This window comes from Temnothorax longispinosus, chromosome 6 (assembly GCF_030848805.1).
Source record: "Temnothorax longispinosus isolate EJ_2023e chromosome 6, Tlon_JGU_v1, whole genome shotgun sequence".
NCBI classification, from domain to species: Eukaryota; Metazoa; Arthropoda; class Insecta; order Hymenoptera; family Formicidae; genus Temnothorax; species Temnothorax longispinosus.
Window position 1 is genome coordinate 3,293,121 of NC_092363.1, and position 64,372 is coordinate 3,357,492.

The 64,372-nt window shown below is 38.0% G+C and overlaps 9 protein-coding genes across 11 annotated transcripts; 6 read left to right on the plus strand and 3 right to left on the minus strand.

Annotated features, from left to right (window-relative positions):
• The first annotated feature begins 5,473 nt into the window (after positions 1–5,473).
• Positions 5,474–7,176, plus strand: LOC139815308 (uncharacterized). Its single transcript, XM_071782138.1, has 3 exons — positions 5,474–5,806; positions 6,126–6,356; positions 6,682–7,176. The coding sequence occupies exons 1-3, from the start codon at positions 5,578–5,580 to the stop codon at positions 6,906–6,908; spliced, it is 687 nt and encodes a 228-aa protein (XP_071638239.1). The 5' UTR covers positions 5,474–5,577; the 3' UTR covers positions 6,909–7,176.
• A 4,780-nt stretch (positions 7,177–11,956) lies between these two features.
• LOC139815309 (uncharacterized) lies at positions 11,957–12,811 on the plus strand. Its single transcript, XM_071782139.1, has one exon. The coding sequence runs from the start codon at positions 11,957–11,959 to the stop codon at positions 12,809–12,811; it is 855 nt and encodes a 284-aa protein (XP_071638240.1).
• Positions 12,812–16,301: 3,490 nt separating this feature from the next.
• On the minus strand, positions 16,302–17,048 carry LOC139814040 (uncharacterized). Its single transcript, XM_071779979.1, has one exon. The coding sequence runs from the start codon at positions 17,046–17,048 to the stop codon at positions 16,302–16,304; it is 747 nt and encodes a 248-aa protein (XP_071636080.1).
• A 1,261-nt stretch (positions 17,049–18,309) lies between these two features.
• LOC139815285 (uncharacterized) lies at positions 18,310–19,253 on the minus strand. Its single transcript, XM_071782092.1, has one exon. The coding sequence runs from the start codon at positions 19,153–19,155 to the stop codon at positions 18,370–18,372; it is 786 nt and encodes a 261-aa protein (XP_071638193.1). The 5' UTR covers positions 19,156–19,253; the 3' UTR covers positions 18,310–18,369.
• An 860-nt stretch (positions 19,254–20,113) lies between these two features.
• Positions 20,114–21,032, plus strand: LOC139815493 (uncharacterized). The gene has a single exon (XM_071782445.1). It carries the CDS (start codon positions 20,295–20,297, stop codon positions 21,030–21,032), a length of 738 nt encoding a protein of 245 aa, XP_071638546.1. The 5' UTR covers positions 20,114–20,294.
• An 806-nt stretch (positions 21,033–21,838) lies between these two features.
• On the minus strand, positions 21,839–23,682 carry LOC139814680 (uncharacterized). The gene is made up of 2 exons (XM_071781123.1): positions 22,521–23,682; positions 21,839–22,393 (listed from the first exon to the last, which is right to left on the minus strand). Exons 1-2 carry the CDS (start codon positions 23,314–23,316, stop codon positions 21,915–21,917), a joined length of 1,275 nt encoding a protein of 424 aa, XP_071637224.1. The 5' UTR covers positions 23,317–23,682; the 3' UTR covers positions 21,839–21,914.
• Positions 23,683–24,527: 845 nt separating this feature from the next.
• LOC139814681 (uncharacterized) lies at positions 24,528–25,847 on the plus strand. The gene has a single exon (XM_071781124.1). The coding sequence runs from the start codon at positions 24,619–24,621 to the stop codon at positions 25,510–25,512; it is 894 nt and encodes a 297-aa protein (XP_071637225.1). The 5' UTR covers positions 24,528–24,618; the 3' UTR covers positions 25,513–25,847.
• Positions 25,848–27,977: 2,130 nt separating this feature from the next.
• Positions 27,978–29,391, plus strand: LOC139814850 (uncharacterized). The gene is made up of 3 exons (XM_071781341.1): positions 27,978–27,983; positions 28,196–28,704; positions 29,169–29,391. The coding sequence occupies exons 1-3, from the start codon at positions 27,978–27,980 to the stop codon at positions 29,389–29,391; spliced, it is 738 nt and encodes a 245-aa protein (XP_071637442.1).
• A 3,400-nt stretch (positions 29,392–32,791) lies between these two features.
• Positions 32,792–39,338, plus strand: LOC139814516 (UDP-glucosyltransferase 2-like). 3 transcript variants are annotated; one of them, XM_071780824.1, is made up of 6 exons: positions 32,792–32,926; positions 36,201–36,685; positions 36,786–37,156; positions 37,278–37,497; positions 37,576–37,795; positions 37,954–39,338. In XM_071780824.1, exons 2-6 carry the CDS (start codon positions 36,202–36,204, stop codon positions 38,270–38,272), a joined length of 1,614 nt encoding a protein of 537 aa, XP_071636925.1. In that variant the 5' UTR covers positions 32,792–32,926; position 36,201; the 3' UTR covers positions 38,273–39,338. The 3 variants fall into 3 exon arrangements, with proteins under 3 accessions (XP_071636925.1, XP_071636922.1, XP_071636923.1); XM_071780821.1 differs by lacking the exon at positions 32,792–32,926 and adding an exon at positions 32,973–33,128; XM_071780822.1 differs by lacking the exon at positions 32,792–32,926 and adding an exon at positions 35,360–35,743.
• Positions 39,339–64,372: the final 25,034 nt, after the last annotated feature.

Sequence of the window (64,372 nt, forward strand, 5' to 3'; positions counted from 1 at the left end):
AGCTGAGATACGGGCGGTCCTCCGGATGGCATTCGAAGGTATCCGGTGAAGGGTGTAACGTGTCCACGAAACAAAATGGCGAGTCTCGTGCTCGATCGTATCACTCCACCATCGAGTATCGCCACCATCGAGTCCTCTTCTGTGTTCACGCGTACATATATATACGTTCTTTAAGGGAGGGAGGTCAAGCAGGACCACCGCCGCGTCGACCGGCTCTCGGGTACGTATACGTCCCGCGGAACCTACGATACATCATTTTCGGCTGGGATGATCTTACGGTAGATTTACCATTTGTACAGTTTATGGGCGTCGGTCTGGGCCATAAACTTGGTTGGCAATGACGGCGACCCACGCCACCGCTGCCGACTAAGTTAGGTAAGCCCGGACGGTGGCTCGTGTCGGCGGTAGTTTGGAGGCAAAATCTCGGGGAGGTGGTGCGGAAGTGCACGAGAATCCTACGCGATATGTATGTTCCACGGTTAGTGGCAGCGAAAGTGCCGTCGACATATTGGCCGTCTCTGATTCGCTGAGAGAGATATCAATAAAATGGTTCGCTCTTACGAAGCCAGAGCTGCTAATAAGAGAAAAATAAAGATAAAGTAAATAAATTCGTAATATCCGTTAATAAATAAAACGTTGCGTAATTAAGCAATAATAAGGAATGTACATTTTAGATTTTAGCATTACGCGTTAAAGCCTGTATATGACGTTCAAGAGTGCAATATACGTCACTATTAATTAGTTGAAAACTAGGTACTTTTAGTTGTAAGTAACATCTTGTACCGATGTATCGTGTTAAAGGGTGATCACATAAAAACCGGCCGCTCATGCAAACTCGAATTACTATACGCATCGCATGCCTATCGGGATCGCGCCATCGTCGAGCTCGTTACGGGTCGCGCAAAATCCTTTTTGCGCCCCGTCGTCCGTTGCGTTTGACCCGTTTCGAGAGATTCCACAATAGAATGAGTGGTGAGCACACGGGGGTATGCGGGATCGAGATATCGCGTGTGTCTACGGTGGTCCTGCCGCTACACACAAGCGGCTCTACGGCAAAGCACCGACGCGCAGCAGCGCGCTGTGGAATCGGCGAATCCCACTCGATCAGAAGCCGAATGGAAATTAAATGCTCAGTCGACCGTTATGCTGATTGATTTGTATTCTGCGATCTGCTGGCATGGCGAGGAAGTGTGCTAAACTGCGGGATTTATGTTCTCTCCTAATTGCGTCGCTCTTCCCCCTCGCGTCTGCCCATATCTCGTCTACCCTACTATCCATCCCTCCACCCGCTGAGCTAACATCCTTGCTAGATTAATCCGACATTTGATGTGAAACGACATGTTTTTATGATGTAGAGTATCTTGCTTAACAAAAATGTTCAATTAAAATAATTAAAGTATGTTTAATAATAGAAATACGCGCCTTTGAAAGTAACATGTTGAATAAAATTTTTTCGCAATCTAATTTATAGGGAATGTATTAATTAAAATTTTTGTGCATTACAGAATGCAGACAGATTTTTATCAGTTATTACGTTATTTGCGCAATATAGACTAATTAAAAATAACTTTACGAGTTAGATTCCTTTTACTTAAGACATCAAAAAATGGGTATAAAAAAGATATAAAAGATTTATAAAAGAGAACATCTCTCTATGTAGTATTTTTTTTAAAGAATATAACTAAAAAATAAATTTTTTTGGTTATTCTGATTGACCTATATTAAACACGCATAAAAATTTCATTTTTCTTATTCTTATAACTTTATAGAACTAACATTCAAAGAAAAGTATGTAGGTAGATCAGAATATATATTATACATAAATATTTGTAAGTATCCGCGGTGTATTAAGCTCGATTTTTTTAATTAACTAAGCTCAAATGAGACGGTGCGGTAGTTCGGTCATCCCTACGGAAAACACCATACTCTAAAGCGAGTATGGTATCGACATCTTTTGGGTCTATTAAGAAGTACATATGACATTATTGATTTACGTATGAAAATTTTTTCAAGATTTTTAAAATCTGGGTATAAGTGTAGTTTTTAATTACTCAATACTATGTGAATTTGTATATGTAAATACAAATATTAATACGTCTATGTATCCATTTATCTTGTATTTATTTATATAAAAAAATATATGTTTTATTTTACACATACACATTTTATATTATTGATTGATTGATAACATCATGTACATATAATACTATTAATCTTATCAAGAACTGTAGAAATTATCCGATTTACTGACATATTAATTAGTGATTTTTAGTTTACTAACAGCAAGTCTGTTATCGATGGTCAATAGTCGAATGTCTTGTACCAATAATAACTTACTACATATCCAATATTAGAGAACCAAAAATCTGTATCAAGAAAATTGCTATATTTCCTATCTTACTATTTGCCGATAAGAGCAATTTATTGATCACGATATCGGTGTGTACTCTGATAACATGTTTACACAAGCATTCCAAGTTAAAATCAATATTTTAAACTCCATGGGTATGAAAGACCCTTGTACCAACGTTGGATTAACTATCATTAGATAACTATCGTTTATATAAAGCTTATTAAGCGTTACCGTTTGAGGATATCTACATTTATCTGAATTTTACCTTGACTACTTGCCACAAGAACCATGCATCTAAGTTTCTCCTTTCAACTATAGTAGGCAGAGTAAAGAGATTCATATATATAAAGTATAATATGGACAATATTTTAATGAATAAATTGTTTTTCGATATAATAAAGATATATTGGAAATATTGAGAGAATGTGTAATTTTTAATCGTATTTGTTTCATTATTTATAACTTGTTCTCTACATTTTGAAAAATATATAGAAATATTTAGAGTTTTATATGTATATCTCGTGTAAGTCAAATAAACAAACAATTAAAATTATAAAAATATTAAATATTTAATCAGAGTTAAATGCTAAAAAAGTCGATTTGCGATTTTGTTATCCCACATTGTCCGCCACAAATTCGCTCATATATATAATGCGACATATTTGTATAAAGAGGGTACTGAGTAAATCGCAGGGATCGGCGAGTCTTGCATACCAATGAGACTATTCAGACTTCTCCTTTTACCCTAATCAGGGATGCAACCCTTGACGCGATGCAACCCCTCCGTCTCGGCTATTTCTGGAACCACCGGCTTACTTTGCTTCGAGGGTTGCGGCTCGAAGCGCGTATTTGGCCGACTTGGAAGGAGACGGTGATGCAACAGGGGTTGGCGAAACGAGGATCTTAGCACATCCAAGACGGTGGCTGGTACGAGGTGTTACATTCCATCCGAGATTTTCAAATTACCGGATTATGCCAAGAAAACTGGCTGGCGCAGCAACTATCTAAGACGCTTAACGTCGTCGACACGGGTCGCATGGTTTTAAGTGACGATCATCTTAACACCCCCCTCCCCCCTCCCCACGACTCCTCTTGCCAAGTAGACGAATGAAGTTCGAGATTTAGTAGCTTCTTGCACAGACAGCGCCTGACGAACGGTATTACCGATTTCAGCAATCCTTGGATATCCACTTTTGTTTACGAGTTAGATAAGTACGCATCATATGTTTATATTAATAGTTTAATACAATTACAATTATACTATTAATATTAAATAGTGCGCTAATATTAATAAATATTTAAAATATAAACATTAATAAAGAAACTGGTTCCACTATTGACATGAGACTACATAAATTCACTTAAAATTTTTAATAATATTAGAATAATTTAAATTTAAGCAATTTTTCTCACTTCAATAAGTTGATATAATTAAAATATAATTTATGAACTATCGTACATATATTTACAACATATTTTTATAATTCGTAGATAAAGATAAATTGCAATTAAATAATTAAAAATAAATTTTCTTTGTATATGTATATATCTAAATGTATGTATGTAAATACATATTTTTTTCGTCGAAAATAATTGAAATATACTTTTATTTTTTCCGAAGAAAACTATCTTGCAATTAATATAAGATTTAATCAGTGCAATATTTTTATGAAAAAAAAGAGTGATTAATTTCTTACTAAAGGATACAATGCTCTCAAATTGATGTAAGTGAGATATTTTTCCACTCCGTATTGATTTCTCATTTGTCTCGGTAAAAACTTCATCTTTCTTATAGTAAAAAAAACTTTGGAATAATCATTAAAATGGAACAATCGTGCAACAATCGTGAAATAACACGTCACAAAAAACAATTCAACATCCTCTGTTTCTGAATTATTCTAAACTACTTATAGGTATATGCATTCGTGCGTAGCATGTTGCAGCTAAAATACGATTAAAATAGTTTTCTTTCGTGTTACGATTTGAAAAGCGAATATTCATCTCGCAGCATTAGGAATACCGTATTAACGACACACATCTCAGAGTTTTTATTACATCCAATACCAAATCGTCCAATCGAGTAATAATTATTACTGGGATATCACTTATACCGGGTCGTTAATATATAATATCGCTCTGGCGATATAATGATTCCGAACTAATTGCTTCTCCTATATTACATTTCATGTCGTTATGTTAAATATTAATACGGATCAAAACACAGAGGAATACATGCATAAAGTTAAAACCAATAGAACGTAAATGCGTTTTTCCATCATATTCTCGATATTAAATACAACTGAATTTAATCCTTTGCAGATCCTATATCAAAGTGAATTCAATATGATGGTTTACGGTTTAGTTTTTATCACGTCTTTTTTTCAAAGATGCTCCATTCGTTGAAATTAATTTGGAGCGCGAAGTTGGATTCTAGTTTTTATATTTGTACACATCAAATACAAACATTCTACGAATACAATACATCAATAAAATTCAAAGAGAGAAAGAGCAAAGAGAAGAAGGGGGAGAGAAAGAACTTAATTTCAGCTCTAAATAAACTTTTACAGCGCGTAGCGCAAGTGAAGTCGTATAATGTTTTGAAAGGGCAACGTACTAGAGTTCGTTATGTCAGACAATTCTATCAGCTATCGGCAACTCGATTCCACGGTTTTTACGCTCGCGATCGTGGAAAGCGCGAGATCACTCATGCGATACGCACGGCACAGATAATATCGCGCCAGTCCGATCGACGGTTCGGCTTAACGGCGAAGCGCAATCGATCAGTTGCCATTGTCGACGAGCCCGATCGACGAAACCCGGCGTGACTTCCTTGATGACGAAAAGATGCCTTTACATAAGCCGACAGTGAATGACACAATCGTCGGTTCTTTCTAATTTCTTAGATCAATAGATCGACCGATCGATCCGGTCTCTAAAATCTTGGACAGGTATATTCGCACGATAGGATTCGCAGATCTTTTCTTTGGTGCAGACAACTTCTGCGGAAGATGTTGCGAAATTAGCGAAGCGCAAGTCAAATTGCTCGTTTAAGTGATTGGCTACAGCGACGACTTGCGAGATCGATACGAATACACGCAATGCCTATTGCTTCTGTCAAAAGGATTTTACTTAAGAAGGTGGGAGTGTTATAAAAGATTCAGCGAGATAGATTGAACGGGTAAGGAATCATTGAAACCGACAAGATTAAAGTAATCTCCCGCGAGATGTATTGGAAACTGTTTGTGTCACTGCTCCCGCACCTGCTCGTTTGTAACTCATTGGCCAGATCTGTTATTTACGAAAATGTCGAGGACGACGTCGTCGCCGTTGGCTCATTCATTCGCGAGGTACGCCAACCGGCGCCGTTAAAAATCGCTGCGGAAGTGAGGGACCTAATGAGCGCCGGTAACGCACCGAAAAAGGATACTAAAAAACACATGAAAAACGCATCTGGTATGTTCTTTATAAACTAATGTTTCTAATAGAATATAGTGTACGAAAACATATGTAGTTTAGAAAACCATTAGGCAATCTTAGAAATATAATTTATCATATACTAGCATGTGATTTAAATAATTATAAGAAAATCAATAATAAGTTAAAACAAGTATATTGTATCTGAAACAATTGGTTGTAATTTATATTATATCTCTCTCTTTCTCTGTCTCTCCCTCTCTTTGAGATATGTCAGATTAATGTTTATCGCCGAGTGTTGAATGCGTTAGATGTCTTGTTGAGCGTATAACAAGGGCGGACAACAATGTGGTTTTAGGCAAATCAGACGAGGGTGGCTACTACAGAACCTACGGGAGCGATGCGGAGGGCGAGAAGGGTTACTTGAAGGAAACCTACGGTAAAGGTGATCACGGCTACAAGTCTCTCGACACCTTCCACAAACAGGATGGCGACAAATACGAATTTGAGACGCAAACCACTTACGGCAAGGCTCATGACGATAAGAAACGTCATAACGAGAAAAAGAATCGTGATCACGAGGGCGCAGGTAAAGAATCGTCAGACTGTAATTTAGAAATCGATAGCAGATACTAACGCGAAAATCTGAAAAGAAAATAAAGAGAAATCTAATTGATAAAAAGTTCAGATTCATATTTTATGTATATTCGATTTACTTATCTCGCGAAGAATATACATGTATAATATGTCGTTACATGATTACCTTTGTCAATTTAATGATAAAATAAAATTTAATCGAACTGTAAAAACACGATATCCACCAAAGCATCAAAGCGCTTTGAAATAAATGTTGCAAATAAAACGAAATTATTCTTCATAAGTACTTAGCATTTAATACGATATGAAAATTATAGGTACTATGATCGATACGGAATACGCCGCTGACTCGAGTGAGGGAAGCGAATACTATACCGGAGGCGATGATGGAGATCATTATAGTAGCCATTACACCGAGGAGAAAGAGCCGGAATCTTACAGCCACAACGAGAAATATTCCTCTGGAGATGATGACGACGGATCTTACGAAACGCATAGCTCTTACAGCTCTGATGGGGAAGAAGAAGAGGGAGATCATTATTAATTTTATCAAGTATATATCATTTTAACGTGTTGTTCAAATTGCAGCGTTCTCTTTTCAATTTCAACCGCAACCTGTTATTATTAATATAAATATGAATGTTTTGTTGCACATAGAATATAAAATACGCGTTATTATTTCGAAATTATCAAAAATAATAGAGTATATTCGTGTACATGCATAGATACCTTTTTTAATAAAAACGATATGACTCGCGCGCATGCATACGCACACAAACATTTTCTGTTATTTTACAAGCGATTAATACTTACTTTGCAAACAATAAATTTGTAACATAGATCGATTGTAATAATAATTTATGCTTAATAGCCAATAAAGTATCATCGTCATATGTCACATGTCATTTTTACTTGGTTGTTAACTTTAAACTTTTTGTGCTACCTACATAATTATAGCGGTATATATTTATTCGTAACTAACGTAATTATTCCTACGCAAATGGTTTTTCGATAACTTTAATTAAAAGATGCGAAAATCTTTTGCATCGATGCGTTGCGTTAAAACAGTCAGTGTAGAGTAAAGCACGCCGGCGGCCAAACTGAATGCTATGTATTAATATTATAACAACGTTTCCATTATGAAATTTGCCTTTACGCTTTCGCGTTTGGATCGATCGCGAAAGTACGAGCGTACGCTCGAAATTACCGCCCGGCGAAACTTGTTACATTAGCAATGTCCGTGCATGATCGATTATCAACAGCTAATCCATTCTGGAGGTACATTTCGCGTTGCATGCAAATAGTTCGTTCTCACGGTATAGATGGATACGTATCTATTCGTCGAAACGTTAATCCATTAAGTGGTTCATTTCTTCATCAAAATTGCACATCCCTGATGTATGTGCAATTAAAGATGCGCAAGAATGAGTACGCGCGTTTTGCGCAGAATAAATTTCGCCGCTGATTTAATTATACTCTGAAAAATGGAAACATGATGGGAGAGGAGGACGAGAATTTTTCTTTCTCGTAAAGAAGAAATAAAGTTACGACTTAATACCACAGTGGCCGACATGCCATTTATTCTTCGAGTTAACGCGATTCAGCTTTTACTTACTGTTATACGACATTCACTTAGGATAAAGTATTTGATTCGAACAAATTACGTTGCACTATAGCAACGTTTACGCGCTAGTTACACCGGCTAATTAAATTGTCATTTAATTTCTTCGTGTGAATTTACGAATGTAGTTTGGTTTGTTGCGAAGAGTAGTTCTAATTTCTAATTTAACATCGCCCGAGGCGGATCAGAAGCAATAACTCGTTCGCGGTCTTTGTCAAAACGCTTTGAATCCAGTATACGCTTTATGATTGCGTTAATTCATTCAAAAAGCAAATAGGTATTCAAATCTATTCCACCACTGATTATAGGTCCAATTTAATTACGCGCTTTAGCGAAGGCTTCGAAACCGTGCTAGATCGCAGATATTGCCACTCGGTTGGCAGTACAATGAACGCGGCTAATTGCCGACGAAATACAGTTCTAGCTGAAGGTGAGTACGATAAAAACGTGAGTTTGTTAAAAAGTACTTTCCATCACGCAAGAATGTGTCTCATTGCACATATTTCAGATCTGGTCATTGGTATAGGTGCGTTACATTCACGGGCGACTTGCATTTTGCAATTATTTATAACGAGGAAACTTTCCAGATGGTTGCCCATCCCCGAGCGGAAAATCAGTTTGTTAATTGTGCGAGATAATTATCGTTAAACGCTGCACGTGACAAAGAAATATTTTGTTGTCATCGCTTCACTCAACCGTTTTCCGGAGCCTATGCGCAATCTATATCAAACGCGACTAACAAAAAGAAGATATTTAAATTCGCTGACTCTACAATTTCGTCTTTATATCACGCCGTGCGTATAATTAATTAGGCGTTAAACAGAAAATATATATTTATCCATCATTAACGAGTTAAAAGACATAGCATTATTGAGCGAAAATAATCGGCTTAATTCAAAGAGTGGTATATGCAGGCAATTAATACATTATTTGACGTTCCGATCAATAGATATTAAGGTTTGCAACGCTCTTTGTTGGTATATTTTATTTAAACATTTCGCCGCAATATGTTTCCAATATCGCGTGCAATCAAAAAGAGAATATCGTGATAGTGGATCAGCTGAAAATACCAACTGTTTGTTTGCATAAATGAGTTTAAGAGGTGAACAAAGCGAGGGGGCGCTCAAATTAGAGACTATCACTGTCAGCTCTCTCGCGGCTATCGTCGGAAAAGCTTGTACCTCGAATAGGGCTCTTGACCGTAAAATGGAAGCTATGTCGGGTGGTCCCTCCGGGTTTAAATTAGAAAACAATTTCATTAGCAGCCCAAGAGCCAGCGCAAGGTCCTTTTGTTCGCGTCGGCGTATAACCCGACGGTTTTATTCAACATGCGAGAATGCGCCACGGGAGTGGTAATGCGGAGAACAGACGGGAAGGAAGAAAGGAAGAAGGAAAGATGGTGCGAGGGTAAGACTTGAATGTGAGAGACAGTTTGGTCGTCGGATTGGGAGGGTCGGGACTCTAACGGTTCCATCAACTGATTGCACACCTCACAATTTAGCGGCGCGGAATAGACGACGTCTGCGACATTCGTTATTTCTTTCATTATTAACAAAATCGATAAAAAAAAACGTATTCAACTTTAATGACATTATATCAAACAAAAGAGTTTTCTTAATTTTTGTGATTTTCCCGTCTTTGCTAAAATCTCTAAATTAAAAAAAATTATTACAGATACTTACTAGAAATACTTTTTCTTTTAGTACTAGGACTAATATTAATATGAATAGGATTATAATTGGGACGCACGTCAGGTTTAATGATATGGTTGAGTATTCTAATTATGAAAATTACCCCTGGAAACTTTTCAAATCTCTACTTGTTAGCATTACTATTCTCGGGAAACGGCGCAAATCGAGCGAGAGTAAAATGCTTGATGAGTCAACGAATTATGCCGCGATTCATGAACGCTTCGCTATGCTCTTGCCCGTGCGTAAAGATTTCAATGACATTTTAGATTTTAATTAAAATCCGCGCGCCGAGCTGATTGGCCAAACAAAGAGGCGAATGATCTGGATGGTCCGCCTCGGTTCTGCTTACAAAGCAATCTTTCCATCTGAGTCGAGATCTACGGCGAATGCCACCTAATCTAATCTCCGTTACGACGCTGAGTCGAAATCGAACTTGGCAGAACCCCTGGTCTTCTCTCTGTCTGAGGAATCCTCTGTGGAAACTGGGCAGTAACCAATCTTTATCTTGATTATGCAGCGCCAACACTGAGCGAGAGCCAATCTCCAATCGAAAGTGGTTGCCAAGTAAGATCGTAAAGAATCAGAATCTATCGAGCGGTATTTCAGGCTGCGAAACAAGCCGATATTTCGGATTTGCAATGGAAATCAACATCGACGATCATTGTATCGCGATTTTCCACTCCTTGTATTTGTTATCGTGTACGTGTACGTTGTCACTATGATTTTTTTATTTTATTTTGACATAATCTACCATGTTAAAAATTTTTGACAATACAGTCTGAATTATAGTCTGCAGATTTTAGAATTCTGATCTTTGTTGTGAAATAACGTTTGTAGAGAATATCCCTTTCTGATTCATTAAATAGCGTCATATATCGAGTTTCTTCTTTTGCATTAGAATTAGTGAAAGATTAAGACCACGCTATTACTTTTCCCGGTTTTCGATGGTTTTTCGCGAGATCATCTAATAAAACCGTCAGAGAACCGCCGGAACAAATGGGTCAACAGTTAGCGAAACGACCCGCGCAACGAACGCCGCGCGTGATATACGCGTCGCCGACGTCTGTAAAATTCAATAAATTGTTTTTGGTTTATGACGTTATAAATGGCGCTGTGTTTACGAGAGGCGAATTATTTATGTCGCAGGTAATAGAATTAATGATAAAATTAGACAGCTTATTGATGAGCTAGCGAGCGCGACGACGCACGTGCTGTGATAACAAAGCGCTTCTAGGGCATTCAACGCGACATATGCATATTCTATATTCGTATGTCATGACGTTAATTAAAATGATTGCGCGAGCATCTGGTAGGGTACTTAACTTCAAATATCGATTGAGGTCACGCCGCCGGCTACGCGAGGTGTTGATCGGACGCATGCACGTGTTGGACAACGGGGTGCCACTTTGATTCAATATAGATATTTGGCCATTCGCGACCGGGTTCTCACGTGTATTAATTAATCACCGTCTCGAAAAAGCGAAAAACGATCAGTCACATCGTCAGTATTCAATTACTTACTTAGCAAGCCCTGAAAACAAGGACAAAATTACTTTAAAAAAAAAGTAAGTAAAAATATAAATGTATTATATTCTAATTAATATTTATATTCTAATTAATCACGTCAAAGTCTAAAATGCAGATGTTGATTACAAATGGAAAAAGAAGTACATCGATACGAAGACGATAATGCGATTTGCTGCGGTCTAGAAATTTCCGTGGTTATTGTTCCAGCGGCAAACCGATGCTCGCGGAAAAAGTGGTAATGGAAAGTTCTTCCTGACGCCGGATACAACTTTTTGCGGAAACATTGCGTTCACGCAGTGTATCGAGATACGATTAATCAAATAAAAAAATTTACATTGTTCGGAACATTCGTTGGGAACTCATAATTTTACAAATATTATTCGGAAGAGCGTTAACGAGTCAATTTGTTATGTCACTTCGCAAGCAAGAAATCGCAATCGAGGACCGACTCGACTATTATAATATTTTAACACCCGATTGAACTCTGCGAGATAGCGCGACGGAATATTCTAGTAGAATAAACGCCATGCGCAACGATGCGAGAAAGTGTGAAACCATGTGCTTCCCCACCGCATCGGTGTCAACGGAGATTGGAATGAAATTTAGGAATACTTGCGGTTGTGCGGATGAAAGTGGACTCGGCGGAAACAGACAACCCGGCGCCGTGACGGAAGTAGCTGCAGCATCGATATTTAAGTGTCAACCGTTGTAACATCGACCATCAGTCCGATCGAAACGGAGAGCGCGATCGAGATGGTGCGAAGTACGATGTTATTTCTGTCATTCATTGCAATATGTTCGCTCACGTTGCACACAACGTGTCACGCCCGAGATCTGGCCAGTGCGGAATCGCGCGTCAGCCGGCGCGATGTACGAGAAGAGAACGATGACCGTCATGTAGATCATTTAGAGCCCATTGTGGTGTCGTCACCGCTTGCAGAGACAGGTGAAACCGATCTCGAGACGGCAGCGACCAAACACAAGGGTCATCACCATGAATCTGGCGGTGGTCACAAACATGAATCTCACCATCACGAAGAGCACGGCGGAAAAGGCGATAAGGGATACAAGAGTCATCATCATCACGACAAAGGTGACAGCGGTAAGCACGATAAGCAGCACCACTCCGGTCATCACGAAGAACACGGAGGCAAGAAGAAAGGTCATCATGATGAGCACGAAAAATACGGCGAGCATCATGAAGGCGAGAAAGGTCATAAAGGTGGAAAGTTCGGTGAAAAGAAGGGCCACAAGAAGGGTCACAAAACTAAAGGTTATCACAACAAATTCCATAAAGACGAGTATCATAAAGAACACAAATTTTACGATGACTATCATAAGAGTGGACACCACGAGAAGCATGGTGACTTCCACGGTCATCACGAGAAGAAGGAAGGCCATCACAAGAAGGGCGGTCATCATCATTCTGGTTACCACGAAGATCACCACGGTAAGAAGGGCCACCATGACAAAGGCCATCACGACGAGGAGCATAAAGGTCATCACGGCAAGCACGGCCACGAGGAACATCACTCCCATCACGATTCGCACGGCAAGAAAGGCGATCACCATTCCGGAAAAAAGTATGGCTATAAGAAGGGACATTAGAATTATACGTTTAAGCATTAAGTATCAAAAAGCGATAACTCGTAGTACAGTTACGGCTTATGTGTACCTGCTTCGGACAAAGTCACGCGACGATGTCGCGTGGCTGTTGTATTTTGTATCATTCTTTATATAGAGCGAACACTAACATAAAGAAAGAAATTGTTTGGAAATTGCGGCTCGTTGACTTTTCTTTCTCCTTCAAAGTCTTAATGGGGCAAATAAGTTTCTCCCCCTCCGGCTCATATTTGTCCCAGCAGCTACATTATAGTCAAGACGGCAACGTGATATTACGCCTTATCGATTCTTCGCGATTTATTGCCGCCGTTTTTCTCGGCGGCCTTTTATCACTTCCCATCGGCAAACTAAAGTAATTTTGCCATTTCTTCTCGCCTTGTGCCTTTGCTTATTGACACAGATCAAGATAATAATTACGCAAGAACGAACACATTATTATTCTCAAATCATGCGAACAAAATTTTTACTCATTACAATAAGTTACTTGAAAAAAAAGAAAAAATAACCGAGGCATATTATCGCGTTAATGTCGGGTATCATTATTATCAATTCGGCTAAAAAATTGAATTTAAATATTTGTTTTGCAAGTGGTATATGGTCCGTGTCGATAAAACTTTTTCTGAAATAAAAAACGACAGTTTCATTGGTTCAAGCTGGCGTGAATTAATTTATTGTAAAATAAAAGTATTTTTCAGCGCCGCGTCTCTATTGTCGGGCAAGAGTAATATATTAGCAATTTTGCAGTATGAATTTTAATGTCACATATAGCACAGATCATTAATGCACCAATAATTGAGGTTAATCGATTGGCCAGCTGATTGAATTGATTACCGGATATTAATGTGCCGCGGGAACGCATGTTGCGAGTTGACACCGTTAAATTTGCAGGTAAATACCGCATATATGCCTATATGCTACAGTGTTATAGTGTAATAGTGTGCAAAATAATATTGTATTATTCATTGTAAAACATCAAAATGAAAATATAGTTTTATAATATAATACAATCAATATTATCGCGTTCAAAAACAGAGTCAAATCATATTGTCTAAATTCTATAATATAATAATGTTCTAGAATAACTTATTAGTCCAAATTGTGTTTTCTTTCATACCATTAATTTTTTTCAGATTAAATTAAAACAGTTTAAATATTACATAAACGGTTAATTATTTTCGTAAAGAATAATGTTGACGTTGTTTTTTCATAATTAATTTTTTGTACATTTATTTAGTTAATTACTTTGCTTTTTATTTGTCTTATATTGCCGCATTATGACGGCTTGACCAGCCAGCACGCTGCCGTCGAAAACATATAATCGCTTAATCGCTTATATCTTCTGCAATGTATATATATGTATAAGCTCATTATTTATGGTTAATTAATGATTCTAGAAAACGTTATTTAAATCTAGTTGCATTATGTATATAATTTATAAGTCTACCAATTAATTGTTTGTAAATAATAAAAACTCGCAATCTCCATACATAATTCATATTTTTGCTAAATAAAGATGTCGTTAAAAAAGATAAACTAAACAATTAATTAACATTAAATTAAATATAAAATAAATTTTTCGATCTATTTTTCTTTGCTTCTATTTGCAGATGTTTTACATAAATAGGTTAAAACATTTACTGTCGCTAATAGTATAAAGCTTTGATTATGAACATACTTGATTATATCCGTTTTTAGCGTGATACAATGAATACACCAACAAGATGAGCTTAATCCAAATATTTAATTTAGTAGCTTACGTCAAAGGATTTCTTGCTTGGCCTCATGATGCAATTTTCATTATACGACTGTAGCAGGCAGATCATTTATTATTCGAAGGGTTACTTCAGCTTCGTGAAAATTTTATCAAAGATACGGGAGAGCTTATTTAACTAGTTTTCAACAACATTTTATTAAACAACTCTTGTTCTCGGTTGTGTTTATTCATAAAAAGAAGTTTATTGTTCTATTTTTCGCATGGATAAAAAATGCGACGTAATAATGTGAATTTCATTTAGTAAAAAAATAACGACTGTTTCTTTCTGTTAAAAGCTTCTAATCCGGCAGTAATTCGGCGAAAATACAATGCAAATGTCACGTGTTTCTGAGTCTTCATTAATTTGGTCAAATGGCACGATTATTTTGACTTCATGAAAGCATGCGAAATCGCGGAACACCGCGGTAGTACGTATTTCTTCGAGCTCACGCGTTTCGCGCTTTTCCTTTTTTTTCCCCTGGCACACCGGAGCCACTTCAATTACATTAATTAAACCACCCACACGTGCACGCATTACAATCCAAAACAATAGCGGACCCTTTCGACGGCCGCTGGAATTGTCACACAGCGGAGCATTTCAAGTAGATTCGTTGCCGCGTGCACATGCAATCTCCGGCGCGGAGATGGAGGCAATGGTCTCGCGCAACCCTGGCGAACACCGGCTGCATCGTACGTGGCAGTAAAGAAGTGCATAAAGTCCCGTTAATCCGTGTCCGGAGTGCCGGAATTCAATTCGGACGCACGCCGTAGAAGTGGCGATCTCATTTGCTACAGGGTGAGATCGTTAATCAAATCCGCGGCGCGATGAATACGATAGTAGGCGCCGCCGTGCGTTCTTGCTCCACCTGTTTTTACAACGAACGACGCATACGCAACGCGGCAGAAAGTGGTCGTATCGTCCAATATTATCTTGCAAAGTAAATTGAGAATGTGTGCGCTAATAAATGACGAATATTAATTAAAAATTACAGAATGTTTTTTGTATATCCCCTATACGATTTGCATGCATATGACAGTTACAATGGCGGTGTTTCTCTGTAATTAATTATTATTTTTAAGATAATCAGCGTTCTAAACCAGTTATAGGACAGCCTCAGAAGAGTTCGTTAAACTAAATATTAATATCACGGTAATACACTTTATTTATGCTGCCCGATAACGGCGGATTTAATGCTGTTTATTAATATCGGAATTTGATAAATAGCTGGAGCATAGGAATTTTTATTAAAAGTGAAGATCCCTCTCTCTCTCTCAGGCATGCCGATAATTTACGATACTCGTAATTTGCCGATCAATAACGCATATGTCTATTTAATTGAGGAAATATACGTTTCTGATAACTGCGTATAGAAAGTTTTCATGTTAAAGAAATATAATCAATTATAAAAAAGATATTTTTAAATTTTATAAAATAGTCATAATTTTGTAACCATTTACTCAGCTACGGTAGAATTCTGTAACTATTTAGATATTATGCATACCACGTAAATTGCGTGTATTTAAAAGAGACATGTTAAATGTGTTACTTTATTTCATATTCGATGTATGCATGATTAACAATTAACGCAGATATAGAGTATATATTACTGAATTATTGCATAATATGAAGATAATAGGAAGAACATGAACAGTAGGAACGAAAGCGAGTAACAGAATTCTATTTAAAAGCAGCTGGTGGTATCTCCTGAGTAGCAAGAAATTTCAATGTCCCTTCTTGTAACCCCAGTGCTTATGATCTTCGTGGCCGCCCTTCTTGCCATGATGGTGATGGTGATGATGATGCTCATGATGATCGTGGTGACCTTTATGTCCCTTATGATCATGATGATGGTGGCCTTTCTCATGGTGACCCTTCTTACCGTGATGACCCTCGTGATGATGATGGTCATGATGTCCTTTCTTAAAGTGGCCACCTTTCTTGTGTCCGTGTTCATGATGATGGCCACCGTGCTCATCGTGATGACCATGATCGTGATGTTCGTCGAAGAATTCTTTGTCTTTCTTGTATTCGTCTTTCTTCTTCACTTCGTGATGACCATGAGTGCTGTGGCCTTTGCCGTAGTGTCCCTTCTCGTGGAATTTATGACCCTTCTCCCCTTTTTCGCCATGATGATGCTCCTTGTGATGACCATCGTCATGATGATGATGCTTCTTATGTCCTCCGTGCTCATCGTGGTGCCCATGATGATGCTCTTTGTCATGATGTCCTTTTTCACCCTTTCCGTGATGATGGTGGTGCTTATAACCCTTGTGACCATGGTCGCCATGTTTATGATGATGATGAGAATGATGCTCCTCCCCGCCACCATGCTCGTGATGATGACTGGCGGCTACCTGAAGATCGTCGTAATTCCTGGTAATTTCACGTGCGGTGGTCACGCAATTAGTGGCAATATAAACTGCCACAAGAATTGTTATCAGTGGCAATGCACGACGTAAAGGAAACATGATAACAATTTTATTTTAATACTCAATCTATTAGTCTATCGCACTAATAGATCTCAGCGTTTTCTAGCAGTGCAAGCTGCTGTGATGTAGCGATTCGTGGGGTGTTATTTATATTACGATTCTGGTGCAATGAGCCATAAAATTCGGCAAGAAGAAGTACCTTATTTATATAAATAAAAGGTGGCGGGAGAGTTCCATTTCATTTCCTCCGTTACGGTAGATTATATAGAGTCTGTTCTATTTTGTAATCTACTACTTGTTTAAAGTTATATAAATTAAATTACGTGATACTGATTAAACTTCCTATATTGATTTTCAATTGTTCACTGAACCTATGATAGAAAGTTATACTACGTCAACATTGCCTTTTATTGTGTAAAATCAAATATAAAAGATTAAAATATTTATATTAAAACAGCTCTGAGAGAATTTTTATTCTTATAATTCGATTCAGATTTATACATTGTTTATTCATCCTCTGTAGTCAACAGAATATGGATTATCATATATCATTTTATACATATCTATAAATAAAAAATGTTTTTTTAACGACTTTATAGATTTTAATTCCAAGTGCATAAAAGAACATTGACGTTATATTGTTCATGTTCCATTAGTTCTTTTAAAATATTTATTTTTAATCAAATATTCGCATTTAAATTTTATATAAAAATAGATGTTCATATAACTGTCTTCCATAATAGCCATAACATATGTTATTATAGAAGTTAAGACAAGATATTCATAAAGTATTTTTCAGGATGTTGAAAATATTAATCTCTTACGCTTATCTCGATTTATATAGTTATATATTTATTAAAAAGAAAATTCATACGCAGTATAATAAACTTGATTTTAATTTTTTAATATGCGAATCACATAATTTCTAAATGTGAAGACATAAATAAAAAAGTATATTGTGCTAATAATGAATATGTATGTATACAAATATTATAGGCATTATAAACAGTTCAAATAATTATAAAATACGATTTATATTCATGACGTTTGTATATATGAAAAATATTTCCATTTGATAACATACAATACTGTGTTTTGATATAAGAAATCGTAATATATTTATGCTCAATATAGTCAATATGTTTAAGGTAAACATTATAAAACTTTTCTAACGGGTATACACAGGAATTATTAGGGGAAATAATGCGTTCAATCATATTTGGTATAGACATTTTAATTTCTCAATAACGAAATAAATCCATTATTCGACATCCTAAAATTAATCAACGAAAAAGCAATGAACAAATGGTGCAACAATTTATTCTGTTTGTGTCGCACTAAATTGTCAAGTTTCATATCATTAATGATGATGATGGTGACCGTGATGACCGTGACCGCTCGAATAACCATGCTTTTTGCCGCCATGATGTTCACTCTTCTTTCCATGATCTTCGTGATGGTGGTGGTGCTCTTCGTGACCATGTTTGCCATGATGACCATGGTGATCTTCATCATAATGTCCTTTATCATGATGGCCCTTCTTACCGTGGTGATCTTCATGGTGGCCAGAATGATGATGTCCGCCCTTCTTGTGATGACCTTCCTTGCCATGGTGATGCTCATGATGATCGCCATGCTTTTCATGGTGGCCACCTTTATGATGATCATCGTAGAACTTGTGTTCCTTATGGAATTCATCTTTATGGGATTTATGATGATAGCCATGAGTCTTCTCGCCTTTCTTGTGACCCTTTCCATGGCCGAATTTCGACTCTTTATGGCCGTGTTCGTGCTCATGGTGGCTACCATGCTCATCATGCTCGTCGTGATGACCCTTCTTATGACCACCATGCTCGTGATGATGACCCTCATGATGTTCTTTACCATGATGGCCGTGTTCTCCCTCTTCATGATGATGATGGCCCTTATGCCCTTTATGGCCCTCCTCACCGTGTTCTCCGTGATGATGAGAATGATGCTCATGACCTCCGCCATGTTCGTGATGATGGCCATGGTGATGATGATGAGTACCGGCCACCTCCAAATCTCCTCTCATACTCCGAACATCTCGCGCCGAAGATATAGCGATGACCGTGCATATCACAGCCAATCCCAGAAACAAGCATGGACCTACGTATTTAGCCATGTTGGAACTCTGTATAGAACCAACAAGTGCAATTGACTGCCAATAATCTTTAAAGCAAAGCTTATATACCTGCGGTTTCACCAACGCTTTGTACGTAATCGCTTTCGTTCCTCTTGTTCGAACACAATATAGCACTCGTATTTCGTAAAACATTTGTTCGTACTGTGTATTATTGCTTGAATGCGCTATTAGTTATACAGAACCATTGTCAATCTTGGATTACTTAACAGACTCGATATTAAGTAGAAAGTTAGAGAAAGAGAGAGAGAGAGAGAAAATAGAAAACTAAAATATATGCGATTATATCGTGTTATCTAATTTATAATTTAAAACTATACCAAAACTCGTTAAAAAATATAGAGTAAATTGCAAAATATGTAATATACATACGTATAATGTAAGAAAATATTACTGTCTTTTATAAGTATGTCTTTTAAAAACGAAATTTTCCAACTCTAGAAATCAAATTAGTTAAAATATAAATAATGCGTCTATTAGTTAGACGCACTTAAAATAATCGAGTTAATGCAGAATTTATCAATAAATAAACAAAAGCTATCTTTCAATTTAACGGTTGACGACCAGTGAAACGAGACGCACAGCAGAACGATTTACCGTCTTTCATTCATAACTGATGTCCAATTTATTTCCGGCATTAATCGAAGCATTTTTTTTTATTGTACTTCGCTTATACTCAATGGCAATGTCCGGTCATATATATTACACCCCCTTGCGTTTATCTCCAAATATATTAATCATATAAATTTTCGCCCGTTGAATTAAAGCTATTGGAAATCACCGTGTCGCCGTTCGGTTAAAAAAGGATAAAAACGCGTTATTTAGGCTCTACAAACGTAGTTTGGTAAGCAGGGTAACGATTTCAGTAATATTACATAACGACCTAAGCGACTGTCGCGGACTCACTGAAATCCGCATTACAATTTAAACAGGTTAAGGAGACATTACTTTCGCAACGACCTAATGAGCCAAGAAAGAACTCTGGCTACTCTCATATCGATTATCCTGCGGTCGATATATAATCCGAGCGGGGCGACTAGCTTAATCATACCTACCGATCACAGCGACCAAGTCAAATATCTCTCGTTGATACTGAATCAAACGAGAATAAACACGGCACGATGAGCAGATTGGCGGCGATCTGCCTGCTGGCAGTATGTATCGCCTCTCATTGCGTGATCTTCGCACGCGAGATCAGCAGGACACATTACGACGATCTACAGGTAGCCGCTACTCACCATCATCATGAGAGCGGCCATGGCGGAGAGCATCATTCCGGTCACCACCATGAACATGGCGGGAAAGGCGATGAAGGCTACAAGTCGGAGCACCATCATGAAAAAGGAGAAAAGGGACATCACGATAAAGAAGGCCATTCCGGACATTATCACGAGGATGAAGGCCATAAGAAACATCATCATCACGATGATGGCTATTATGGCGAACACCATAAGGGCGAGAAAGGAGAGAAGGGTCACAAATTCCACGAGAAAGGGCACTACGGTAAAGGCCACAACACAAAGGGCCATCACGAGGTTCACAAACTCGACGAGTTTAAGAAGGATAAGGAATTCTTCGACGAACATCATGATCATGGTCACCATGAGGAACATGGTGGTCATCATCATGAACACGGACACAAAAAAGGCGGCCACTTTAAGAAAGGGCATCATGACCATCATCATCACGAGGATCATTATGGCAAGAAGGGTCATCATGAGAAAGGACATCACCATCATGATCATAAGGGTCACAAAGGCCATGGCGGACACGACGAGCATCATCATCACCATCATCATCATGGCAAGAAAGGCGGCCATGAAGACCATAAGCACTGGGGATTCAAAAAGGGACATTAACGAATATACGGATATGCGGAGAATTATAATTTCGTTGCTATTACTTGTTGAGATGCGTTGGTTGACTGCCACGTTGCATTAATTATTGTACGTTACGACGGACAAAATAAATCTTTTTCAGTAGACATATTATATTTTTATGTATTATCTCATATATGTATTATGTCAATTCGCTGCAAAATGCGATCTGTGTTTATTAAGTCATAATTTTTTTCCACTACGTTTTTCTGTAAATGTGCAATAGCTTGCATTCATCAAACCCTTATACCACTATAGACGTATACTGGACGTAAAATAAAATTTGAATTATTTCTGCGACCGTAACGTGTGTCGCGAAATCAGTAACTGTCGTAATAATTCAGTTGAGTTTCATGTTTTGTGCTATATCAGTCACGCTTCTGCGGTGTAGCAGCTGTCACAAGAAAATATGGCCGCTCGTTACATACTATTTCCATAAAACAATAGTATCGGCCAGTTACCGCATTCAGTGGTGCAATTGACAAGGTTTTATATCTGTTTTATCAAGCGTTACTTGAGAACAATGAGAACTACATATTTTTAATATCAACGATCTAAGTTAAAATAATTGAATTAATTCCTGATATCCCTACACTGTTAAATATTAAAGGATAAAATTTAAACTAATATCTTAAGTTAAATAATATTCGATGCTAGTAATTATGTTTTTGATGATAATTCTAACTATAATATAACAATATAATTCACGAATAATGTTACGTGAAGTAAACGTTGTATATTAAAAACCTGCATCATAAAAATGTAATTATAATTTTTTTTCTCTTTATTGCATGTTATAAATGACAATTAATATAAAAGAGCATATAAAACTACATTAGCATTAAATACATGTTCAAATTAATGTCAATCAACCTTGTCGTACTCATGCTTCTTAGTTAAACGCGTGCCTTCGTCGGAGCCATAATTTTCGTAATTATTATGAAAAGAATTTTCACCTTTTTTCTTATTGTGACCCTGATCGCGGTTCTGTATATGCCCTTTATCGTAAAACCCCTTTTTTCCATTATTTTCATTATCAAACCCGGATACGTGATGTCCACCTTTTTTGAAATTGCCCTCGGCAGCGTTATGGTGCTCGTCCGCAATGAAGTGCTTGTCGAAATAACCTTTCTTGTGATTCTCATCATAGAAATCGGTATGTTTTTTATATTCATCCTTGTGGTAGACTTTATGAAAGCCGCTGGTCTTTTGTCCCTTTTTGTGGTACGATGTTTGCCCATAGCTGCTACCCTTCTTACCACTCTCAGTTTCATCGTAGCGTCCATAATTTCCGGCTACGTCGCTGTGCCCTTTTTTGTGCCCAGTTTCGATGTCATAATGTTCTGAAAGATCCAGCAAAAAGTAACATCTCACTTGGAGAATAAATACATTTATGCAAAAATATACATGTTTAAACGCGTATCGAGAAAATCAATAAACGGCTGTTGAAAAAAATAAACAAAGCTCCACCTTGCTGCCTGCTTTTATCGTGCTGTCCGCGTTCACCCACGTCAAATTCCACTTGTTTGTTGTACCCTTTGTCGCCCTTTTCTCCATGAGCGGAATTCTGTGCGGCCGAATACTTTTCACCATGTTCGAACAAAACGTCGATATCTGAACGAGATTTGTCGAGGCCGTGAATAGGATGGGTTACTATAAAATCAACTGCTTTTTCGCGACTTTCAGGCACATGACTTTTTCCCTTCTTTTTATCGCCGTCCTCATCGTTGTCATAATTGTCGTCCTCATTCTCCTCATCATCGCTTCTTTTATCGACATTTTTATCCGTTTCGCGTGGTTTAAGTGCTTTAGGCGCATAATACGGTGCACGTGCAGCCAGTTTAGACGGCTCAAGCGGTTGCGCGTATTTCGCTAATTGGCCCACGCCATAATTAATGAATCCATCGCGCCGGTAAGGCTGGCGCGTTACGTACGGTACAATTTCGTGCTTCGCAGTCGCATACGCGAGCAGAACGGGTTCGTGCGACGACGCAGTTTCAGAAACGGCGGGCGCAACAGGTGCAGGACTGCCGACGATGTAATGCACTGGCGCCGGTGCATGGTAGTAACGTCCGCTTCCGTGATTGGTATACCGCATGTACAAGACCGGAAGACCCCCCTGCTGATTGTACGCATACCCGCTCGCAGAGGTCTCGAGATCGGCCATTCTCATCTTAGAGACCATCATATGTGCTGTCCTCGTCGATGACGCACCATTGCCGGGTATACCGGCGAACAGCACGGCCATCACCAAACTCGCAATCATGTTAACGCAAATCCCTCGCCCTCGTAAACACACCACGCCGGATAATAATCGTTATTACGTCTCGTGGCCGAATTGTCCGACACTGTTGTATCCGTTTGTCAGCGTTATCGCTTTATATACACACGCTAGAAGGACAAGTTAATCCTGCCATCGTGTAAGTGACACACTGTTTAACGACATCGACAGTTTCATGGTCGCGTCGGTGCTTCAAATGCAGAGCGCATTATTAACGGTGTATTTCTTTCGCCACGACATTAGTCAATATTCCGTTGGGGTTGCGTAATAATTCAATGAAGAATTCCTCATCGATCGAATCCACGGAATAAGGTATCCGGAGCAGATTAAGTTGACGTTCTCGGCCGCGAAAAAATAAAATTACGAAACTAACGATCATTCGATTCTTTTTGTACAAATTGCAACACTGTTGGAAAATTTTTGTAGGTTTGTTAAAAAAGGTCCTTAATTGTTAAAATTTTTGTGTAAAATAATCAACACATACATGTGTAGATTTAACATATGCCTGCTATGTTAATTGAGCTTAACAAATTTAAAATGTAAAATGATTAAAATAATTTAAAGAATATGTTAAAGTAACACAATTTGAACGTATTTATTAAATGTGTTAAATTTTACAGAAAAAGAATGTTGATTTTACTCTATAACAGAAGTGGGAATAAAAATTTACAGAAAAAGAGTGTTTAGATTTTATCTTACAATCTTAACTTCAACATAAAAGTTATGTTAATTGTACACATAATTAACGTCAAATTACGATCAGAATTACATTTCTTTTCTGTTGAAATATTTTAACATAGTATCGGTGTTACCATTTAACACATCCATATTATGTTAAATTAACACAAAAATTTGAGTGGACCGTTTTGGACATGCGATTTACGTTATATTTAACACAAATTTTCCAACAGTGAAGGAATATCTAGTATTTCACAACATTTCTGCTCTCTGAAACTGCGATCTAATCCCACGAGTTTACTTTGCATCACTGATCGACTATAGTACCGTAAACCGCCGTTGATCTTGAATTGTGGCTATACGCTACGCTAGATACGCTAAGGCCATGTGAAATCGATGGTCTTCGGTTCGGCCGAGCGATTGTCGTGCAATATAAAAGAGCTGGTATTATTGCGCGATTATTACAGTACATGCCGGCGCGTTGCCACATTAAAAGTCCCTCTGTCTCGTGCCTGGTCTATTTAGAAGTAGATACATATAATTCGAACAAATTCGTGGACTAAATTGGACTACCCGGGCTGCTAAGCAACGGGGACATCTACAAAACAAATGAAGATCTATGCAGGATGGTATGCCGCTTGCGCCGTGCTCTGCGTTTGCGCGTATCCGTCGAGGGACCGACTTAACGAGATGTACATTAGCAGCACGTTCAATCCAAAATCAATAGCTAATGGCTATGGCTTCGAGGAGCAGCTATCCGCGACTAAATTGTTTGAGATCCTCGAAGATAGTGAAGAGTTTGAGGAGAAAGGACCGTCGACGATGAGAGCGATCGTTACGAGGGCAAAGAGCAACCCGGTCTTGCTACCCTTGATTATAGAACCTGAAGCGGAAATGTTACCGGTTGGTTATAAGGGCGTGAAGTCGCCTGGGGTCACCCACATGGAGTTTGCGTTTGCGAAACCGCAAACCAGATTAAAAGGTCGCAAAAGTGCGACATTAAGAGCTTCGGTGACGGACGGGAACTCCGGTAAATCCGGCGGATTTAATCGAGATAACGACGCACATTACGCCGCGTCGAAGCATGAGACGCAAGTCGCAAGAGATGATCGCGGTACCGACAGCCTCGTCGTTTTCGAAGTAGGTGCAAAGGGCGACACGAGAAAGGAGAACGAGAAGACGGAGCATGCCGAAGACGTCGGCACGAGTGAGAGCCATTCCAAAAACGAGGATCGTGCGAAGAATCATAAAGAAGAAGTCGTGAAAAAGAACGGAGCTACCCACGAGGTCAGAGATGGTCGTGAGAAGGCTCGTAACACCGCCGGATATCGCAACGTTTATCATAAAGATGAGTTCAAAAAGGACGCTGATTTCTACAGTAACGGGCGTCAGGGTGGACACTTTGAGAAGCACGGTCGATACGGCGAAAAACACGCCGCTGCTGAAGGCAAATACGCGAAAGGCAAGACTAATGGTTCCAGATTCGAGGTGGAAGCCAACTAGCAGAGGAAGTTCGAAGAAAAGACAAGAGACAACCGAGAAGCCCAAGGTCACTCTAAGACGGACTCCTCGGGAACTTGAGTGGATTCATAAAGCAGACAGGCTTAACGAAAGGTTGAAAGTTTGCTTTCAGCAACGACGCGACGGCCCAAGTTAACATATATGATACCCGCGTGAGTTACAATTGTAGTCGTTAATTCAGAGATAAATACAAAAATATTCGGACAAATGTACATTATTCAAATATTTAATGCGCATGCATTTATCGTATTTTACCTCATATTTTTCATATTTGCACACACACGTTGTGCGTTTAGTAAAATATATAAAATTATATAAACGTAAATTCTGTTCTTTCTCTCATTTTTATATTTACTTAGTTGATTTTTTACAATAAATCGATTAAAGACAAACATATTATTTTTTATTTTAATATTACCGCAGTTTTATAATTTCTTTTCCTAGCTCGATAATGTTTTTATTACATTTATTATTTTGCCGATTTTTTATCTAGACATAAAATTTTTTTAATTGGCAATCATAATTGGAGACTCGACAATTTTAATTTTCTGCTTTCTCAAATTTATCATAACGCAGCGATCCCATCAGTTTTATTTACGCAACCGATACTGATGATCGAACATGACTCAACGATAATCGCATTCGGCCCAGCGGACGGTTAATGGATATTAAACAATACTCGCATTATTGTGCCGATAAATTGCAATCTTTCGCGAGTGGTCCTGCCGCGAAATGAAAATCAAGGCACATAATTGATACATATACGAGTCGTTGTATTTCCCTCACATTCTCATTGCGGGCGAGCGCACACCGGGGTCCGCGAGGGCATTCCACTTCGGTAACGTATACCTATCGGTCTCGTACCAACTCCGCTGTAGTCTGACTATACGATATATGTATAAAGCCCGCATCCCCTTCGTGGCTCAGTGAGCTCGGGTTCCCCGCATTCATCAACAATAAGCCGCAGCACCTACCGTCCTCGCATACGTATCTGCGAGTACCACCTTATATACGTACGTGTGTATATTCGCGCGTAGCTACGACCCTTTCATACACACGCCGCCGTCGATGCGTATATATACGTGCACGCACGCGATGCTTGTATTATATGTATCTGCCGGTTTATGTACACAGTGTATATAAAGGTGCATGTATATCGGAAGCGGTGGAACGCGGCGCGAATACATAAATCAGATGCCGCTCTGCAGGCTGCCACCCATATCACTTCGTACAACGGCCATGAATGAATAGAGCCGTGTTTGAGTTATCGTCCGACCAGGTCTTCCAGAAACTGCGGAACGCCGGCGTTAAGTTTTACCGCCCGGAATGCTTCTTAATGGAAGTAAAACGCGAACCCGTTCTCCTTTAACTGTTGCATTGAATTTCTGTAGAATTTGACGTGAAATTCAAACAAAGTAACAATGAACGTTATCTAATTACATAAATTGTTTTATTTCGGTATTTTGTTCGTAGTTCGATAAATGTTCTCGCGAAACCTCGACGCGTACGTAACGAACGTCAGCTCTCGGATAATTTACGTCAAAGAAGTAGATCTGACAGTTTGCCTCGACGGCGACGTTTTACCCCGAGAAGAAATGCAATTTATCTTCTGATAATCTCCAATCCTTCGAAAGCGGACGTTCGCTTCGTATCTTGCTCTCTTTCCTTTTTATTTGACCGTCGCACGTCCGATGCGCTCGTGCGATTCTCCGAGAACGCCTGATTTCGGGGATCTGATCGCTTTTCCGCGATAGTTTATTGTCACCCGTTTATCTTCACTGTGAGAAAAACCTTAGCAGTGAAACAGCAGGAAAAGTCTACCAAAAACCACATTCCATGGAGGCGTTTGTTTCGCAATTTGTGAATAACATGAAGTACGCAATTATCATTAAAAAAAAAAGTGACAGAAAAGCGTGGTCAGCGTGGAGTATATCGTAGAGAATAAGCAAAGAAACGTAAATAATATATTTAATTTATCATCAAACACGTGTAGTCTCACGAGTTATCATTTATTATTAACGTGCCAAAAGAATCTAAATAAAGGGCTTTCGGCTTTATATGCCGCTCGTATTATATTTCATATCATACATAAATAAACGAACCTAAAAATAAGGAAAATGGAAAATCACACGTAAAATATCAATTGACGTCAATTCGGCAAATCTATTGTGGAATGTATACAGATACGAGGTGTGTTGCATAATTTAATAAAGAGTTGCCAAACGGAGTAGGCATTTACGGAGTATATATTTTAAGAGAGGTCACCGTGTGGTAAAAATATGATATCGATTTTGTCAAGATTGATTTGCCCAGTTGCAAGATGCATGATATACGAATCGCACCTTAGCATATTTAGAAATCGAGAATATTATTTGCGCATTGCGAAGCGAAATTATACCGTAAGTGTGCTTCATGAGAAATCTATATTTCATAAAAATGTCATAGAAATGACAGTATACGCTATAGTGCAAATTTTAACAAACATTTGCTTAATGTGTAAAATAAATTGTAAGTTAAATTCTACGAGTGCTAGTTTTACATTTTCTACAAGATACTCGTTGAAAAGGCTAAATACTCAAATTCTTCATGTCTGATTTATTATTTACTATCAAAGCAAAATTTCATATTATATATACATGTACATATACATATATATATGTAATAGAATCAACCAGATACAATTTACAAGACACGACTAGCTTTTCCGGTGGACTACGACAGAGTGATGACTTTCATGAGCGATGCGTTCTATAAGGACGACCCAACCATGGTGAACATTGGTTTGGACGAACAAGAGCCCGCGCCGTCATTGCTAAAACTTATGTACAATGAGCTCCGAGAGGGTATGACGATAATTGCCGAGGGAGAGGACAATTGTATTGTAGGTGCCGCGGTGAACGGTGGCTCCTGTCCTTGGGATCCCGACAAGTTCGTCGAGTTCGCTAGATGTTGCGAATGCGGACCGACCCGCGACGTGATCGAGTTCGAGGCTTACGTGACCAGCAAGCCGAATCTCTGGGAGCGCTATTGCGTTCTCAAGATCTTCGAGTGCAGCTATCTCGCGGTCAGGCCGGACTTCCGGAACCGGGGTATTGCTAGAAAGCTCGTGCTAGATAGCTGGTATCTTGCGCGCGATTGTGGCTATCGATTGTTCCGTGTTGACTGCAGTAATAGGTGAGTCCAACTGGCTGACCGTGGAATTCTGGTTAGGCTACAGCCGCGTAAGGAATGCGAGTCGTTTCGGCGCGGTTCGCTCGCCTCGGCGGAATCTTGAGTAATTTTCGCGACGGGTTGCGTCAACGAGAAAGATCGCCCGACTATATCCGTCCGTATATCACACGTTCAGCGTAACTGTTACCTTGTAATTCAAACTGCCTGGAGAGCTCGAGACAGCTGACGTATGGCTTCGTGTCGTATTAAAAGAATAACGATCGCATTAATTAGGATTATCATAGCATGCGATGATTTGAAGCATTTCTCAGCGTATGAGCGTGTTATTCGATACGAAACATTATCTATCGTCTCCTTGCAGTCATACGTTACGCGTTACGCGAATAGGATCGCAACGTACAAAATTAAATTGACAGATTCACACAGATATTAATCTGAAGTCTGATAGCCTATCGCATCCATTACAGATATATCGCACAGATCGCGGAAGGTTTTGGATGGAAACGAGTATGCACAATACCTTTTCATGAATATGTAAAGAATGGCAAACTCGTTTTTAAGCATATTAAGGAGCCACATACCGAAGTGCAAATTTACATTGATCAAGTTACATTTTGCAAGGATTATTGTCCACCTTACAACAAATGTAAAATAACATCAGCGCCAAAAATATCTAAAAAAAATAGCTAATATTGCCTTGACGATTATACCTGCATAAGCTTTAGTCGCCTCATCAATAAAACGTTAATAAATATTTTATAGAAATGTCATACTGTGTATATGTTCATATCATAAACCTAGCCTTTTGTGTCTTGTGCCCTAGTCGCATTGTGAGAATAATTTGTAAGGAAATTTATACATTTTAAGTATAATGCACTATTTTCTTCGTACGATATCAAATTGCTAAAGTAAATGTTTATAATCCGGTAGTTAATTACGTACGTATGTATTCTCTTTTTTTGCGATATTGAAACAAATAGAAAATAAATTATAATAAAAAGGTACATTGTGACAATAAAGCGCCAGTATACCTATGCCTCCGTAGTCTAAAACAAAGTTTTTCTTCACTTTGATGACATACATCGATTTCACAAGTACTAATCCCGACAGTTGAGCTTATTGGAATAGTCTGTCAGAGCCGAGAACAGTGATTGATGAGTTCAACGGTAGCTTATCCCGCGAGGAAACTCCTTTGAGTACGATTGAATAATACATAGCGGCGCGCAAATGAAATTCCCGATATTTGACTTCTAAGCTCTACCTCTCGAACGAAAGCCCGGCGGCTAAACTTCTGCTGCCTGCGAAATTACGATTGCTCGGAGTTGCGAGTGTACCGTACTCGGTTCCCAAATTTAAGCGGAAAGAGACGGATTCTCTTTTGCGTCTGGAACGTCTATCGAGTCTTCCCGAGAAGGGGATTCCATAGAATCCGTAATTGCCTGCCAAACAGGACTAGGCCATTCACCGATAAACTACCGTCATAAAACACTAATGATCTGTGGAACGAATTCTATCGTGTGTACGCAAGGTAAAACTGAAGTGTGTTTGAAAATGATAATCGAATTGTCGGCCTGGGATAATCTATCGTCAATTACGTCAACTCATTTGTGAAACAATTTAGGACAGACATTGATCATCTGTTGTTACTAAACCTATGTAAAATAAGTAGACCAAAGTATTATCCTCAAATTCCGAGCAACAATAACAAACCAATGAAAAAAAATAAAAAAAAATGTTTAGACAATGCAATATTCATAAATGTTTCGTTTAACTTATAATAACCAATTGCATAAGTTTTGCATACATTCTCATGACTAATCATAAAAAAAAATTATGAACTAAACATATGATTATAAGAAATTCATAAAAGTATATTGTATAAAGAATCTAAATTATACAGAGAATCTGCTATTATCTGATCGTTTTTGTATATTTCACAGTTATGTTCGATTATACTTAAAAAGTTACAATTTATACCTTTCAATTGTCGACGTAAACGCGTAATACAAAACTTGGATTGTTAATCTAAGTGAAAGAAAACAAATTGGAAAGTTCATAAATACAATACAACTGTGATAGCTTATTAAACAAAACTGCTTTTAAAAGTAATATTTACTTTTAAAATTATTTTGCTAATTTCTAACTTAAATAGAAACTTGTTTCCACCAAGCTCTCCAATACATTCGCGATATTGTAAACGATAACGTATTATCATAATACAAAATGCCTACAACATAATTTGTTAAGAATTCATGAAAGTTAGATACATCATCATCCTCGTACAGACAAATTCGTTTCCTATAATGCATATGATGAGGTCGCCACAACAATTTGTTTCTATTTGAGATTGAGTTTCGTAATTATCGTTCACTGCATTAATCGTTATAAAATTAAATCTTCCACGATTGTATCATAAATTGCCTTCAGCATTAAATGGAGATAAAACGGATAAATTGCTGATAAAAAGGAAAGCGCCGGAGGTGATTCTCGTCCCAGATTTCTTGTCAGACCAGTTTCTTACGTAACATTTCGACTTTTAAGTCAGAATTTATATAAAAATTGGAATTTTTGAAAGATCTAAATATCTCATAATGCTATTATGTATAAGATTTTTATTTCAAATGTATTCTCATCTAAGCGCATTTATATGTATGAAAAAAACATTTTGTCAAATATAACATTTATTTTTACTAAAATAAATCTATATATATATGTATAGTAAGCATAAATATAAACCTTGCAAATTAGCCAGTATTCTCTGTTGGCATGTTCACGATAATCCATATTCGCATTAACACGCGCCCTTGTCAGAGGCTAAGAAATGGATAGGACATGGCCAAGACAGATTACAATTCAAGTAGAAACTGTTCGGACCTCTCAAAAACGATCTCGGGCCGATCCCGGAGCCGTAATGATTAATGGAGGTAGGGAGCTACGCGCAGTTTCGTAATACCGTGGCAACTATCGAGTTGAAATTACTGTTAAGAAACTGTGCGGGGTGAGTTAGCGGAAAGACCGTCGTTGTCTTGGTCGAGAAAGGATTCCCATCGTCTCTGTTTGGTTCCGCAGTCATCCGATCACGTACCAAGCTCGATTCGATTTTTATTTGACGTGCACTAGAAATGCATTTAATACACGTGCTCGATGCGTGCCGAGCGCTCGTGCATCGACTAAAAATAAACGTTTTCCACTGACCATAAACTCGTCTTTGTATTGTCATGCCATTATACACGTGTGCCAAATCCCTATCTATGGAACTAAAAAGTACATTTGAGTATATCTGAACGCAGATTCTGATGGTTAGATTCATGTACATTCTTAATTGCTACCTATATATAGCAACTCTTAATTGCTGTTTAACAGAATATTTTTTCCCTGATATTTTAGATTAATATTCTGAATTTTTGTTGACATCCCGGGTTCACAAGTCGATGAAGAATCTGGTAAATATCATATTGAAATCAAGTTGAGATCATATGCAAATCAATAATATAATCAATTTGATATTTCGAAGATTTCATCGCAATATCTGGAAAATATTATGTAGATGTCGACGATCTAGTCATCATTCAACTGATATCATACTAAAGTTGAATCAACTTCTCCATATATCGACTTAACTTGAATATGATATCTACTACACATCAACTAAATCCCCAATAATTGATCGACACTTATACGATATCTTTTATATGTCAAATCGATATGTATACTTCTATAGATGTCGACTATACGTCGATAAGTGATCGACAAAATATTATGCGGATCTGTTACCATATATTTCAAGAGACTGTATTCAAATAAGATGCGACTATGAATTTTTATATATTCCTTGTTCTTTATTCCTCTCATTGTGCATGGGCCCTTACGGTACACCATCTACCTACAATGGAATATCTACTAGATATTACTCATATATCAACTAGATATCAATATGATATTGAAGAGATATCTTCCTGATCTATCATTGGTTGTAACATCAATCCAGCGTTGATACAGTGTCGATCCTCGTTCAAAGATCAATAGAGAATCTAGTCGTTATCAAATCAAACGGTCCGAAAAATCATGATCGACATCGATTTGATCATCGACTTGTGAACCCGGGCAACGATACAAGAGAAACAGTTTCGCGACGTAATACGTACTATTGCAGTCAACGTTCGGCTAGGTTCTCAGATAGAGTGAACTTAATCTGCATACAGCGCGTGCACATACGAGTATATAGGTACGTCTGTACACGAAACTATGCGTTATCGTAAACACCACTTCGAGTAATTCCACTAATCGCAGCAAATGTGTGTTCGCCGAATTGAAATAGTTCGATATGAGACTTCCAGTCTTACTTCTTTCGCGATTGTAACCGTTTGTGTCGGCGTTAGTCTCTATCAAGGATTCCGTAGCTGCAATATCTCCATCACACGTTCTCGGTACTTTCTAGTCTAACTTTTAAACGGGATTCAATTAACCAGCGTTTATTTCTAATCAATATCGTGGAAACGTATAAGTTACTCACGAATATCGTTTTTAATATATTGTTCCAGTCCGCGCAATCTTTCGCATTACGTTTTTTACTTTATAGACGGCAATTTCAAACATTCGATAATTTTTCGAAATATTATATACGTGCATGGAAGTATTATATATACGGAGGAAAAACGCACAAAACGCATTCCGCGTACAGCTAGGGCCAGACTATGCGCGATTTGTAATTCGTAGAGATTCGTTGGATATTCGGGAAGATTCATTACTTGCTAGTGTTAACAAATTACGAATTACGAATTACGAATCACGAATTGCGAATACGCGCGTAGTCCGGCGCTAGCTTACGAGGTAACAATTAATACCGGTTATATATATATATATATATCTCATAATAATTTCAATATATACAGAAGGAACCTTTCTCTAAATATATTAACAAATTCTTACATAATAATGAATCATATAAGTATGTGTATACTGCGATTAGTTTATATGCGATTTGCTTACAGCTTAAATTAGTCGTTAAATTAATTCATATATGTGTATAACTGTGCATAATTTCAGTGGCAGTATTAAGCGCGATTCTATATTCTTAATTCGTAGATACGAACTGAATTAAAATCGATCAACCTTGAAGTCATCGCACCAACCTTGATCTTTTAAATACTTAAAAACGGCATTATGCGAGACGGAACGAAACAGCATCATAATATTTTGTCCTTTCTCAAATCGTATTTTTAATTTCAATGCTGTTACTATCAAACTTTGGTAAATATTACAGATAAACGTTGTAAATTGACAAATAAATCCTGATCTACGGACAAATCAGTCTTTCCTTTCACGCGTCGAATATATATAGATACTACCGATGCACCATGTTCGCCATGTTTCCAGATGCAACAGACAATATTAATCGGTAAAAGAATTGGATTTCGCTGTCTCGCAGTTCGCTACCCTTCTCCTACTTCGTTTGCTCTTTTTCGTTGTGATATATTGAAGTTTAGATGTGAAAAATGCAAGCAGCCTGGATTCAAAAAGACGGAACTTATTAAATCGAAATTGAAATTCATTAAAATTGACGTAATTCCAATAAGTTCAGCTTCATAATTAAATATATAATCGAATATACAATCGACATAAGCACAATTGTGTATTTTTATCTATCACAGAAAAGTTGTAGAAAATGTTATCAATTTTGCAATGCCTTATTCAGACGTATCAACATCTGTTTTAAAAAATTATGCATCATTTATATTAACATTTGCCGCTATTATGCATTTGTTACTAATTCAGTTGTTCACATTTCAAAAATAACTAAAAAAATAAAAATATATTTGCGTCGTAAAAACCTCTTAAATGGTCACGAATTATGCTTACACATAGTATCCTTATCACGTCACATACTAAATCTGAACCAGTAAAAAGTCACTGAAGTTGCTTTACTTATCATTAAACGCATCAGTGACTATCATTCACTTATATCAGTCTAAAGTATGCCATTTCAGTGACTCATTCAAATTTAGAGAGTATACGTGTATTTGTAGTAAAAATAGTCGCAATAATGTTATATCACATTTATTAATTTATATTACATTTAAAATAGTAGCAAAGACGAGACATTTGATATAAAATTTTTTTACTTTTTATGTTTTGGTTACGCTTGTATAGTAATAAAATTCGAAATATCAAGTTATTTTTATATTTGAAACGGAAAGAGTCAAGAGTTTAAATACTAGTATTTCATGCAACACAAAAGAATAATGCATAAAATATTGTTTTACAAAATTATAAAAGAGAAAAATGCAAAATATCACGTTGACCAGTTACACGTTATTTTACTTACAATGTTAGTCACAAGTTATATGCATTGTCTCAAAAAAATTATATATAATTATGCAATTATATAATGACGTAATATATAATAATCATAGGAAAGACTATAACTTATGCTTGTTATATGACAATCTAAGCTTGTAATTATATAATGTAATTATATAATTCTAACAAAAAAAAATTTAGTTATGTTAAAAAATTTTTATTATGTTAACCAAATTTTGTGTTATATTAACTAAAGAATTTGTTTGCTCATATTCAACCGAGGCTATAGTTAATTCAATAAAATGGATTTCTCAGTGTAAGCTTATCTAATTGTAAGGAATATTATTCCTTAGATAAGCTTAGAAAGCTTTCAGACGACATTGTTTAGTATTGAAGTTCTCCTTGAAAATAGTTTTCTTTGCAAGTAATTATTCTAAAGTTGAGTTCTCTGGTTTTAATATCACATTCTTCTTCTATAATTCTTCTATAAATTTCTCAATATATGTATACATCCTATTAATATTCATGACGTTAATACTTGCCGCGCAACAACATAAATTAAGACAAAAATACGAAAACATTCCACTTCAACATTCACTTTCAATCTACATAACGCCATTCGTGCGTTTTAGAAAGTTCAGTCTGAGCACATCTCTTCTTCGTGCACCACATTGTCGTTATTGAATATTAGTGATCCTACTGCGGAGGATAATTACAATAATCTATATATCTTATTAATAACGTAAGTACATATAATCTAGTTTAATCGAGTGCTTTATAGGATAATTAAAATAACTTGTGTCTTTTAACAACGTATAATCTGATTTAATCGAGTGCTTTATAGAATATAAATAATCAAACTAATATTTCTTCTTTTATACAAAAAGGAAATGTAATTTTACGCGTGTATTGTATATACAATATGTAAAAAAGACATTAATTATTGTAATGTCGATATTTGTATTAATTTTCGTGATCTGATCTTTCCATACAAAAATTGATTTTATATTATTTCAAAAGATTATGTCAGAAAACAAAAATATTATTTAATATATAATTCACACACATATAATACCTATTTTACAATTTTCCAAGTGTAAAATAAATTTATTGTGCTTTGTCGGCATGCATATAGTACATATATATTATAGCCAAAAATTAAATATATATGTATAATCAGTGTTTTTCTTGTTCTACAGGATGAGACTGATTGTCGGCATCTCACCAATTATCACGATCCTATGGATTTTGATTACGAGTAATCTAGCATGCAGCAAAAGGCTATTGGTCATTACTCCAACTCCATCCTACAGTCATCAGATAGTATTTCGGGCAATATGTCTTGCTTTGAATAAGCGGGGACACGAGATAGTAACATTGACTCCTAATATTTTAAATGATACTAGCGTGACCAATTATACGGAAATAGACTTCGGTTTTATATATGAAAAAGTTGATGACACTGATATAAGTCAGACCCGTTGGAATCTCACACAATTGGCAGGATTAAAAACGAGGTTACTAACACTGGGTCATAATATAGCGGAGGAAGTCCTCAGCCATCCTGATCTCGTGGAATATCATAAAAATGGAACCGATGTGCAATTTGACGCGGTAATAGCGGAGATGATTATGACTCCTGCAACCTACATGCTGGCGCACAGATTTAATGTACCTTTAATAGGTGAGGTTAAATAAAATTATGCCGTTATTATACTTAATCATGTCGTGTATTATGTAACAGCTATACGAACGGTGTTACTCAACGAGTTTTATAACCTCAGGTATCATGTCTATGGACTTGCAAAACTGTCATCGTTTCACTCACGGTAGTCCCGTGCTCCCATCGCACCCCTCGAATTGGGAGCTTGAAAGTTTCGCAGGATTAGATAAACCATTTTGGAGGCGATTGGTGAATTTCATAAATACTTGGTGGAACATATACTCATGGTTTAATAATTTTGCGAACAAACAACAAAAGATCGCCGAAAAGTATTTCGGTAATGATATACCGCATATCACCGACGTTGAGAAGAATATGAGTCTCATCTTGATCAATCAAGAACCTTTGCTTGCATACGCCAGACCCGAAATACCTAATATCGTTCACTTCAGCGGATTGCACATCGCAAAGACGCCACCGGCGTTACCAAAAGTAAGACTTTATAATAATTATTAGTATTAAAATTCTATTTCATATCAATCAATCTCGCACGCTTTTAACGCATTAAACACAATTAAGAAAAATATATCTTCATAAAATTTACTGTCTACAGGATTTAAAAGATTTCCTGGACAATGCGACAAATGGTTTCGTTTATATGAGTCTGGGATCAAACACGAAAAGCAAATTATTGCCGAAGAAAATACTGGAGGTCTTTGCGAACGCTTTTTCCAATTTGCCGTATAAAGTACTGTGGAAATTCGAGAATGATAGCTTTCACGTTCCTCCCAACGTTTTTATCTCGAAATGGACCCCACAACAGGGCGTGCTGGGTAAATTAAAACAGACAAGCCGGCATTTTATAAAAATTAATACCGGGATTATTAATCGTTTCCTTGTCCTTATTTCAGCTCATCCGAACATCAAGCTCTTCATTTATCAAGGCGGACTGCAGAGTACCGAAGAAGCGGTTCATTATGCCGTCCCGCTCTTAGGACTACCGTTTGTCTTCGATCAGGTGTACCAAGTTACGAAAATGGTTTCTCTGGGAGTTGCAAGATACCTAGACATAGTCCAGCTTACGACGTCGGAATTGCACGACGCTATACTGGAAGTCGCCGATGATAAAGGGTAATTACGATGTCAATTATTAGTACACGCGCCCGTATACTGTATGTATGTACGATAGTAATCGTCTCGTAATCGTAATGTGGATAGAGAGACGATAGTGATATTTACATATAATAACTAACATGCATATATGTATATATTTGGTGCACTGTTTGCAGGTACAAAGATAGGATGTTGGCGCTACGTGCTCTCACAAAGGACAAGCCTTATGATAGCTTAGAGAATGTTATATGGTGGATTGAGTTTGTAATGCGTCACAATGGCGCACCTCATTTACGTTTCAATGGAGTCGATACCGCGTGGTATCAGCAATTCGATTTAGATATCATTGTATTCTTGACGATAACATCATTTTTAGTTTTATGCGTTATTTTACGCATTGTAGGATGGGTTTCAAAGCAGTTATATACAATTTATATGAACCATTGCATAATACATAAAAAGATACAATCGTATAGAAAGAAAAAATTGGCGTAATGAAATTGTATAAATTTAAAAAACATTTAAGCCATTATTATGTTTTTTTTTCCTTATATTCGTCTGTATATGAGCTTGAGCATAATTTGGTTTAGCGATAGAATTGTTTTTGAAATGCCCAAACTATGCGAAATGGTCATGGAAGTGTACCTCTTTTATCCCTCGAGCATTTGCATGTGAATTTTACAATGCTCATTTATACGAAAAATAGAGAAACATGGAAATCGGGGTAAGTGAGAGAGGGTAAATTTCGGTATAGAGAAGAACGTGAATATAAAACTTGATGCGTTGAGTGAAATGAATTTTGTAAACGCACAAAATTACATCCCGAAGTCTATTATGCTCATTTGCGCGTACTCATAGAATTACGAGATATAAAAAGTAAGAGAAGACTAATAAAAGATTTGAAAAAAGAACAATTGGAGAGGCCAATAATTGCATTTTACAATTCTATAATTCTATGCAGATATATACACATACACAATCATCGTACATTCGATAAATTCAAAACTTAATTAGTTTCGACGCTAAGTGTCAGATGTTATTGTTAACATGACCGATGCGTTTCGAATATCCGGTTAATGAGGCTCCCTTTGCCGCCGGTCCGCGCATCCATTTGGCAGATGGACCTAATTCAGAGTGCAAGGATCCATTAACACGTATATTCGCCCCAAGGAATGTATAGCACGATAATGTATACGATGCTAATATCGCACACATACACAGGGCCAAACACCGTCGACCAAGCATACGTATTCTACGAACATTGTAGCAACAATTAGGAGGCCCCTTTGCCATTGCGGAATACATATCTACGGCTATTTCAAGTGTCTGTGTGAAACCTACGCGAATCGCGAACACGTACACAGGTACACAAATACACGTGGCACCGATGACTATGGCATTCATCGCCATTGTAACGTATAGTCGCATACACGCTACACTATTCCTGTCTCAAAAGTGAAACATTGACTAATCAAGATATCGATTAGATATTGATTTGACATATAATTGAAAAAACTTTTTAATTTATTCAACCCCATTAAAAAACTGCTATAAAATTTAATTTAAAAAATTTTATTTATCATCTGCCTTTCCCCAATGTTTTAGCTAAATTTATATATATAGAAGCTTTTAGCGGCAAGAGAAAATAACTGAGGAAATAGATAATTAACGCGCAGAATGGTTTTTATAGCCTACGAATTTTCAGTCGATCTGGCGCGATTAACTCGAAAATGACAAACTCGGGGACCAAAAATGGCACGGGTTACGTAGCCCGCCGTAAATAACATTGAAGTCTATTTAAACTTTTTCAATTATTTTGATATCTTTTACCGACAGCGAGACCCTGAGACCGGCATCGGCCGCGTTATCGAAGCCGGAGGAGCGACGCGACGGTCTCCTCGTCTTCTCTCCGTTCATCTCTCGCGCGCGTCCCGACGACCGTTCGCGCTCACTTCCACTCTTGGCGAACGTTTCATAAATAAGCCTTTGTGCGACCCATCTGGAAATTGAATTGAAAAGTTCGTCTCGCCCACACCGTGGGAAAACTGAAAACGACACCGCGGCGCAGATCGGCGCGCACGACCGTCGACAACGTCAATTTTCTGGACAATTTTTCCCTCCGCCTCGCGCCGGTCCACCATCATCGTGGTGCGCTTCGTTTATTCGCATTCAACCGGTTGAAATCTCATTTATTACCCGTATGCAATTTTGCCCCGATGCTTTGCCGCGCCGCGCCGTCGAGCTACCGCTGCACCGGTAGTAGTAGTCGGTCGGCTTTTGCAACCGCGACGCGTCGTACGACGACAAAACCGTTCGCGCGCGAAGCGCGACGTAATTTCTGACGCGAATAATCCTCGTTCGCTTCAATTCGCTGTAGTAATATACGGAGTGATCCGGCCATTATCGTCAACACGGCTCGGTGTTTATTGTATTTGTCGTCGATGCTGCATCGCGCGCGACGATGATAATGCAATTCGTGATGTGGATGCAACGCTGACGAAGGCAACATCTCGCTTCGCGGTATGCGCCTCGTTTGCATTATGCTTGTCGACTGTTAATGTAAATCTGATTTTCACGATACAACTGACTGATCGTCAGACGCATTGTGCTAAAAAACGATGATGCTGACGTACACCGATAGAAATTGTGTGTACGAGCAAATTTTAATTAGTTTAGTTATTTATTTCGAGATACACTGATTCCGTAACTAAATAAGCTTAGTAAAAAAAAGTTATGTAGGTAGGCAATATAAATGCTGGAGACACATACTTGAACTAAATATAATTTTTTCCAATTAAATATGTATATTTTTGTTATTAATTGCAGCATTTAAAAAACGGACTAAATGACATAGTTGTTTTTGTTACGAAAAAGAGAGTCGCGCTTTCGGTGCAGCTACTAAATTATCTCGAAGTTTCGGTGCTAATACGGTCTCCACAATGCGCTTTCTTATTAGTCTATTTTATTCCGTTCCACCTACAACGGCGAAGATTAAATGGATTCGCGCGGCAATTTGTGGATCGATAGATTTTAACGCACTTGGCAGACCTCGCCGAGCGGCATTGGACTGTTTCCAACCGGAACGTTCTGGAAATGTAGTTAGCTCGGTACGTAATTGGTATTCTTGACGCAAAAATTCATTTACGAAATCACTGAACATAAAAGGAGAAACGGAAGATATCTCAAATAAAAAGTACGAGCATTTAATTTCGTAAGCCATCCTAAATAAAAATCTTGATGCTTCGTTCAATTTTAATCCGACCATCTCTCACGCTCGTTTCTATTTGCATTTATCTCAGAACAAATATTTGACGTGTAACTAATTAAAAGATGTATCTCGCAATTAACCCCTGGCAAGGAAAGGCAAACAATCGAGAGAGAGAGAGAGAGAGAGAGAGAGAGAGAGCGACTGAGCTTAATTTTATAAAATGATAATGTATCGCGATGGAAATGCCGCTGAGGAGCAGCGGTTAAATACGAGGACAGCATATAAGCATCTCTACCACTGAAATGCTCAAAGCAAACTTTATACAAAACAATATAACAACTTACACTCTGTATCTCATTGGTGGAGATGTTTATGAGAGCTATGCATATGCTCTTCTATCCATTTACATAACTTTTAACTTTGTGGGCTGTTCCAAAGTTAAAGACTCTATCCTGTCCTTCTTCCTTGATTTTTTTAAATCTACCCGCCAGACGAATGTAAATCTCTATCATGCAAATATAATTACGACCTGGTTCAGAATTTACCTTCACCGCACTAACGCAGGAGCAAATATTTACGAGCAGGTCGCTCGAAGAAATCATCAGCCGTGAAGGAAGTGCTCCTTCTCTTCCCTGCATTTTTGTCAAAATTTATTTATTTTATACACTTTAATGAAAAATATTCTATTATTTTTATTCATTTTTTTCTCTTTCTAATATCGAATATGTTCTTCTTTCTTTTTTAACTTCCAGTGCCCCTCACTTTTCCTTACTATCTTTTCATAACGAAGGAAATAATAGAAATGGAAGTGAGTAACTGTAAATACGACGCATTCTATTCTCGCTCCCTTTCCACCCTCACTTGTTCCTTCATAGTTTCAAGACGCGTAATACCCCGCGTACGCACATGGCTTCTGTGACTCTGACAGAGTGCCTTGTCTACTATCTGTAATTATACTGAACTTCGTGCCGAGACTGCGAGAACCTCCTATTCTGAGAACGAATTAAAATAAATCTCAGAGATAGCGCGACTGCTGGCTTGGCGGGCGAAAAAGATCTTGTTGGCCAACATAATAAGAGCTATTTATAGAACACTTTATGACTATCCTGGGAAATGCGAGAAAAGAATTCATACGAATTGTAAAAATTCAAATATTGCGGTTGGATGCTGTGTATGTTGAATCATTTAATTTTCTGTCATATCTATTTAAGACATTTAAATGCTTCTTTTCTTTTCAGTTTTATAAATCAACATAGGTACATTATATTTATATCTATATTTATATATATATATATATATGTATTCAATTATTTTTATAAACATTAAAAACATATTTTAAAAGCTGTTCTTTATTCTTCTCTTTTCTACCCAATTCAAACTTGTAATTCATTAATTTAAAAAAATCGTGCTACATTTTGTACCTGTGTTTTATCCCACGTTGCAGCTAATGTCATTTTTCCAATAATTGCGATTAATACGTTTTACTTTTATTAACATTGATAAAAACTCAATGATGTATTCGTTAGTTTAAATCTCAAAATTAAAGTCAAATCCGGCTTTCAGGATGAAGAGCGGATATACTTCGTTTTAGTTTGACTTATTACTGTTTCACGCCGAGTTTGTAGTACCAAACGAGAAATAAAAATCCGGTTTAACGTTCCGAGCGGACTATTGGTTGCCTGGAGACAAATTTTTGCGCGATATTGGAATTCTCTTTCTTTCTTCCTCGTTCGGCTAATGCGATCTCGATAAAGAGAACAGAGGCAACGTTCGATCAAAGAGGTAGGGACGCGTCCCTTTGCCGGGCAGAAGGATGGGGTGCGCAATCAGGAATCCTTTCACTGTAACTTACAGAGATATAGCTGTCTCTCGTGTTGTATGCAAATCCATCTGTACTTGATTATTTCGATTCATCGTCGATGGACTCATCGACTGATCGAGCCGATCTAACGGAAAGCAGGCAGAAAGAGAATACTATACGCGAATGTTGCCAACGTTCTTTCGTCGTTAATAAAAGATCGCAAAACGATTGCCAGTAGGATTTGGACATTTCAAATTCACTCTAATGGAAACTCCCGAAAAGCTTACACATCTGCACACGTAAAGAGTTACTCTACTTACTCTAATTACATCTTTTGTATCTTAATATCTTTCGTCTTTTTCCGCGACATAAGTATATTAATATATAACTTATTCGCTACTGATGAGAATCCCCTAATTCAATTTATAATAAAATGTTTTTTTATGTCAATTTATAATAAATTCGTTACTATGACGGTCACCTTTGATACGGCATATACGTTCACCTAGATTCCGTCTAGAACGTTGCAGACTGCAAATTGTAATTGCAGGAAGCAAACAGAACGATAACAATAAGTGCTATAAGAATATACGTGGCTTGAATTCGAATTTTTGTAATTGAACAAGCGTGTGTCAACCGGATGGGACAGTGGACGCGACTTTTCGTTTGCGTCGCGTGCATACGACGACCGATTTCACCGGACTCAGTATGCGATTCTACACGGTTGTCCTTTATTGGCGGCTGCGGGCCGCGGCTTCGTCTACGAGAATCGCGCACACTCGTGTCAACACTCGCTCGTTGTTGTGCACCGTGGGAAATTGAAAATACTCGAAATTCCGTTGATGCGGTGAAACGTGATAACGTGTCTCCTGAATGCGAGAGTGATCCGCTTTTGGTGGCGGCAGGCTGCTAAAGTAACGGCGAAATGGCGCAATTGCGCGCGAGGGTCCCCCGTCCCGGGATTTCCGTTTGTATTTTTTGGTCATGCTCCGTAACGCGCCCGCATCCTTTATCGCTTCGCTCGGGCGTCTGACGCGCGAATTTGTTGCATTTTAAATAAAAGTCGGCGCGCGCCTGCGAATAATGCGATCCGCTACATTCATTGCCGAAGAAGGAATGCGCATCGATCAGCGCTAGAACGCCGAAACTTGTAAGAGCTTAGAAGCGCTGGTATATAGTCGAGATATATCGCATAGCGCGCACGTTTCTCGATTGGACGTTTAGACACGTTGAGTGGCAGGAACTCGGCTGAGGAAGGATCGACGGGAAGGAAGGATAGAGTGAGAAATATATAGGCAAGAAGTAATTCGGAGACGGGGTAACCCGGAGCCACTGAACTTTCTCGATTAAAAGTTAATTACCTTTCGGCTAAGACCGCAGAATTTCAATCGACGGACGAATAATTGTTCCACTGTGGATGAGAGCTACCACAGCGAGGCAATTAGCAGAATAAACATTTAATCTCGTCTCGCTCTGAATTTCTTGATGACGCTAATGTCAACGATAAATCGCGCAGCGCGCTGTGTTGAGGATTGCGGTTCTTCCGTATGTAAGCTTATAACGAATAAATATTATACATCTAGCGCGCAGATTTCGCAAATCACGTATGCTCGAGCGCAATGCGTAAATTCTTAATTTACCGTAATTCTTTCTCGTACTTTTGACAGAATTGAGTGTGAAATTAAACCTATATATATATTTTCGTGGTAAATATACTAGTGTTAGCGTGTTGTCTCGTCTCTTTCAACACAGGACCTGTAAAACGCACTTCTCCCATGAAATCGCTCTTTGCTTCGAGAAACGGCCAGGATAAAGAGCCAACCAAAGAGTTTTGCGGAAAAAGCTCCTCTTATTCGTGCAAACGCTTTTTATCCTTCGTCCGTACGAAGAAGCAACCAAAAACGACACAAAAGAAGCGGGTCTGAAAAGACCTTTCAGGAAAAGCTCGGTGGTGGTGGGCAAAAGGAACGATAGGTGCCGGGCGGAATAGTGCGAATGGGCGAACGAAATTCGTAAGATATAAGGGGAAATTAGCAGATACTGCTGGGATACGTTAAATTGAATAGGAATACCTTGGACGGAGCATGGAGTTCACGGAGGAGACATAACTCACTCGCAACTCCGGCTGGAAACTCATAGCCCGTACCATTTCCACCGTCTCCCCGTCCCCTCTCCTCCACTTCACAGAGCACCCACTGCAACACCCCTTTACGAACGGACCCAGCGAGAGCGAGACGTTGAAACCCGTACTGAATTCAAGACGGAAATTCGCTACATGCATGCGAACGATGATGTTGGCGGAATTATTTAATTAACAGCTGCGACAAGGTCCGCGTGTCTTAATTACGACGCGGTCAATTATACAATCGTCAAAGCGCGACGGAATTGCGATTGAATTGCTCCGTCGAATTCGCCCTCGAAGATCCTTACTCGCGCCACTCTCATTCGGTCTTTCCTACAACTCGGTAACTATTCCCCTGGCTTCTTTTGTTACGAAAAAGTCTGTAAAGAAACAAGTCTTTTTAACTTCCAAGTCTCGTGATTTTTTTCTTGCAGTTTCATACAACGTTGGGCGATTTTCATCGAGCATAACAAAAAGGAGATTGTTAGATCGTGAAATCACAAGGTGCCACAGCCACGAGGTACGTGGGTAGGATTCGCAGAAGTTCCCAGAAATCGTCTGCTTTTGCTGTCAGTTGCATCGCGCGTCGACGATGTTGAACGAATATTTGCTAAGGCTGGTAACTGAAATTCGTTCCGCGCTTTCCGGGTGGGCGATTTAAGAAGGGGATGGTGTAATTCCGCGGAAAGTGCACGTTCGGAATACCGGTATGGAACGAAATGTTCCGTGCGATGTTTTGGGTCGATGATGAATCGGTGCTCGCGCGGTTGTGGGATTGCCCGTGTAAACGATGCACGGTGTTATTCGTTGTAAACGAGCAAAATTAATGGTACGCCTGCGGTCGGTTGTCAAAACGCGCGACGTAAAAGAAAAAGAAAAAAAACCACCATAACCCATATTTATATTCTTAATGAATGAAATATGAAAATGTAATTTTTCAAATCCATCCAAAAATAAAATGTTCCCATATTGTGAATATTTGCCACGCGTTTCAAAATAGACAATATAAATTTAAAATATAAAATAATAGATGTTTGTGTGTAACACTGATGAGATACACTTTTTTTCTCGAAAAGTATAAGAACAATGAGTTTGTGGCGGTGTAATTTCTCTTACAATAGTATGATATATATTTTTAAGTAACATCATCCTGTAATAATTATATTAACTTATATTATTATAAGGAAGACTATAGTTTCTGCCGCTTCATCAAGCAAAGAGGGTTGTTATTCTTGGGAGCAAGGAAAATATCAAAGCGCGAGCGAAAGCAAAACGCGTCTATATGCGTAACTGAAATAAGTGAAGCGTAAGTATAGAAAAACGAATCCTGGAAAAGAGACGTGAACGCGGGAGATTTAAGTAGGATTCTTATGTCAATCGGATTCCATCGGAAGTAACAAAGAAAAAAGATCGAAAGGAATCAAACGCGTCAGGGACGCGACAGAAGGGTTGCAGAGCATTCCGACGCTTAAGGGAAGAACAAACAAATCGATGTGCAAGCATTTCATCTTCACCCTTTTATCGACGCCCGCTCGACTTTACGACGTGCATGACTTTTACTCGCTGTCGAGAAAGATTTAAGGCGAACTTGCAACGCGTTTCTCGTCCGTCCCATCAATCTGTATGAACCAATCGATATTTTTCACACGTCGTAGTTATCGTATTATAAATCGCCGGATTATTTCGACGCTCGTTAATTCAAGTATAATCTCGCGATCAGATCTGTCATCTTCATAATCCCGACGAGTTATTTGCTTATAACTATTTGTATGCAAACTAACATAATAAAAATTCATTTTACTTTATAACATGATTTATAGCAAACTTTTGTTGCGACATTTTATAAAATAAGCATGAAAAAATAAACAAAGCTTAACTATGGAAACGTTTTCGAGGTTAGTTTGCTAGCGAACAAAAACAAATTTTTATACCAATGCCCAGCGTTGCATCTAAAGACAAATGTATTTTTTTACATGAAACTATTTTATTTTTTAAACAAGCGCAGTATCAAAAATGCTATGCTGTTTAATCAATACAATAAAAAAACAACAGTACATGTTGCTTATTCATTTTTGCAACTCTTTTGTAAATAATCCAATTTATTCCTACGTATATACATACAGCATGTCTTCCTATTTGCTAGCTATATTCGCTCAATAAATTTCTCATTTAATTTTTTTTTAATTTGTGAGTGCGTTTGTTACTCGCGAGATCGTATAAGTGACAAATCGGCCGATTTAATAATTGCGATATAAAAATGTTAAAATCGTATACCTACTCGCCGGCTATATGCATCGAAAGGTGAAGTGGCAGACGAGAGTACGGGAAAAATGGTGAACGAGGAACAGAACAATTATAATAGAAGATAGAAAGGGTGGAAAAAGGCAAAATCCAGTGGGACTGCTCTCGGTGGTAGTATGTTTTCACAATTATTCTCCGGCAGTTAGTGGAGAACAGAGGTAGGAATAAGGGTGGATAAGGATGAGAGTAAGAGCGAGTAAGGAGAGCGGAAGAATTCGAAGAGAGTCTCCCTCCGAGAATAGGGGTCGGGGGGCGACGGGTAAAACTCTCGGCTAGCACTTTTGTTAATTAAATGCCGTTGTTCGGTTGAACCGGGTTCTTTTGATCGAATTATCGTTTAAACAGTGTTCACTTAACAAAAGAGCCCAGTAAGCGGGCTGGACGTAAAAAGCAGCCCATGCCGTGCAAACGTATCAAATCGCCGCCATCTTTTGCTAATTAGAGCCAATTTCCACTACCGCGCTATCGCTTCGACATTCGTTGGTATAATATCTATTGCCTGCTTTTTGTACGAGCAGAACAAGTATATGCTTTCCGTTTGAGAACTCAAGCGCTACGCTGAATTTCGGCACGTAAGTGGCACGTTAAACAGCGCTATTACTGCGATGGGTATTACACTTGTCAACCGAGTGACGTATTTTACGACACGTAATAACGCTTAAGCGGCATTTGTTTCTACGGCGCGACATCCATCGATTTGTCGATTGTCGTCGAACATGTCGCGAAAGTCATTTCGAAGAAGAGCTTTATAATACATCCAGTCGCTATAAAAGTGTGCGCGCGCGTGTCACAAAGTAAATGGTTCGTTTCGCATAAACAGAGCATACAAGCGAGAGCGCGGATTGATATCACGCGAGAATAGCGAGCGAGCAAAAAGTTTCGATCGGCGTTGTGTTCGAAGCGTTATACATACGTGTCCGTGTGTGCTCGTCGGAGCGATCATGCGTGCCGTCAAAAGAGTTAACTTAGACGTATAGCCACGCACGCCGTCACCGGCGGCATGTTAATAAATCGGTCGATTTTTTTGCAGCCCTTTCTTCATGAAAGGGCCGTCCCTCTCTCTTTCGCGATCGTTCACGCCGCCCCCATGTCGCTTTACGGAAGTCTTTTTCAGAGAAATAAAAAAAAGCTCAATACGTTACCATCGGTTACCGTGAGATATTGCTGCTCGCCGAAGCATCATAAAGCTATTCCCGACCGATTACTGTTCCCTCGTGTTGTACGGCTTTTTACGGACACATTAAGAGGCTTTCTCCATTGCCGCCGTTCGTCCCTTTGCATAGCCGTCACCATTTCGCAGGCGATAACGGAGCGCAATCTTGGCCGACACTTTCTCGCGCGAGTTTTCGTGCGTCGAGGGAAATATGATAATCCTTAGGCAACGCCGGTATAAATCGCGTCGTGCCAGGCTGGATTTTATGAGCGATCTGGCGACTCTCTTCTACGTTAGTTCTGAGGAAACAGATGAGACGCGGCCGTTCTTTTACTCATTAATTTTCACTGCACATTGCAATACTTTTAGTCTCTTTACCTCATTACGAACATCAAAGACTATTCTGATACGAGGAAAAATTTCACTTGCGAATGTAAACTGTACGAATGTAAAACGATTTATTTTATTGCTTTTCCGTTTTTCTTGTGTGAAATTTATAAAACGTATTACGTGCACGAAGTAAAAGGAAATTACCTATACTTTTGCTAGTTTATTGAAAACTTTTTCTTAGCTATTATTATATACCAAGAATAGAAAAAAAATAAGGCAAATGTAGAATTTAAATGATTTTTTCAATATGCAATTTTTTTAAATGTTGAATTCTGTGTCTAACTTTTTATTAAAAATAATAATAAATTTTTTCGTCATCGTTCTGGTTAAATTGATTCGTCACGTGATCGATTGATCGTTGTAGAACGATCCCCTTCTCTAATTCTCAGAGAAGGGGTCGACATCGTAAAGTTGTTTCGTGCCTACGAGTCGCGCGCCTACCACCGAATGCGAAATCCATTTCCGCGTCTAACCAGGAAACTTTTAACAAGCCACATTCAAAGTATGCGTGTTCCGTGTTAAAGTTATCCGGGTACACCGACAAGTACATATATCACGCGTAGGTGAAACATGGCGGTAATTACTTCGTGCCCAGACAAGATTTAGGAAAATTGTGGTTATAGTTTTAACGATCCTGAAAGAAAACCGATTTGATGGAACGATATTATTCGTCATTCGTCACAGATATCAAGCAATATATCAGGCAATAATAATATTTTTCGATTATCATTTCGAATGTATGGAATTGATGGTAGAAGAAAACTTGCTCCACAATTTTACTTAACGCGATAATGATTTAATAAATTATACTTTTACAACTGATCGGACGTTCGCGATTACTCGTGACCGTCTTGTCACGTTGTTAACTATAAATGACAGTCTATCTCCTTTTTATCTCTGTTCTAACGATATTTCTTAAATCGCTGATGTCAAAGAGATAAATAAACTCGTCAATTCTTGGGCTTGTAAACAAATTAAAGGTTTAACGATATTCTCGACAACATCGAATATCGACGACTTTTCTGAATTTGACATAATTTTCCGTCTATCCAAATTTGACATAATCTCGGACAATAGTAACGAGATATATGGATAAAAAGAGAAATCCTATTTCTAGATTTTAATAAAGAAAAGCAACTTCTGTGCTAGAATACCATACCAGAGAAAGTCCATAGTCCATAGTATCGCACGCCACAATTGTCAAGTCCATTTTAACCGCATATTGTTCGCGTCGAGCGCGGCCAGCTTATTTGAACATATCCCGTTGATGAAGTACATAGCGAGCGAAGCCAATGGTTAGCCTGTCTACGCGCACAAGTGGGTCAGTACCAACGTCTTGAAGACACTTAAACTTGGTCCCGACTAACTCTCCCGGGAGATTCCCGTACATAGTGTCTGCTGCATGTTGAATACACGATTTCTGCGAAGTGGTAGAAACTTTGGCTAGGACTGATACGCGAGATACATGGAAGCGCATCGTCGCGATTTCCCAAACTGATTGCAAACTAATATTCCGTTAAACTCGCTGCGAGTTATAGCGGGCATTAATGACGAGTAACGTTACCATAGTTATCCAATTTCAATGTCAAACTAATTATAACGCTACGAACGTTCGCTGCGTGAATATATACAATTTGCGAAACGCAAATCACGAAATTTTTGTTACCTGTGGCTTTGTTTGTACACAATTGACGTAACCGTGTTAAAACATGTTGGACTGTGAATCTTCTATTTGCGGGAATCTGTGGTCTTGAAATATTTTTTTATTTACGAAGAAACATTACGCAAGTATGGTACACCGCGTTTCTGCCAAACATCGAGTTTATTTATTTATCCGGTCGACACGTAAAAAGTCGTGAAATCACTAAATGTCATATTGGCTTAATGCCGAGAGGTGGCCAGAGCTAACGGAGTGAATTCAGCCATTACGTACAAAGGGAAAACAGAGCGGACTGTAATTAAATGTGAATTATTTAGAGTACGTTTTGTGTGCCGAGTCAGCTGCAGATATCGCGATTTCCCGTCGGGCACCAACGTCCAAGAGCCGCGATACCTATAATGGGACAGTTCACTCCGGCTGTGACGAAATTACGCTATGTACACATCCAGATATATGCGCACATACGCATGCACGCATATGTACACAGTGTAGCAACTGCACAAGGCACATGTAAAGAGGCAATTAGTGAGTTGAGCAAATTTTGATTTGATATTCCAGCAAGCCTTTTTTTATCTTTCTATTGCGATACGTTGATCGTAAGCTCACACAGAGCCCATATATTACGCATGCTGTAACGGAGCAATTTCACATTAAATTTCCCATTACGTTACGCTAAAACAAACCACATTTTTCGTCGCGAACGGTTAGGAAGAACAGCGATCAACGTACGACCGAGAGGAAAAAGGCGGAAAAATTCCGAGCAGGAAATGGCGCGTACGATAAAAGATGTATGATAAGCGGCTGTTTCGTGCGTAGCTTTCCATAGTATGAAGGGAGGGCTTAATCCAGAAATATGAAGTAATACGTTGTAACGCGCTCTCTCTTCTGACACGAGCTAATAATAAATCTCAATTTTGCCGAGTCAAAATAATGCGTGCGTGGCGAGAGCGCCTCTTCACAACTAACGACGAAACTCGTTTTAATTAATGCTAGAATCGCTACAAAATTACGAGGGATGAACTAAAGTTTGCCGTGTAACGTATTCAGCGCAGTGAAGTTATAACGCATCAAAAGCGCATAAATGACATCTCTTTTGCATATTAAACTGATTATCAATTCATTATAACAAGTCGTAGAGATTTCATCTTTGTAATAAATCATTCTTTAAAAAAATTGGTTCGGATTAATTTCAGACAGAACGAGAGACAAAATAACCATGAAGTCTGGTCACGAGTCTTGGAGAGCATTTAGTATAGTTCGTTCGACTATCAACTACCACTTGACGCGAGAGAAAAAATTTCACAAGGGCGCCGCGCGATTGTGAACAAGACCATTCCACGAAAGAAAGGTAGAACTCCGTTAACTTTTTCGCTAGCCACTTCGTTCAAATCACTCGGCCAGCAAGGGCAGGTGAGTACAATATTTTCCACTCGAAACTTTTGGCCGCGAATCGAAAAAAAACTTCTTGTTCAACAACGGTCACTCGGCAAGGCCATTCGAGCATTCGTAATCAGTAGATATTTATTGGTAAGATCGTTCTTCATAGTCTTTTGTTTTCTTTACAGATCAACGGAGACCAAATAATTGCCGAGTATGGACTCGTCATCGCGAAAGAAGGCACTCCGATCGTCTCTCTTCAAATCATTAATGTTCGTGACACGGAGAAGCATTAAAACGCTATCGACGATTACTTCAACTAAATGCAACATCAATGTTTGATAATTCTAAATTACTTAAACTCCGTTATCTTTAATCTGCAAAAATATTGATGAGAGAATATATATCCTACAATACCCCTACGATAATTTCGTAAAAAAACTTTTTAATAAAATTTTTTATTAAGGTCTCTTTATATCAATAGATGTATTTTCGACCAATATTTTACAAAAGTTTTCGTTAATTTTTTAAAATTTCCTCTAAAATTTTAGGAATTATTTAGCATTATCACAAACCAGTATTATGTATAATTAAAATAAATATGTAAAGTAAAATTTAAATATATAAATGTTTTTTTTTTTTAATTTCTCGACCAAATTTTAATCCACAAATATTCCGTTAGTCGAGAAAAAATATAAAACATCGGTCTGCACTATAAATAACATTACGATAAAAATTGGTCACTACGAAAAAAAAAGAAAAGAAAAAAACAATGCTCTGCCTCCATTCGATGCTTCTTCAGCGTGGAGCATTTTGTTATCGCACTTATCAACGCACAGATACGTAACTGGGATTACGTGTGTGTTCGTACAGAAATCGACTGCGAGCATCGCTGGGGGCTATTAATCCAATTGCCAATCGATTCAGTTGGCCGTGTTCAGACGCGAACGTACGTCCATGTTCGAATAGATTTTTCATTTACAGGTGCTACCTACAGTTTGCTGCATTCAATTGATCGTCGATCGAAGAAGTCAGTCATTAAGATACGTCCGTGATACGCATATAACGATATACGTGAAACAAAGCATATATTTTTTCATATCGTAACCATCTTTAAGTCGTACATTTATAAATACTTAATATCCATATATTTCGATGGATATAGTAAAAATAATTAAAAGATTTGTTATTAATAACCAAAATAACCATGAAGATGTTAAAATATGTGTGAACAAAAATATCTAAATACACACCATTCAATTTTACTTATATTTAAGGATTATAGTACGCGTATAGTCGCGGTACAGACAAATAAAATAATGGTGCAATGGCACGAGTGCTTACAACATAGTGCTATAAATCCGAGAGCTATAATGCTCATATTCGATCTGCACGTTATATCATCATAAACGTGAACAAACTTTAACAGAGCACAGTAGTCTGACCACGTTCTGTGCCAGACAGTAATACATCCGACTCACCTAGTAGGCAATGCGTTAGGCGAACGTGCCTAGTGTCTAAGCCGAACGGCTTCTGGAAATTATAAACTATACGTCTCGTCACGTACTAATAAATATTTATACAAATCCTCTGTGCCAGCACCTAAATCGTTTTCTCGCTAAGAAAAAGCTGAATTGAAACAAGTGTGGACGATAACGATACCAGATCCTACTTCAATCACTTAAACTTTGATAAAATTTCATTCCTTCTCTAAACAGATTTTTCATTAAAGAAAACATTGAGTAAAATAAATGTACCAACGTACTGTGGACAGTCAGTGGACACGTTCCTATATGTCTGGACACCTTTGTCATCTTATTGTTAGTCCTTAGCATAAAAGCGTCCATTAAAGCTCATTTTTGTTCACGGTTAATCGATCTCAACAGTGCCATGTAAACATTAACATTATTAATCATTCGCAAGGATGACAGCTTCCTAGTAGACGTCATAATTATCAACTTTGCGGAATAATTATCGCGAAACACGAGCCCGCGAACGGATATGCGACGCCATGAACGGGAGGCGAATTGTTCCTTTCGTCGCGTCAACGTTACACGACCGCGCGACTGTTTGGACGTTTCGCGAAATAACATCGAAGGCTGGGGGATGAAGGGATGCGGGGAATAGGGTGCGTAAATTACGAGGAGCTTGTTCGTGCCGGCAATAAATCATACGGGAGGCTGACAGGAACCCGGTCGCGACACCGTTGCACATCGTCCGTCGATTTAAAGTGTATACGTGTGTGTCGCGAGTATTTCAGAATTCGAATTTAGGAATGTATCGGTATGGAGCAGACGAGGGCGAGCTTCGCTTGTCAATTAATTCCATGGCTTTCCGATATCTCGCATTCGGTATGCGCATTGAAAGTACAATTTTGCCGATTAAAGCCGATTCATCTCATTGAATTCGAAAGAATTCAACCAATTATCATCGTGTATTAGTCGATGGTTTTGAGTGAATGCGTTTCATGGTAATTTGAGCAAATTAATAATTTAATTTGAAACACAATATTATTAATATAAAAGTTCTTTAAAGTTCTCGGACAAATTTAGTTAAAGCCGATGATTTATAGCCACACGACATTTTCTAAACCATCAATATACGTATTTTTAATAGCAAGTAACTAAAAATGAAATCGAGATGATAGTTAATGACAAAATGGTAAGTAATGAGTTTACAATTATTATTAATGAAAGATCAGAAATGATTTAATCTGAAATTTAATATCTACAGTTAAAAGATTTTCGAAGACAATCGTTAAGTTTGCCACGTCTTTATTAAAAATTATCTCAAACTGATTTAAATAGGATACCATTAAAATACATAAGTACGATTTCGGCGAAAAAAATTGTAGTAGATTTTATAATATTAGTTCTATGAAGATCAATCTGAGGATCGTCAATTACTGTCACGTTCTATCTGTGACAGTTGCGTCATCTTTCGATTTTACCGGCTCAGCCTAACTAATGAAAATCCTCGGAAAAATTGACTTTCACCCTACGTTCCCCCCGGTCGTAAAACCTCGGAGACGAAGGATCTTCTCGTAACCTCAGCTTGCTCCCGCCCACGTCCGTTCTACAATCGTATCCAGGGAAGAAAACTCGAGAGGAATTCAATCTGGTCTATGTGACTAATGAACGAATAAAACACTTCTGTCTGTCGCGTTTCATCCTCTTCTAGCTGTGTCTCTTCAAGAAAAATATACGCGAGAGAAAAGTTGATGGATTTTGAGCAGCGGGAAACTAATTTGTCGCAGCGCATTGAAATAGCATTATGAATCAAAACTTAGCCTTACATTTCTCACTGGTGATCATTAATTATCGCGATGTCGTTCTTCCGCATATAATAGGTCCGATATTCGCTTGAATTTGTTGTATCATAAGCGTTTCGCAATGTCGCTTCGATATACTGTGATTAAACCCGGTCTTGTTACAATCAGTGTAATGACAATGGTGATTGTAGCACTCTGTAAATTAGTGCACGGTGTACTATATCGCGCGACGCAACGTTTTACAACTCACGCTGCATTTAGTCCAGAGTGACGATATTGTACGCGCGACAATCGTAATTCGCGATGTTAACTATAATTTCTAACAACTAGATGGGATATATCGGGCGCTTGAGAATGGAGAGCGATATATCTTGTTGGAACGCCAAGTTTTACAAGTGATATATAGTGGTATGTTCCGCGCAAGGGGATAAAATATAACTTTTAATGAAACATCAGCGTCTGACAGATTGATTTTTGTTACGAGATGCCCGTAATATTGTTGCGATAAATCACACAAAAATGCAGTCATCACAACGACAAAATTGACAATATTTACAATATTGACGAGCATGCTGACGAATTATTTACGATAAATCAATTTTGAAGAGAAAATAAAGAATTAATCGTGGAGCATGAATGAAGCATGAAAAGTTCGGAATTTTTCTGAAGGTGATAATATCCGCGATTTACTGATGTTCTTTTTATTTCAGGTTGAAGCGCAATCGTAATTTTCTCTGGAAAAGATTACATTTTTATCAACGTCTAAAAGTAAGTATTCAGCAATAAAGCTGCTTCGCGAAAAATCCGATTCAATGCATTATTGATATTAATTATTTGAAAATAACAAATCATATTATATATTTTATTGGCACCAAGATAGAATCCTCGTAATTCAAAGTATTATAATAATCAAAATTTTAAACATATTAGTCAACACACACTCTTTCTCTCTCTCTTCAAAATAATGAGATTATATATATCTTTAAATATATCGTGTAGATATAAAAAAAACGTGCAATTAGTATATTTTTTTCTCTATTTTGTTTCTAAAACGTTTGTTCTGTACGTTATGTACATTATATATAACCTGAAAGCTTTTTAGAGATAAAGCGATGAATTCTAAATGGTGTAAAATAATGCTCTGCGCTTTGTGTGTTATTATTCGTTAAAAGTATATGTTTCAAAATGAATGATAGATTGCTCTCTCGAGTTTACAGCAATGTATACGCAATAATAAAACGGCCTCTTATCTCCGAAGCCATGCATAGTTCAACTTAGACTAATGCCTCCGAAATGGAGATTTCGGAGCCCGCTATTATCTCCGCGAGTCAGACTTTCGCGTCGTTTGGAAAGCCATCGTGGTACTTGGTTATCCGCTTCCAGAGGGAAATTTTACTGACTAATAGCCGTCGTACTGGAATTGCAGCGTGGCGTATCCGATTCGGCGGTAGCCGAGTACGGCCTTTATTTTACGATCGTAATAGCCGGAGAGAGAACTTGCGGTTTCCTGTTCGCTGCTTTTGTCTCGCAAACTACCCCGGGTCATTTTTAATGACCGGCAATATAAAGTTCGATGTGTATCGAGTCAGCGCGAACGCCGCGCGTGCGTGGAAAGCGCAAAAGACGACGATTCCGCAGCCGCCACCACCGCCGGAGGCGGAACGGAAGTAGAAAGACTGGAGGAAAAGTTTCACGGGGAGTTCGGCACTTTAAAGCGGTTTTCATGCGAGCGCCGTCCTGCGAAAACGAAATTTAAGGGTCAGTCGTGGATGGTGATGGCGGAGAGGGGCTGCGAGGGGAAGATAATAGGATAAAGGAAAGTTTCTCTTAGAGCGCGCAAGGGGAATTCGATGTTCACGGTAGCGTTAGAGAAACGATCGTTCTCAATTGACTTCAGAAATTAGAAAAACGCGTCGTGCGTTAGAATCGCGACTTCTCATATGTATATGTAACGTCGATGAAATTGAGTTCTTTATCAGCGATAATGATTATAACGATTTGCCATATATATATAGATTTTGTAATAAACTTTAAAATAAATTTAAAAATTTTTTTAGTTTAAAAAAATTAATAATAAATATAAATCGATCTATATATAACGCAATCATTCTCAATAACGTTGTTGAAAACATAATTATGGAAGTTGCGTAAAAGATCGTAAAAAAACAGTCAGTTTATGACAAGACTATAGAGTTCACGTCGAGATCTCGAGACGAACCTCTAGACGTTATCGCGAAGAGTGTGTCCGAGCTGATTGCGACTCAGGGCAGTTATCTCTATAAGGCGTTATCGCGGATCAATCACCTATAAAGTTCAAGCGCGAATAAAGGCGTATGCAAATCGAATATTCCAGACTGAAAACATCGTTGTGAACATTCAATTGTACTGCCGTGAACAAATAAACCTGATGCGAGCTCATATACAAAAATAGATTTGCTAAAGAATTTTAATGCATATAATTGCGAAATTGATTCCTTAAAAGTAAAACAATCGACGTTCTTCTTAGAAGTGTAGTCTAATTTAATCGAATTTAATATATTATTTTGTGTACACGTGTCAATCCAACTTCTAATTTTACTTCAAAAACCCTCTAACGATAACGAGAAGAAAATAATAATTTGAACTTTATTGAATTTTAGGAACCATCGGCGCCAGACTTCGATAAGTAAAGTTCCAAAAGTACACGTTTCTTTGCCGTGATGATCGCCGAGAAGTGGAGTAAGTGTCCGATAACGAATGGTCGGCGATGGTGATAATGTTTAGCTTCTATTACGAGATTTCATAGGAAACCACTTTAGCGCTTCGCGTGAACTCTTTTTCTCCAAATACTATTCGTCGGAATGCTACTCACGCCACTTGGCAAATACGCACTTGTAGAACTCACGAAGTTGAAACTTAACCGTCGAAAGACGCCGAATACCGTAAAGTTATAAACTGTAATAAATCTTTTTAAATGTAGGTTAATGCCAGAGTGGAAGAATTATCTGCCGAATTTACGACGAGCTTGTTGCCAAAACCGCCGTCGTAAAGAAAGAAGGATCCACCCCTCGCCGAGAGAGGGTCGGGATCCGCGACGATAATGGACCCATACTACCGTGGTATGGGTGGACGGGTGCAACCGAAGTGGTTAATTTAGAAAAGAGGATTGCGCCCTGAACGTAACGTTTTGTAATCCTTAACGAAGGATCGCGAATGCTTCGATGAACTTCGATCGCAGAAGCGCGTTTTTACGAGAAAAAAAAATGATACTAGCAAGTATAAAATAATAATCATTAATCGCTCCATCGAATAAACACTATTTTTTATTGTTTTTATCGGTGTAATCATTGCTGCTACTCCTTTTGACAATTATTGTTATAAACTATTATTAGATATATTATAATCAATATTATAAAATAAAAACTATTAAAATCGGTGAATATTACTACAAACAATTATTATTAAAATTGACAATGATGATTATTGTAAGAGCGTTATAATATTACTGACACTTCTACGTAATAATTAAATTACTATAATTAAGTGCGCAGCACATGCAACGTACATAATTATTATCTCACGGATATATCAAATTGATTACATAGCTTTTTTTCATGTGTTACGTAATAGAACTTTAAACGTTGAAAACGTCGTTGTGAATATTCAATTGTACTATCCTGAACAAATAAACTTGTGATCTCATACGAAAAGATAGCGTGAATATCAATAGTATTTACGCTGGCAATCCACGAATCTAATAAAAAAGTTATTGTACCTATATATATACCTACATACCTACATTTAAAAAATTCAAGTTGAACGATTCGATAACTGATTGTTCAATTGTCGAGATACCTTGTAAATTTGTAAAATAACAAATTGCAGAACCAACAAGTAAAACAGATAAGAGGGAGATGTATTACTCTACCAATATTATTTATATGAAGCGTAACGATATGAATATGACTATTCATATCGCGACTCACTCGTTCGTCAAGATATTTGTGTTGATGAGAGAAGATAAGCCATACTATCACATAGATATGCGTCTAATATACATTCCGCGCGTGTACATTCTCTTTGGTAATGCAACGTATGCGTATTGTTGTGCCATGCTTTAGCTTTCTGAATTACTATTCATCTTTACTAATATAGGCAGCGTGCAAATCTATTCCTGCTCACTGTTCCAAGTATATCCCGGCGGAAGATCTCCATTTCCTTCGGGGGGATCTATTTGTAATTAATGTAATGCAATAAGATTTAACAATTCTAATTTCTAGCTATTTAGAAATATTCTTATCATAAATTAATTACACAGAGTTCTTATATACGAGAGAATTAATGTAGTATAAAATTCCTCTTGTTTAAAGTCGTAATAATCATGTATATTTTATTCAAACTATTTTCATAGAGATTATCGCTTAGAGATTATTATCATAATTCCATGCATAAATTTATCTAAGAATCTAGCTTTTGCGGCTTACGTAATCCAGTTTGACGGTGAAATGGAAATTCACCAACGCGTCTCTCGTTAAACAATCCGAGTTTCGCGTGAAATTAATTTCTGGAAGTGCAAGATTAAACACGGCCGAGTTCTATTCTTTTTTTGCACACGCATTTGTGCCGATCACTCACTTTCTCATCAATTTGCACGAAATGACGAAAGTGGATCTGATCAGCGGCACCGATGAAGATCGGGTAAAAACGATCTCCGGCGTAAGGCCTTTAAATTTGGAAGTGAATCTTATTTGAGTACGATCCCCTCAATCCGCATTAGAAACGGATTATGGAGATAATTTCGCCCGAGTCGCTCCTAATCAGCTTCCATTTACCACAACCTGATGAGAAATTCGCTGAATCTTTGAGTCTGACGTGTCAGAAGATAAAGATCGCAAACCTATAATGGAAATCTTGAACCCTTCGGGACATTTTCGCATGAACTTTCTGCTCACTAATTATACTTAAACTGTTAATGAACTAACATCGATTGAACTGACTAAGAATGAAAACGGCACATTGGAAGACTATATATATGAGTTCGTTGAACAATGAACATATATAAATTGTATATTTCGCAGACCACAATGAATGGTTCTATATTCAATGTAAAATTTTCGATTTTTCGCTTTATAATCATAGAAAATAAATATTATAATAAAGTGAATAATGGAATCCTCTCTACTAATTTCTCTCGAACTTGCTTGCATACGCGTACTTGCACGTTGAGCAGTTTCCGTTCGCTACATCATAAACATCGTATCGCGCGGAAACCATTACCGTGAGCAACTCGATTCTCCGCAAGGTTGATATCGCTCGTTCACGGTAGAGACGCAAGCTGATCGATATTAATCGCATTCCGTCAGTGGTGACGGGTTCCTCTGATTGACGACGACAATTAATGCAGGTCGTCGGGTTATGCCTCAGATAAACCGGCCGGTCCTCCGTGTGTATATGTACGCGCGTGCATGCTGCAGAGCGTGTGGACCCCGCGTATTTACGTTCGCCAATTTACATGACCGGAGGCGTGAGCGCACGCGAAGCTTCTCGCTACTTCACGCGCCATCACATGCGCGTGCAGGCACGCGTGTGCGAAGCTCCCTAAGTCGCATATACGGCCAGCTGAACGGACTGCGAACGGAATTTCCATCTGGCACCGTCGTTATCGCGAATCAGCCTCGCACGAGTTGGCCACTCGCAGTAGTAGTTGCACGCTGCGGCCTCTCGTCGCTCTCCTCTACGTACGGAATCGGTTGGACGAAGGATAGACGTGAATAATTCATCGAGTTCCGACCGCACTTTCGGCCGTCCGCGGCTCACGGGGGATAACCGCTCTGTCACCCGCTCCTCTTTTGTATTCTTTTTTTTTGTTTTTACTTCTTTACTTTTGGAATTCATAGTTCGTTAGCGCCGGGCCAAACAGAATGCAGACGCGGCTGGCATGCATTCGCCGTTAATCGTGAATGCACGGTGGCCCCGGCCGCCGCGGCCGCGCCGCCGAGAAGAATTGCGACGCTGCTCTGCGGCAATCAGATTTAACGACGCCGCGCCGCGGGCTTGACGAAGTGAAATTGGCCTTTTCATAACTGGATCAATTCTTGTTCGGCCATCGAGTAATATGACCTCTCGGCCGAAGTACTCTTCGCGAAGAATGTCGATTAGCTGCCAAATTATTTTAATGACAGGTAGTCTGAACTCATTTGAAAGAAGACTCTAAATAAAAATGACCACGATAATTGATGCAGTCAAATATATCAATTTCTTAACGATAAAGATAGTTATTATAACATTGATACACGGAACAAAGATTAGCTACTATAACTAAAATAGTCCGTAATATATGGATAACTAACATTTTTTTCAACAAGAGTTACATTTTTTGCAAAAGATTTTTGCTATTATTGCTAAATATAGCTCTCGCCACAAAAAAATATAGTTCTCGCTGTAAAAAATGTTAGTTATCCATATTTTACGACTAAATTTAACTCAATTTTTTTTCCATGTAATTTTCAATATTTTTATTTAGTTATTATCGAGAAGTTATATTATAATTCGAATTGTCAATTTATTCGCATTGATTATCACACCCGTATAAAATATTCAGGTCGATGTAAAAAATTTCGTTAAAAATTAATGACCTAGGTCTAGGTGATTAAGCCAAGATAAATTAGTAAAATAATTTGTATGTGTTTAAATGAGGTCGCATTAGAGCGCCACCGGCATGCCGCGGCAGAGCAAAGGTTAATGCTTTCTGGAAGGACAGCACCATATACACACACGCGCACGAATTATATTACTTATCTCTCAAAAATCTCTGCTTTTATTTTATATAAAAATTGTCTGTGGCGTAACATACGAAATAATATAATAATGTTGAAATTTTATGATTATATGTGATATAGAAATATGTTTAATTTTTAACTTCTTAACTTTTATATGCTTAATTTTTAACGTCTATCAAGAATGCATCACTTACGTTAAAAATCACGTTAGATACAAAATTGCAAATAATTTGATTTCCATATGTGATGTCCATATGCATAATCATATTAATTAATGATTTAGAATTAGTACTTTATTAGTACTTTTCTGTAATGGAAATCTAATTCAGATAGCATAAAAAATAAATTAATTACAGTTTATAAGCATGTTCTTGATGTCAAAATCTCTTCCAAGTAATATAAATTAAAATATAAAATTAAAGTTAAGCAAAATATAAATCATAGATATAATTGACTAAATTAAAGTAAGAAATAGACACATCTTGTATAATCATTTTTATTTTCCGCAGCAAAGTAATTCGCAAAGAATTACTAACATCGATACGAATCATCCAGTCGATATGGTCACAGTCTACAAGGGCGTACGAGACATGAAAGTTCGTCAGAAAGCAATTCGTTACACATCGAATTATCTTTCCCAATGCACGTAGCTATTGGCGTGGTTGGTGCTATATACGGAACAGCTGGCTCAACCAGATACGCAGGCAAAACATTTTCACCTCGCTGAATTGTCAACGACATTGCGCGCCGCGGCTTAATCCGCGTTCAGCTTTTTCCATCCGTTTCGTTTGCCCGTACGGCAGACGTATCGATTATGTTCGCCGTTTCAAAGTGGCTTCGTTTGCCGCAATCGCGAGACCGCGTGTTTTTCTCCCCAACCTAGGCGGCCCGCTATAACTGGCTTTTTTTAATGACAGTTCCGCTGAGTCGATACCATGGTATAACGTCACGGGTCTCGTTAGCAAATTCGATGATGGCGCCTACAGTTAGCGTCATCGATCCCGAAATCTCGTTATGCTTCTCGATATGGTATCGCCGAATGCGAAAAAAGGCGGCTACATCGTTGCGAGGTAAAATATTGTGCGGTTCTACATGGTATATTTCATACAGATAACATCGGCTTTCGTTAACCCTTTTTTCAGGGGTCGACGGCGCGGCATGTCCAATTTTGATCCTTCAAAGTGAGATGAAATATGACGAGGTTCATCGGCTCGTATTTTGTTAGGGAACGTATTTATTAATATCAAATTCAAATATGTTTTGTTTAATAAGATTATTACTCTAACTATCAAAAATTAAGCTATTAAGATATTTAAGAATCGATATATTAGCGTATTCGCATAAAATATGTTGCAAATTATATTAAGTAATTAATAAAGAAAATTGAGTAATACTTTCTTATAGAAATTCGATTAGTATGTATATGACATAATAATGCTTTTACATTATTTTTAAATAAAGTTTAAAAAAAAACTCAATTTTCTTCATAAGCATATAATAGCATAGATAATTTTTAATTACTCACATTGTAACCAATCATTTTTTCCTCATTTCCGTCAGCAAAACTGAAACATAATAAAATGGCTTGCATTGGTTGACAGTTTTATAACGAAATTGATAAGTTGTACATTGCCGCCTGATCGGCGATCTCGGTAAAAAAATCGAATGCACAAAAATTTAAATACACTCGGCCGTTATCGGGCTCTTGCACGTTAACTCTCCGGACGGCTGATTTTAATCCGTTAAATGCCATTTCCTTGTACACGTCAGTTGCGAACCGATGAGCTTCGGAGGCATCGTCCATCGAATGTCCGGCGCTTCGCCAGCCATTTACTGCCGGGAGCTAGAGCTCGCCGCTCTCGAGTGCTCTCTTATGCCATTCTGTCCCGATTGCATCGAATTCGCGTTTGTGTGCGCTTATACGCAGTATGCCGCTTGTGTCCGCACTAAAGCGCCAAAGCCCAAACGCCGCGAGTGCATTTGGTCGGATATGAGCGACGAAGATGGAGGAAAAATTGGAATTACGAAAAATCTGGCCGGTTAAAAATGTGCGTATATCGTTGTGCGAAATCGTAATAAAAATTCGAAACCGTATTTCACTACGATAAAATCATATAGCGTTGAGCTGAGCGCGCGCTACGTTGAATTTTCTATAGCCTCTTCTTTCGAGATATGCCCATCGTGCGCTCTTATAGATGCTTCGCCCTCGTATTTCATCTCACTTTGAAGGACTTATCATATATGGCTCTCTCTCTCGTCCATGTATATGAATATGACGAGAGTTCTAATTAAAATTTGGTCCATGAAGCGTTTGGAAATGCAAATAACATTGTGGTGCGTCTATACACCGGATCAGTCTTTCAATACATCAGCTGCGCGTTACTAGAGCTGCGAGAAAAGAATAAAACCTGCATTCATTCGCTCGTAACTCACGATGTACATCGGCAAGTATCCCATAGTCCTCGCTACGTACATGCATGTCAGATGACAATCCCCGGACAGAATGCGGCAGGATAATATTTCGTAGTTTATCCACCGATGGACTCACGCTGGT

Bases quoted from the DNA above. Each gene is read 5' to 3' on its own strand.
- LOC139815308 (XM_071782138.1), top strand. From the start codon at position 5,578: ATGTATTGGAAACTGTTTGTGTCACTGCTCCCGCACCTGCTCGTTTGT. The intron at 5,807-6,125 runs GTATGTTCTTTA...ATGTGGTTTTAG, and splicing joins ACACATGAAAAACGCATCTG to GCAAATCAGACGAGGGTGGC. The intron at 6,357-6,681 runs GTAAAGAATCGT...TGAAAATTATAG, and splicing joins TCGTGATCACGAGGGCGCAG to GTACTATGATCGATACGGAA.
- LOC139815309 (XM_071782139.1), top strand. From the start codon at position 11,957: ATGGTGCGAAGTACGATGTTATTTCTGTCATTCATTGCAATATGTTCG.
- LOC139814040 (XM_071779979.1), bottom strand. From the start codon at position 17,048: ATGTTTCCTTTACGTCGTGCATTGCCACTGATAACAATTCTTGTGGCA.
- LOC139815285 (XM_071782092.1), bottom strand. From the start codon at position 19,155: ATGGCTAAATACGTAGGTCCATGCTTGTTTCTGGGATTGGCTGTGATA.
- LOC139815493 (XM_071782445.1), top strand. From the start codon at position 20,295: ATGAGCAGATTGGCGGCGATCTGCCTGCTGGCAGTATGTATCGCCTCT.
- LOC139814680 (XM_071781123.1), bottom strand. From the start codon at position 23,316: ATGATTGCGAGTTTGGTGATGGCCGTGCTGTTCGCCGGTATACCCGGC. The intron at 22,394-22,520 runs GTGGAGCTTTGT...TGGATCTTTCAG, and splicing joins CGATAAAAGCAGGCAGCAAG to AACATTATGACATCGAAACT.
- LOC139814681 (XM_071781124.1), top strand. From the start codon at position 24,619: ATGAAGATCTATGCAGGATGGTATGCCGCTTGCGCCGTGCTCTGCGTT.
- LOC139814850 (XM_071781341.1), top strand. The intron at 28,705-29,168 runs GTGAGTCCAACT...CATCCATTACAG, and splicing joins CGTGTTGACTGCAGTAATAG to ATATATCGCACAGATCGCGG.
- LOC139814516 (XM_071780821.1), top strand. From the start codon at position 32,995: ATGTGTGTTCGCCGAATTGAAATAGTTCGATATGAGACTTCCAGTCTT. The intron at 33,129-36,200 runs GTACTTTCTAGT...CTTGTTCTACAG, and splicing joins ATCTCCATCACACGTTCTCG to GATGAGACTGATTGTCGGCA. The intron at 37,796-37,953 runs GTAATTACGATG...CACTGTTTGCAG, and splicing joins GAAGTCGCCGATGATAAAGG to GTACAAAGATAGGATGTTGG.